The sequence below is a fragment of the Schistosoma mansoni genome, chromosome 1 (assembly GCF_000237925.1).
Source record: "Schistosoma mansoni strain Puerto Rico chromosome 1, complete genome".
In the NCBI taxonomy this organism is placed as follows: Eukaryota; Metazoa; Platyhelminthes; class Trematoda; order Strigeidida; family Schistosomatidae; genus Schistosoma; species Schistosoma mansoni.
Genome location: NC_031495.1, coordinates 36,459,432 through 36,531,520, shown reverse-complemented (window position 1 = coordinate 36,531,520; position 72,089 = coordinate 36,459,432). Strand labels below are relative to the sequence as shown.

At 39.3% G+C, this 72,089-nt stretch overlaps 2 protein-coding genes across 3 annotated transcripts in view; both read right to left on the bottom strand.

Annotated features, from left to right (window-relative positions):
• The window catches only part of Smp_067140 (putative rab9 and), a 13,690-nt gene extending 1,440 nt beyond the window's left edge, over nucleotides 1-12,250 (bottom strand). The window contains exons 1-4 of the mRNA XM_018794268.1: nucleotides 12,182-12,250; nucleotides 8,491-8,552; nucleotides 8,107-8,452; nucleotides 7,263-7,400 (exon numbers count right to left, since the gene is read on the bottom strand). Of these exons, the coding sequence (XP_018648697.1) occupies nucleotides 7,263-7,400; nucleotides 8,107-8,452; nucleotides 8,491-8,543 (537 nt within the window). The 5' untranslated portion in view covers nucleotides 8,544-8,552; nucleotides 12,182-12,250. The remainder of the gene's footprint in view (nucleotides 1-7,262; nucleotides 7,401-8,106; nucleotides 8,453-8,490; nucleotides 8,553-12,181) is intronic.
• A 12,151-nt stretch (nucleotides 12,251-24,401) lies between these two features.
• Smp_158450.1 (kelch-like protein) lies at nucleotides 24,402-61,545 on the bottom strand (the record flags this gene model as incomplete). Of its 2 annotated transcripts, XM_018794266.1 has the most annotated exons (11): nucleotides 61,472-61,545; nucleotides 61,270-61,422; nucleotides 50,552-50,715; nucleotides 49,114-49,485; nucleotides 44,731-44,880; nucleotides 42,838-43,059; nucleotides 41,455-41,647; nucleotides 36,405-36,603; nucleotides 33,224-33,484; nucleotides 26,072-27,893; nucleotides 24,963-25,388 (listed from the first exon to the last, which is right to left on the bottom strand). In XM_018794266.1, exons 2-11 carry the CDS (start codon nucleotides 61,328-61,330, stop codon nucleotides 24,963-24,965), a joined length of 3,870 nt encoding a protein of 1,289 aa, XP_018648695.1. In that variant the 5' UTR covers nucleotides 61,331-61,422; nucleotides 61,472-61,545. The 2 variants fall into 2 exon arrangements, with proteins under 2 accessions (XP_018648696.1, XP_018648695.1); XM_018794267.1 differs by lacking the exons at nucleotides 49,114-49,485; nucleotides 50,552-50,715; nucleotides 61,270-61,422; nucleotides 61,472-61,545 and adding an exon at nucleotides 45,584-45,668 and having other exon boundaries at nucleotides 24,402-25,388.
• Between the last annotated feature and the right edge of the window lie 10,544 nt (nucleotides 61,546-72,089).

The following is a 72,089-nucleotide window of genomic DNA, read 5'->3' as shown; positions in this document are numbered from 1 at the left end:
GATATAGAGCTGGAAGAAAAAGTTCTTCTTGAGGTATGTATATAAATTCTGAAGAGATGTCTACGTTCGAACGTACTTATTAAAAATTTAACTGGAAGACCTGTTTAACCTACGTTTGGAGGAGAAGGTGTTAAGATTTCATTATCCCCGAAACCTTAGTACTAATGAAGCTCGCGCAATCATTGAAATGCCTAAAAAGCTCTACTACTTTAGGTATTGATGTAGACTAGTAATTGAAGCAACGTTCCAAATTTACAGGAAAGGAAATTTTTTCTGAATACTTCTAATCGACCATCGTCTCCCGTTGGGAGATTGAATTACTGAAGTCAGATGGGAAAGTGTTATCTCTAAAAGTATGTAAATAACAAAACTAAGCAAAAATGAAGAGGATGGGCAGTCCAGTTCGATTTCGCCTGATATAATTAGGACAGTTTGGCGTTCTAACCTGATCAATAGTATTAAATTACAACATTTTCACTATACATTTTTGCTGAGCGTTTCGATTACCGATACTGTCACGTATCGGTAAGTATCCCTACAATTCGAAACCGATCAATTAGAGCATACTTGACACAGAATTTAGTGGTCATGATTGGAACCCGTTTCCTCATCTCAGGTTTGTTGTTCTTAAGTTCTAGTAAGGTGTAGGCTGACTATAGAAGTTAATATTTAATATATTACGGTAACGGCAATATATAGTGATATACAGCGTACAGGAAGGAAATTAAGAAATCCAAGAGGTTAGATAGTAGGGAATTTATGTAACCCAATAAAAAAAGATTGATCAGTGGCTAAATGCTAAAGTATGTGAGAGACAATCTGTTTCATAGTGCGAATTAAAAAGGGAGTCTAAATTAGTGATTAAATGAACAGTTGTTAATCAGTTGCATTAACATAGATGGATTTATTCTACACTTAACAGATAGTGGGATATTTCTACTTCCCTAAGGGAGTTCACTTATCTTACTCGGTTTCCTTCTTCATTTCTTGTGACATGGTATTTTTGAAATGTAATCAATCCAGTCGATACATTATGTTAGATCTCAGGTTATCTTTTAAGATAATCTTTTAGATTAATGACAAGTGCAACTGTCATAGTTGGTGATGCAAAATCCATACCATTTTCAGAAATGAATACGATAAATGTACCGAACTTTCATTATTTTCTTTTCATTGAACTTTATCGAGTTATAAAGTAAAAAGCCAGCCGATAACAGCACTGCAATCTTGTGACAACATACGTAGAACAGACGATTTGGTCTTATTAATAAGATGCACATGTAATAACTTTTTAAAAATTGGACACATTTGTATTAACCGTTAACTAGCAACTATGTACCTGTGTGCATGATCAAGAAAATGAGCTTATGACACAGTAAACTGAGAATAAATTCCGTTTTGATATGAAATAGCTGGATTAAGTTCAAAAGCTTACGGAAAAACTGTCAGGGGTTTTATAGAAAAAAATATTTGAGACAGCAGAGGTAGGATACAGTGAAGCTTAAGCTACTTTTTATAAAAATTAGCGGTTCAAAACGATCACAGGTTGTACGACATAAAAAAACACGTAAAGACTATGATTAAAGTCGTCTGATACGGTAAAGACAATGGTCAATGTGTAATTTTTGAGGGTGAATATTCTGTTAGGATATCTCCAACCACAGCACTAAAGAACACGCGTCTGATACTGCAGATTTACTCGGTTGTCAAATATCAACCAACTTTATACATTTTTTTTAACAAACTCAATATGTTTCCATAGTTTTGGGTTGGCCGATCAGTCACACAGCATTCCATGTTTAATAAAATAACATCAGCACTATATCTACTGGTAGATAGAGATGAAAATACATTAAAATCCATGCACGCAAGCAAATCTATAAAAGTTCTGTAACACCTTACCTAGCAAATTTACTCTGTGACGAACAGGCTGTTAGAGTTGACCTAGTAAATAACCTGTATTCTTAAGCATTTCTCAAATTTGATAATTTGTACAGACTCAGACTTTTTTAAACCTTTTTTCATATATTTTCTGTTTTTTTCTGTTTTTTGGTAAAAAAAAAACTTGTTGAAATAACTAGTGCTGAGAATTCTATATTGTACCAGATTATAATATTGAATAAAGCCATTAATAATAATAATAACAATAATAATACATGATCATTAATTTCGCTTATCTTAAAGCTTACAAAGTGAAGGGAACAAATAATAAAGTAAATATATTGGCAGACATCCTAATGTAGGCAATCAAAACTAGAAGTCTTTAAAAACTAACTAAATTCAATAATCTGAGCAACTTGTAGCATAAAAATAAATAGTATAAATTACATATGACATATATGAATGTAGAATATCGGTAAAAAAAAATTTGACCCAATAGTTTTCTGTCAATAAGATTATAAAATGTACATCTAACCCAGCTGAAACTCCCGACCATTGCTGCTACCTCAACGTGATGGCCAAGCTTGCCTATCACGATGAACCAATCGAGGTATATTGGTTGGAACAATTGTTCCTCAAATTCCTACCACGCCCAACACGTTGGTTGAAGAGCGGTAAGACCAAAAGTAGCAAACCCAAGCTCCGAAGGCGAAGTCGTACTGCTGATGGTACAGAGGTATGACGGCAGTAAGGTGTTTCCTTCAGACAAACAGCATGACATCGATGCTGCCTTCCCACAACGAGGGATGGGGTTAGAAAAGGTCGATCCCAAAAATGCACACCTCGCCTTATTCCATGGATATCTGTCTCCAGCGGCAAGGTCCCAACTAATACGGGGCTAACACTAAAATTACTCATAAAAAGGTCGTGGGTGATCGACCTCAAGCAGTTATCCCTTGGGCACTGCGGTCACGCTCTCAGGCCATTAAGACCACTTCCAATCTGATTTCCTTTTCAGGTACCTCTAGAAGAACCCTTTCACGGTGTGGGCAACCGAGAGGTGAAAACCGCCCTGATACCTCTAACATCACTCAAGATCACTGTATTCATAATCAATCTCCTTCTTCAATTCCTATTATTCCTCCCACCTCGACTTTCAACACCAAACCTTCTCTTTCGGCTTCCTCCTCAAGTGTCACCATAGCCAACGATTCTAGTGCGCGAAACGCCGTCCCACATCTACAGAAACCTCGCTCCAAACTACACATTGAAGCCTTCAACGTACGCACCCTATGTCTAATCAGTCAACGGGTCTCCTTGGCTAAGACCTCAGAATCTCGTACGATTGATGTATGCTGTGTCTCCGAAACACGCATACAGGATTCTAGTGTGGTCATTCACTTGACCTCACCTCGCCAAAATGGAGAGCCGACGAGATACACCCTCCGTGTATCTGGCGACCCTATGGCTAGTTCTCGTGAACTTGCAGGTGTAGGCATAGCACTTAGTGCGAGAGCAGAACAAACACTATTAGAATGGATCCCCATTAACAGTCGCCTATGTGCTGTTCGGCTAAACGGCTCCGTAAGAACTCGGAAGCAGAGTGACACACGTAGTTGCCTTTCCATCGTTTCTGCCTACGCACCCACTGACTACAGCCCGGATAAAGTGAAAGACGAATTTTACAGAAAGCTCTCTCAACTTCTTCAAAAAGCTAAACGCTCAGACATTGTACTCGTAGCAGGTGACTCTAATGCCCAAGTAGGTAGCTTAAACCAAACAGAAAGACATTTAGGTGGATATTTTAGTATCCCGATTCAGCGAACAGATAATGGTGATCGTCTTTTGCAACTATGCTCAGACAATCGTTTATTTTTAGCAAACACTGATTTTAGGCATAAGGTGAGACATCGTCTAACATGGCGACCACCTGCACCAAACCAACGATGGACTCAAATAGACCATATTGCCAACAGTCATCACTGGAGAATCACAATAGAAGATTGTGTCTCGTACTGGAATACTTGTTTAGACTTTGATCATGCTTTAATACGAGCACACATTTGTTTGCGCCTCACTGTACGAAGAAAAACTACACTAAGAAGACCCATTAGAATTGAAATCAGTGACGAGAAATACAAAAGTAAGTTCCAGGAACAACTGAGGTCACACTTAGGTAGTTCTGAGAACGAGGCTGAACCAGATATCGCTAGGAAAGATATACGAACAACTTTGGAAACAGCAGTAACATATATTAGTAATTTAAACCAAAGGGTTACAAAACAACAATGGATTTCTTCTAAGTCTATTGCACTGATAGATTCTCGTAAACTCATCCCATCAGGCTCTGAACAAGATGAAGAACGAAAACAAATCAGATCTAGGTTAACCAAAAGTCTACGGAACGATCGTGAGCAGTGGTGAGCAATGAAAGTAAAAGAAATGGAAAAGACAGTGGCTGTAGGCAACACCAGACAACTCTTCAGACTAATAAAAGAAACCGGAATTAAGAAGTCAATTGTAGGCGAGACAATCTCGGAAAAGATGAAACTTATCTGCTCTCAGCCCAGGCGTTTAGAACGATGGGCGGAACACTTTAATGAGTGGTTCAGCTGGCCTTCAGCTAATCTACAACTATCCACTATTCCCAAACAACCTGAATCGAACATCGAAGTAGGTCCCTCGACTCTAGTTGAAGTTCAAAAGGTTATAGCTAATCTGAAACGAGGAAGAAAAGCTGGTTCAGATGGGTTGGCTCCAGAGGTCTTTATATATAGTGGTCCAATTTTAACGACTAGGTTGACTAGTATTTTAGTTAAAATCTGGGAACTGATTGTAATCTCATTTGACTGGTTGCAATCACTGATTGTCCCAATATATAGAAAGGGGTCAAAATCATCCTGCGATAACCATAGAGAGATTAATTCGACTAACGTAGCATCTAAAATACTAGCCTCAACAATTATCGGACTTCTGACAAAGACTGCAAACACGAGAAAATCAGGCTGGCTTCAAACACGGTCGTGGCTGTATCGACCACATATTCACCATTTGTCAGGTTTTAGAACATAGGCATGCTTATCGGAGTCCGACAATGATAGTTTTTCTTGACTTGAAAGCAGCATTTGACTCTGTAGACCGAGAAGCTCTGTGACAGTGTCTGTCATTGAAAGGTGTACCTCAGAAGTACATAAACCTCTATTCGGACACTACCAGTCGAGTGAGAGCTTATGGCGAACTGTCATCTGATTTTGCAACTTTAAGTGGTGTCCGACAAGGCTGCCCACTATCTCCATTTCTATTTAACTTCATCATAGACCTACTGCTGGGAATAACGCTCTCATCGACTGAATTTTCAGGAATTGATCTCTTAACAGGAGATCCACTTGTCGACTTAGAATACGCAAATGACATAGTCCTGTTTGATGAAGACGCTGATAAAAAGCAGAGTCTTCTGTTAGCACTGAGTAACAATGCCAGGATGTTTGGGATGCGTAACTTGTTACTCCAGGACTGGCCTGCATCAACACCTGAACTAAGGATAGCGAGTGAAGTAGTCGGACGTGTCGACAACTTCACTTATCTTGGAAGTCTGATCAGCCCTAATGAGTTGGTGTCTGACGAAATCTCTACACAGACTCAGAAAGCTCGTCTAGTTTTCGCCAACTTACTTCACCTATGAAGAAGGCGAGATATCCGTCTATCAATTAAGGGACAAGTATACTGTGCAGCAATTCATTCTGTTCTACTTTACGGCTGAAAAACGTGGCTATTAAGAGTAGAAGATATTTGTAAGTTACTAGTATTTGACCACAGATGTCTTAGAAATATTGCTCGCATCTGCTGGGATCACCGGGTAAGTAAATAATAGTGAGGTTAGACACAGAGTATTAGGGAATGATGGTAAAACAGTTGATGAGGTCATGAACCTTAATCGACTGAGATGGTTGGGCCACGTGTTACGTATGCCTAAACACCGATTACCACGACGCGCTATGTTGACTAGTATTGACGATGGTTGAAAGAGTTAGGGGCGGCCAAACCAAAACGTGGCATCAGTGCTTGAAGTCACTAACTTATAGTCTGAGCCATGCTGTTAGATGAAGACTACTTAGTTGGGATACGCGTGACATGGCTCAGGATTGATCACAATGGCGTAGGTGTATACACCCTTTGTCTTCTCTTAAACTATGAGAATAAAATCGTTTCATATCTATCTTTCGTCCTATACTTAATCCTTAAATACAATCTTCCTTTTATATATTACCACCACTAAATTAGCTACTTCTATGAATTTGGTGTTCATCCCGTTGTGCTAATGATGTGTGGCAACTTGGACCGATGCATATATGTTCCTGGTCCTACGTTGTAACTGACTGATTGAGTTGAAACTAAAAATATAAACTTCATTTGTGGAATACGTAAAATATCAGTGATTTAATAATAAATGGTGCGTAAACTAATTAATATTCAACCGAATAACAAAAATGTGGTCATAAATGACTGGTGATGGATAGATATGATTCGATCAATAGTGGTAACTTAAATTACATAAACACAACCTGGTCTAGCTCGTTATTGCTAAACGTGACTGATATATGAATTGGTATGATTAAGAGATTAAATATGTTTTTTTAAGAACCATACTGTAATTAGAGTCTGAAAATTGTTCATCTTAAATTCTTATTGGATTTAAAACATGCAACTAAGTTGTAAAATATGAAAGCGAATAGTTCATAATATCGATTTACTAAACTCATACACAGGACTTGCCGTTATTTTCTTTCATAGAAAAATAAGCTCAAAATATTGATTTTTAGCTAGTATTTTCCATGATATATGCAATTTGGTATTATTCACTTAAAATATTCCAAAGTTTACAATATTAAAAAGACCAACAATTTCATGTGATCAAAATTACTATAATCAGACTAAATGGAATATATCGACACGTATATATAATGTTAAGGTTAAGCTGCTGAACTTGGATAACTTGTGGATACGGTAAGATACATAGCTAGCTCTTAAGCAAAACTGATAATCATTGTATTAGAAAGTTACATATTAGTCAAAAGCTGAAACGGCTTATGTGAATTTACCATGTAGTGTTAGCACAAAATCAAGAGTTATATATCACAACGTTTTCGTTTTTTAACTCTCGAGTACATTTCTATCAATTTTGTAACTCCAGGTGAAGATTTCAAACACCAGATATTTATTTAATAAAGTCGACATACAGAAGAGTAAAAAGCTTTAAACGAGTCAGATAAAAACAGTGCACTATTAAATAGTCCACAGCTGATAATAATCTAAATGAACAATGTTATTTAACAAGACAAAATAGCTATTAATTAATCTTACGATAAAAATGGAAAACTCACCGCAGACTCTTCGTCTATGGCGACTCCTATAATATGAGCAAAAGCTTTCTCAACATTTGTATTTTCTTTAGCACTACATTCAAAATATGGAAGGTTACCATTTGCTTGACACCATTGCTTTGCACGATTTTCGGATACCTACATAAAATGGGCAAAACGTAAACTGACCAGTTAAGATACGAAACATGTCTAAAATTGTACAGAAACTCTACTTTTGCAGGGGAGAACGATGATATTAGATGTCTTGTCAAGTGAGAAAAGATAAAAGTCATAGAGAGTGAGTCACTTGTGAAGGAAACTTTACATTAATTAACCAGTTTATCATAAAAGTTCAACTACAAAATGTAACTGAAATGGCCTCCGGAAGATTTTGTTAAATTAGGAAGTTTGTAAACACACAGTTTCGGTTGTGAGTGTTAAGCAGTGCAAACTGAGTTAAATTAGTTCGGCATTAGAAAAATGATAATCCTCATTCAGCCTACCTAAATTTCTGTTATTGGTTAATAATAAACATAAATCGATAGAATTCCTCATAGCATGTTAATCACAACCGAAAGGTGTTGCATAAGGTGACCAAATAGTTGATGAATAATTGATTCTTGACAGTGATTTCAGTACCTGGATTAAATAACTTTTCTAGCTAGATGACAAGGTCATGGAATTCGAAGTACATATATATGAACAACGAAAATAGCTTAGATACACCAAAACATCATCTCGTGTTAGATTTACACTAAGAATTGCGAAATATTTTATAAAAGGTCATGAAAACATTTAAGGTTATGTAATTTCCCTACTTGTTTAAAACACAAGTACACAGTAACAAAAGTTACCAATCACTTACAGCTCTATTATCTAGATCACATTTATTCCCAATTACAATAAATGGAAACCTTTCGGGATTACGAGGGCTTGATTGCACCAAAAACTCATCTCTCCACGAATCTAACGTTTTAAAGGTACTTGTCATAGTAACATCATAGACGAGGACACAACAATCGGCACCACGATAAAACGCAACTCCGAGAGACTGGAATCTTTCCTGGCCAGCAGTATCCCAAATCTGCATTGTTACAAGACGGTCATCAAAAACTTCTTGTTTTGTAAAAAAGTCTGCGCCGATTGTGGCTTTGTACTGATTACTGAACTTCTTATCGATGTATTGGGTTATCAAAGACGTTTTCCCAACACTCGCACACTAAACACTAATGTTCAAAATGAAACGTACCCACTATCCCCGATTACAATAATCTTCAATGATATTTTCTTCTTGATGACCATAACCTATATCTATGAACATAACGAAACAAAGTTGTATAAAACATCTGGTTATCACCACTAAGGATCACGATTATCTGACAAAATTCATATAGAGTAACCCAAACATTTTCTTGTGTATTATTTAAAATTTAATGATTCAATACAGAGACGGAATTATAAGTACAAAACAGATTTTATTGAACAAAAGACAAGTGAATTAATACCTCTTTGAATAATTAGTGATCATACTGAACAAAACAAGACAATAGGTTGATGAAAACCCATTTCAAAATGGTTCAGATGAATAGCCAGGGGTAGAAGGATATCTTAAGAGCGTAGTTGATACATTCGCTACTAAAAATAAATTTCGATTCCCAAGAATTCGGTCTTTACGTATCATCGAGACTGACAGATGGTCCGTGAAACTCATGTGACACAGTTTGAGTACCCAGTCACTGTTACATCTCATACATTCATGACAACAAAAATAATGAATAAAATAAAAATTCACTTACCGGACACTCCCTTAATTTAATGACCACATACTTCATCTAATGCATTCTGTCACGTTAAACCGGCCTGAGGTCGTTAAACTTTGTCACCGGATATAAAGTTCAAGGCAATTACTAAAAAACCGTAGCGCCTCTGACTGAGGGGATAGGTGACACGAGATCGGATATGCCAGGGAGCGTAAGTTCCCTTAAATTTACAGGTACACCTTGTTGACGAGTGCCGAATGGCATAAAACCTAGGTTTAGGGTTTACTGTCAACTGCCTTTAGCCACCATCTTGCAATTATATTCTCCGTTTAAAATTAAAACGACTTATGCAAAACAAATATGCTACGCTGAGTCTCCTAAAACCGTGTGCCAGTCAACATGTAATGCTCGGTGTCTGAACCGTACATGCAGCCAAACAACATGGTTCATGGGTTGAAATTATATAATCCAATGCGTTTACGCTGTATTTTAAATTTGTATATAAATTCGGGTATGGCTATTTATTTGGTCTCACCTCAGAAACTGAAATAAGCCATTCACATACCTGAAGACTTACAGTAACTCGTAGTACTGGAGGTGTATGTATAATGACGAGTTCAACAGCAAAACGGGAACTCATGGACTCAATTCCAGGGGCAAAGTCGTTAGTGCGCTGTCCTATTGGATAAAATTATAAGACCTTAGGGCAAGAATAAACATCGTAGTTTGATCAAAATCTTTGCTTACATCCTCATTGATTGCACTTTAGATGGAAGATAAAGGAATTCTTCCAAAAGTTTTATCACTTTCTGAGTGTTAGCAAGTCGTCTAATTAAGGATACAACGAAGATACCTAATATTGGATTTCTATCTGTGGACCAAGTCCAAAGAAGTCAGATGCGAACTGGCTTCAGGCTCCAAAAGTGACTAGATAAATGTCGTAACTTATCTTATGTAAAACAAATACATTTAGGCTTAATGTTTGAATAACGTACATAAAGAGGGAGGTCATGAGTTTAGATACGGTTAGATTGTACCTCACGATGAACTTACTTATGAATGATCAGACGAGGAATATTTAATGTGCTACACTCAAAACTGAAATCACAACCAAAGTGATAGGGTGACGACCACAGATAACGAATCTGTAGGTGATGTTGAATTGCTAACCAGACAGGTGAGATGATAATAACTTTTGAATAAAGTTATGGTTGTCTAATGCTCTGGTACATCATCACACCTATAGTAAAGCTAACGAAGGTCCTCCGATTATCTCATTGGTTCACTGTTTACAAAAACCCTAGAAAAGTTTGTAGATATCAAATTAAGTAGACTGTATTCATGAACGCCTTTTCGGATGGTCAGGCATTGATCCTACTAGCTCCAACCAACTCATTCATTTTACAGCTGCTATTGTATAAATTCGCCAAATATGGATTTCAAAAGGTATTATGCAGTGCCTTCATGACCATTATAAGCAATGAAACATGGTCGTAATGTACAACAATTAGAAAAACAAATATCTCTGCACAAGCCTAACAAAATCACAGGACTGTAAGTATAGGAAATCTCAATTTAAAATACCATGCAGTACGAAAATAGAAATGTAACTCAAAAACACGTTATGTAAAAGCTACTAATATCACCAGTATGGCCGAAGCTAAATAGTTGAGGCAAGGCTTTAATGTAACCCAGTGGTTGAAAGTATAGAGCTTTAAGCACTAAGTTACTGCACCAAGGCGATAAGATTAGGAGAAATGAGGGAAATTGATGGCTGAGATGAGCCTTCATAATAGTGGCCTCCTTGAGGGATGCTAAGATTGGTACAAAAATGCTTGTCCCTTTATGCAACGCCAAGAGTGACTCTGGAATTTTTATACCCTTACTTGACCAGCTAATAAGTAGACTGGCAGAATAAAAAATTTACCACGAGAACCGAAAGATTTGAATGTAGATGGTATTTCTGCGTGGTTTATGAGTTTCTCCAAGGTCTATAATCGGTTTTTGTATCTTAAAATAGTCTTTCTACCATAAAGGTTAGTCTATTTGAGAGTATCTTATTTAGATCTTTCTTGGGTCAAAAATGCCGTTACGGATATTTCCAGTTTTTAAGTTTGTGGGCAGGATTTCTGAAAGGTCAACGGAAAGTCATGAAACCATGGTCTCAGTATCATGTGCATGAAATCCCCGATCATCTCAAGCAATCTGTGCCATGCAACATTGCCTATCGTCTATTGTTAGTAATGTTACTTAATTAAAAGTTTCACAAAGGAAGAAGTGACGAATCCGATGTTTTGGATAAAACCTACATCAAAAGTAGTATTTCTTGTAGTGCTGCTTTCATTCCGTGCTATCGTTGCAGCGTAGCGCCACGACAGAACTTTCTTAATTCCGAAGTAATTTGCTAACTAGACAGGGCTTCTTTATACAAAGTTTCTGACGAAGGGGATGCTAACTGGGTCTACTTCTCGAAAATTGCTCGGAAAACTGAGTTACTATTCTGATATTAAATGGTTTGTTGTTATAATAGATTTATCAACAGTTTATTTTAACTGCTATATCAAGAATCTAAATAATTTTTTTGACTGACAGGAAATAAAGCAACAAGTTTCCAAGATCGCATACATTTGGTTAGAAAGTAGACAATCTGTTGTAAGTTCAGAGACATTCAAACCAAGAACAAGATGAACATCCTCGTTTTCCCCACAGTGAGCGACAAAGGAGACTTTCTGGCGCTCTCCCCATTTCTCTCCCCCTAATTTTCGTCAAGGAGTGTCTTCTTAATTTCCCTTTTTGGTTTTTTTAATAGGTTGAGTTATGACCGTCAGTGTGAAACGGTAGGGCGACGTCTAGAAATGTACATGTACTCATCTAAATCAAAGAACACAGCAATAATATTGAAACATGTGATCGTTGCATCATAGCACTAACTTAAAAATACGATGGATTTTACGTGTGCATTTTTTTACCTGGATCTAGTGTTTTAATGATGAAAAACATATCAAACACCACACTGAAACCATTTCAAATAAAAATATGCGTGTTAAATCGCAAGTTTACATCGCAGACCCACAAACGTTGAGAGCTGCAGACTTGAAAAAAGGTGTCTGGATTTAACTTAACAAGAGCCGTCGTTCAGTGGAAGTAAATCATAGTTAAGTAGAAAAGCAAGAACCTTACAATCTAAGTAGAAATTACAATGCCTTGGCAATTGTAGCCTCTCTACCAAAAGTCGCGCCTGCAAGAAGTACCTCATTCACTGAAAATGCACAAAGCATCCTACAGTTTCAATTTTATCTTCGAACTGAATTCGTTGCTCATCTTTGGATAGGTCCAAATGTATGCTTATCCTTTTGAAGTGAGTAAGAAAACACCATATTCCCATACTCTAAATAGAACCGAATGTCTCACCGTCAAACTAGCCGAAAATGCGCTTCAATGGTACCAATGGAAGTTTCGCATGAAAGGTATTTTCGTCACAGTAATTGTAAGACTTCATTTTAACAAGCATCAGGATTCCTATATATTCTTCAACTCTAGAAACTTCTAGTGGTGAATTTCCTGTATTGTATGTGTAGTTGTGGATGCCAGAATCATATGGACTGGTAGTTTTAGACCAATGTAGAGTCAGATACAGGTCTGTAACAAGAAAAAGTAAACATTTTCAGTCTTAGTTTTAGTTTCAGTCTGGAAATGGAAGGGAGCTGGGTGGCCTTCAATGATCCAGCCAATGTGGTCTCCCAGTTCATTCAACTTTCTTTGAATGGATCGGCAGATGAAGCTTCAATCACGTGTTGATGCAACGAGTTAAATGGTTCAAATGGTTGAGGACGGAATAGAAGAAACTTTCGCTTAACGGGCTTCCGTGTCTAGTAGCAGTGGATCACCAATACCTCCAGGCAAAAACCTAGGTACATTAACGATAAAAGAGGAAAGAAATGAATTTGGTAAATCATAATAATATGTTATCCCTAGTCCTTAAGAATAAGTCAAGTTTCCTCTTAAAGGACTCCTGGGAAGTCGCTTGGACTAGCTCAGTCGGCAGCGAATTCCAGCATTTGACAACTCTTAAGGAGTAGAAGTTGTGTCTACTGTCTGTTCTGCTATGTTGAGTCTCCAGTTTCTGGGTGTTACCTCTTAGGTTAGTGTTGTGACTAAGCTTAAGAAGATGTTAAGGGGGATGACCAGAAGTGTTAAGGACACTGTAAGTCATAAGAAGGTTACTTCTAAGACGCCTGTACTCTAACGGGTAAAGGTTAAGTGATTGGAGGTGCTCTTCCTAAGGTTTGAATTTGAGTCCCCGAACTGATTTCGTGGCTCGACGTTGTATACGTTCCAGAGTGTCCTTATCCTTTTGGAGGGAGGGAGGAAATACTACGTTTCCGTGCTCTAAATGGGGACGAATAAAACTGTTGAAAGTTATGTGGAAGGTTCTACCGTCAAACTGGCCAAAAATGCGCTTCAATGTTACCAGTGCAAGGTTTGCTTGAAAGGCGTTTTTGTCACAGTTCGCATACGACTTCAGGTCGTAGGGTACCAACACTCCTAAATCTTTTTCGACTTGGGAAACTTCTAGAGAGGAGTTACCTAAGTTGTAGCTATAGTCTGCAACATGTCGCAGATGGACTACTTTGCACTTTGAAGTGTTGAAGGTAAGTCCGTTGTCGTCTGCCCAAGTTTGAAGTCGGGTCAGATCCTCTTGAAGAACTAGTATATCATTATGATTACGTATCTCTCTCCAAAGTTTCACATCATCAGCAAAAAGCAATAAGTCAGATGAAACTTGTTGAGGAAGATCATTAATGTAGATCACGAAGAGAAAAGGTCCTAGTATTGAGCCCTGGGGGACCCCATTAGGACATTCCATAGTCTGAGAGAAATTGAAGTTAACCCTGACCTTAAAGTGTCGGTTTGCTAAATATGAAGTGAGCCAGTCAATCAAAGGAGGTTTTATACCCAATCGTCTAAGCTTCTTGATAAGACATATGTGGTAGACCCTATCAAAAGCTTTTGAGAAGTCCAGGTAGATGACGTCAACCTTCTCCTTGCGATCAAGGATGGTTGTCCATCTATCCACCGCAGTCAGCAGGTTGGTCATACAAGAATGACCTTTTCTGAAACTATGCTGTTGAGGTGAGAAGAACTTTGAGGATGATAAGTATTCTAGTATACCGTCGTATATTAGGGATTCCATAACTTTGGAAGGTATGGAGAGAAGGGCCACTGGTCGGTAGTTTGAGGGTTCACTGCGTCGACCTCCTTTGAAAATTGGTGTGATGTGGGCCAGCTTCCAAATTTCCGGTAGTTTGCCTCTGCTTAGCGAGTGTGCAAACATCACGCTAAGTGGTGTCTCCAGGATTGAAGCTGCTTCCCTCAAAACAGCGGAATGAACCATATCCGAACCGGGAGAAGTGTCTTTTCTTAGGTGCTGCAGTTTACGGAGCACCAGGTCATCACTCAGGTCCACTTCGGAAAGTCCTGTAGAGGTCAGGTGAAGCTTTCGTCAGTATAGTTGATGTGGGTCGGCTGGAATGTCTGAGAGCATTGTTCAGCTAAAAGGTTAGCGGCATCACCGTCATTATTGGTCGGGCCATTAGGACCTAGCAGTTGGAAAACTCCAGTTTTGCCTTGTCGAAGAGAAGCTGCGTAACTGAATAAACTTTTCGGATTGGAGACGAATTTATCGATAAGCTTGGTCTGGTACTGAAGCCTGCCTTCTCTTATTGCCTTTGAACATATGTTCCTTATGTGTTTGTATTGCCTGTATGCGTCGTTATTGTGGGTTCGTTTATATTCGGCCCAACAGTGCCGTTTGCGGCTTAGCAAACGACGAGTGCGGTTCTTGGTGATTGGAGGTTGTTTGTAGCTTTTTGGGACCATTTGAGGAATTGAAAGCTCAGTAGCACATAAGATCGTGTGCAGTAAGAAATCCTGATGATCATCCACTTCAAGTTGAGGGTGAACATCCCAATCCACCTGCTACAGATAGTCGTGTAAAGCTAATACATTCAACCTTTTGAAATTCCAACGCCTGTTGCTAGTGGGATATCTTAGCTCCGAGTTGTCACCTCCAATGTATGTATGTTCCATGAAGTTGATTCTAGGAAGATTGAAGTCCCCTAGAATCAGGATTTGAGAGAATCCAAGACGCGTAGAGCGAGTTAATCCTTCCAGCAGACGATTGTCATACTCGATGTCGGCAGTGGGCTTCCTGTAGATAACCCCAACTAGACACCTAGAGGTGATAGACAATCTTACTGAGCACCATACTGATTCATCAAGATTGAGAAACTATTGGTTGTGAAGTTGGTGCGCCTCCAGACATGATCGTATGTACAATGCTACCCCGCCCCCATTCCAATTTTCCTGTCGTTGCGAAATAAAGCCATTTTAGGTATTGCTAACTCTTGGTCCGTAAACTGAAACGATATCCAAGTTTTGGATATTCCTATCAGGTGAGCATCATTAGCGTTGCTAAGTTCACGTAGCTCATCCATTCTGTTTGGTAGACTCGCGGCGTTCGTGTATAAGTAGCTTATGCTTTCAATTTGGAACGCGTGAGCTTCTTCCTGTGTGTCTATATGAGCTGTGCGTGAGTGGACAGGTAGCCTACCTATACAATGTTTACCGAGTTCGTATTCCCTATCCTTTACACGTTTTTTTATGATCAAGATAGTCCACGAGTGGAATTTTCAGCTCCAGCTTTCGTTTGTGCTTGATCCTGCTGTCGTGGGGCCTATCCGGATGCATGTGGATGCCAGTTGGATCGGATTTCAGTAAGTGACTGGCTAGCAGGACGTCCTCTACGTCGGAGGCATTCTTAAGTGTAACACGAAGCAGCCTCGGGTGGTTTTGGTGGTTAGAGTCCTTCCCCCGAGTGAGCCGTGTGACCGTCAAAGGCTCTATTCTAGGGAGTTCAAGCCTCTTGTTCAATTCTCCCCAGAGCATCCTATCATTTTTGTCCTGCATACTGAGAGGAAGGTCGGGGTTGTCAATAAGATTCATGATTATGACAGAGTCGTCACGAACAGTAATTGATTTCCCAGGTTTTCCAGGGCGTCTAGGTTTGGTACCTTGTTGTTTGGATGTCGATCGGAAGGTCGACAGCCGAATGACAAGAGTTTTGTTCTTGACTTGTGTAGTTTTTTTAGTGTCCTTGCAAACTCTGTTTTCCAAAAAAATAATGAGGGTATTTCAGACGCAAATTTACCATTTGGTAATTTAAAAGCTCTGATCAAGTCACCTGTAACTGCAAAGAATTCCCCCCGAAAAATAATTCCGTAAGTCTCCGACAATGATGCTGACCTTATCAGTTTTACCGAACACACTCTAGCCAAAGGCTCTTAGTCACACAACCACACAGGAAAACGAGTGGATACGTCGTGCTACACATCTCTTACAATTATTTGTCAGTCTAAGTAAAATGCTTCTCAGTACTTCAACGACCTTCCAAATATATTTTCGAACCCATTCATTACTGGATCCTGATTTGACTGGGTTAGTTTACTTCAATTGTACAGCGGTTGCGTACAAAAGCGTTGTCAAACTCTAAATATCTGCGGTAACCTTACATCTCTGATTCCTTCATTTGGCAAGGGTAAGATGTTGAGTTTTTCTGGTCTTCCGTTGCACGCCATCTTTGAGATTCCAAAAGTCAGCTTAGTTGCGATTCTTTAAATCATTACAACAGCTCAACATCTATTTTAGCAATAAGCTGAGTGTTTGGATGCAGTGGTTGAGTTTAGTATGATTGAAAACTGTATGCACAACCAGAAGTTCCAAACACCTATGTGGCGAAAGATGGAGCAGTGACAGAAGGGTTTATAAATTGTTTATCAGCCGTCCCACAGCAATGTACAGTAGGTTTCAAGTCTTGGTTGACAATGACTTCTTGATTAGCTTGTGTCTAGACAAAAAGTAACTCATCGTTATTCACCGTGTATGAATATGTACCTTGGTGACCTATAAACATGTAAATGCACTTGGAGGGATTATTCAACAACTTCAAAATTCTAGACCGTTCATATAATGTCTGTAGGCCATTGTGAAGTCTTAAGCTAGCACCTTCACTCTCCGTATCTTGTTATGGTAAGATTGTGACAAAATCGATGATGAGAAGAGACCAATGTGATCATATACATGCAGAATGAATAACGTTGGTCTTTAAACTGTACACAGAGGCACTCCACCAAGCACATTCTCTCTCGTTAGATGACTCAGAATTAGTTCGTAGCTTTTAAAACAGCTTTTTGTGAAAGACTTTGTCGAAAGCCTTACTGAAGTAAATGAAGACTACATCATCCGGCACATTCTGATCTTTTATACCACAAAAGCTTTCGCTGGCTACTAAAAATTTGTGAGACATGAATAACCTGTTCAAAATCCCTGAGGCTTTTCATAACAGTCAGGCTTTCGTTTAGATAAGCTAACAACTTGTGGTGTTTGTATGAACTAATGGCTTTATTGTGCTCGATGTTTGCATGATTTCAAATTCCAAATACAGCACGTTTGTTTGTGCTCACCTAGTTTTGTCTGGCTGAAATCGCTCTATTCCGGGGACTTCTGATTCGTAAAATAACTCGAATACTTCTAATCATCACATCGGCGGCGCGATGGAGCCTGTGATGAGATAATTGGACATACATTCAGATTCTGAAGCTCAGAAAGGTTCGAAATTTAGAGCATAACTAGGAAAGATGGTAAGGGGATAAAATTATCGATCGTTTCCCCACATTAATTGGAAAGGATGTCTACCGCCTATTAAAAATTTTGGCATATCCAGAAAAGCCTATCTCACTTCCTCATACAACTCTTAAGGAACCACTATTAAATCAAATAGAGTATACTCGTTTCGAATGTCGCGAAAGAGCAAACTTTCATAAGATAATTCGTCAGAATGACCAAACGGTTAAGGAGTTCATCCTTTAGATGCAAAGACAAGCTGCCGAATGCAACTATGGTGATCAACTTCATGTGCAGCTGAATGATTAATTAATTGAAGGAATTAACATAACGGATCTGGAAAGAGAGTTGCTAAGGATGCCGAACTGCTCCTCTCAAGATGCTAGAATTGCATGTATTAACTACAAAGCAGTGAATGAACTTGATACCCAGTCGATGAAAACTTCTGATACTTCGCTCTGTCGTGGCAGTGAAATACAGTCTCAGGGTCGATCAGACTTACGTTCATTTGATAGTGATTTCTATTATCGTGGAACTATGAAAGATGACTCACCAAAGAATCACAAAGCATATCACAAGGGTGTGCGCAAGTTTGGTAAACGTTTGTCCTGTGTCAAATTTTATTCTCTTAATCCATGTGCACTTCGTAGTGTTAAATGTTTTCAATTGTAGCGGTAAATAAATCCCAAACGTCAATAGCTCTGTAAGTGTTCGACATTGGATACTGACCACATTAGTTTTAATGGACTCACTTAGCTGAAGGCGCTCGGTCATGCATCCGCAACAGATCACGTTTTGGAACAGTGTGCCCGAAGTCTCCTGAGATCACTAGCCAGTTTAGATAAGTCACTTCTCGATATATTGATAATTTATCAAATATATCTTCCAACCTCCTTGATTCTGACTTTTGATTTCGCTGGGTGGGCGCGATTCAATTATAGATGTTACTGGTAAAGTGTTGTCAAACGACAATACCTGTGGCATCTTCAAAATGTTGTCAGATTAGACCCACTCAGTCAGTATGCGAAACTACTGTTCATTTTGCTGAGAATATGATTGAACTCTGCGATTCAGATACTACTAATTCGGGTGATCCAAACGATTATTTTTTATCCTTATTGACATCTCCCATTAATTCACCCTATATTCAAAACATTGTATCTGTCCAATGGAGGTTTTCATAATTTTGTTTCTGACACTGGCAGTATCATGTTCATTTCGATTGAGAATTTGAATTCATTAAATCCTTATATCATTATTGTACCTACCAAAGTTACCGTTTCAAGTATTACCGGCCATAAAATCCCTATTCTGAGATGTCCTAATCTGTTATTCAAAAATGATAAATCTTCAAACATAAATTATGAATTTCTCATTTTTGAGCGTGGACCACCTATCTATATTAGGTCCACTAAATTTAAAGATGCTTCAATATCTGCTTTCCTTATTGACCACTGGAAATGGTCCTAATGGTTTTCCCGGTAACTTACGAATTACGGGACCGGATTGCGGAAAACTACGTATGACTTCAGAAGCTCTCATTCTCATATGAAGGCCAGAAATTTCAAAACCGTGAGGACGAAAGACAACTCTAACACTGATGCAAAGATAAAAGGCTCGGAAAGGAGAGGAGAGAAGGTTCCTCAGTGAAGAATTACTAGATTAGACGCCTATGAAACAATAATGAATACTGTTTAACAGAAATTTATTATCATGCTTACTGTAATTATTATCATCCTGAAAAAAATATATATTAGCGATTATACGGCTTTGAAGATGAATTCGCCGAAAAGAGAACCTTTCGCTGAACCAATCTTTCTTACTCAATAACGAAACTACTTAAACAACAATGTATTTGTAGAGGAACTACTTTTCCACAATCAATGAAAGACATGATAAAACAGGACAATGAATTTATGGTTCATATGCAAGATGGTCACAAAAATCGAATACATTATGAGGATGAGTCCGTCCCAATATCAGTTGCTAATTCTAATACTAGTGAACATATTCTAAATCAAAGTCTTTACCGAATACACAGTGTAATAGACATACAATGAACCTAAAAGGAAAACGTTCAATCGATTACAGAAATTTAGATTCCAATTAAAGCTGTGGCTGTTGTTGTGTCTGTATGAACTAATGATTCCTTTGTACTTAATGTATGTCTGATTTTGAATTCCAAACACAGTACGTTTGTTTGTGCTCGCTAGTTCTGTCTGACAGAAATTGCATTATTCCGGGGACTTCTACTTCTTGGTTCAGTCTGTGTGTTATTCTTTGACTGTCCGCTAGGAAAGATTACTGGAATCCATGCAGATAAATATCTGATTCCTTGTTGTTGGGAATAACTTTTTTTATTCTTGGGCATAGAACTATTATTTTTACAACTATTTTTTGCCGTTTAGCACGCTATTTTGTGCAGTAGAACACTATTACCGTACAGAAGAGGCTGTGCCGTTTGAATTGCTTTGTACAATTTGTATGATTTACCTATCTTAGAGTATTACCGTTTAAATCGGGCAAAGAGTTTTTGCATTGATACGAGTTAATACAAGTCACTCGAAAACGCTTAGGAATCTACGCAGAAAAATGTAGTTTGGCCTGATTGAAAAAGCTTTTGTTCGTCAGCTCTGCCTTCGAACCATCGCGTTTCTTCTGGACAAGATGATGTAATCGAATATCAAGGTTGACAGCAATGGAATTAGGTTTTAAACTATAGGTGGAGGTATCATGGGGTCGGAGGTGTGGCTTATTAACAATTAATAAGTGTTCTGTACGGATGCCTATCACGGCTCCTTCAGATAATTGTGTTCAGGAAAAGTAATGAAATCGGGATCAGTAGCAGATATCTGCAACGCTCTTTGTTTTGTGGAACTACTTGTCTTTGTAGAGTAAGGTCTGAAAAAAAACATTATGTCATCGGAATTTTCAGAGCACGGATGCTTGCGTAAATTTGGGTGTACGAACTAGCAAGTAGGTATACGAGCTAGTAATGTGCACGCAAATAGAGCAATGACCATGATAAATATTGCAAGTCCATAAAACAACACCGGTACAAATACCACCGGCACACTCCTAAGTAAGTCACACAAATGACTTACCTAAATTCTAATGGTGACAGATCGTGAAAATATAGTACACGAAACGGCTTCATCATCATGCGAAAGACTGTCATCGACTTCTATCGCAGGGTCAATAAACAGTTATATTGTCTTGCGTAATGTTCTATTTCTGAGCTTCACTTTGATCTATAAATCCTTATCATACACAAATCTACTATTAACCAACTGTATTCTTTTATTTCGGTTTCATATTACACATGACTGAACTATGTACAAGCTGTAATTTTTCGATTGTATTGCTTTTCAGTCAGAACTTTCTATTATATTATGGTAGAGGTTTTGATTCGTAACTAGATACGACATAGATCATATCCGCTCTCTGTTCTCACCTTGGTGGGCCATGGGTTAAAAAATCACATGAATCGATAGGGGTGAAGGTTTTGTTGTTCACTGGTCGGTATGTCAATTTTACGGTTGGAGGTCAATGGCCCTGCTAACAGTATAGACAACCGGACAAGTGGAACTGGTCGTGTGATAGTTACAGTCTGGCCAAAAATGCCTCAAAATAACCTAAATTTTATGTTTTTCCTTTCCGTCATACTAGAGGGCCTTAATTGGACGTACTTTTGTGAGTTGATATAGGACATTTTCAACTTGAGAGATTAAAAACCATTAAAAGTAGGTGACCACCTCACGACTGAGTGCCTGGGATCTTAAAATACCCAGAGGCAAGGAGAATCACTTCCGTCGTCATATTATTAAACTTTTCTCAGGGACTTCTGCAACGGAGTAAACACAAGGGAATGCCGAGGGTATCTCCTGCGGTTATTTGAACTCCCTTAGAAATTTACATCACCCACCAAAATTGACCAAAAAAGAATTGTATGAATTACTCTCCAAAGAACTTGGCAACAACGATGTTCTAGATAAAAGTAAATTATGACTATGATGATAAAATTAGCTCCTGCTCTTGACGGGAAGTGAAGCTTAAAATGAACATAGCTGATCTCACTTACTCCCATCGTTTACCTAGTTACCCATTTTAATTTCGTCGCATTTCACCAGCTTCCACAGAATTAGAACAATTATTGCAAATTCACTTCATATTCTAATGATATGTACTATATTCCTAGTGGGGAAGAATATAAAAAACATCACTTCAGTGACGTTTAAGGGCTTTATTTCGGCTGCTTTGGAGAAGTCGATATCTACGCATAGTGTCCACGTGCCGTCCAATCAGGAGAATATAGTACACATGTAAAATGGAGGAGTGGGCGAATCTGAACTCGATTCAGTGCTTCCATCATAATGGTGGACATTGCAGTTCTGCTCTGGGCCATCCAAACTTAGTGACTGGCCATTCCTTCCCCCTTAACATATTTGGGTAGCAGAAAAAAGCTTACACGAAGTATTTTGCGCACTTATGGTAAAAAATTAGAAAAGTGATAAGTTCAATCACTCGCTAGAGAAGAACAGGTCACGTTGTTCATTCAACAGGCCACTTTGGACCTAGTTAGTTTTAAGAATTTTCCATCGACCATTCAGCACCAACTGATCAGTCCTTTAGAATGGATATTTCTCGCAGCTTCACTTGTACTTTGCATAGAGATTGGTAAAGTCTCACTCAACCTACAGTACATTCCCGCTAGAATTACCGTCAGTTGAACACAATACCAGATCCAATGATGTCCCTGCGAGACGGTATTTGCAGGTGATTAACAGTTTAAGGTACAAATCATAGAGTTTGTGCGCACACAATATTTATTTATTTCTTTGAACACATAAATATTGGTACAAAAGGGGCACCAAATACATATGCGCCACACAAATCTTATTTGATTTGTGTGAGGGCTGTGATAATGCCCAGGTGCCCAAACTGAAGCAGGTGGTTTTCTCAGGGGACCACTCCCCGAGCCTTTGACCTACAATTCTAACCCATAAGGCATCAGAGCATCGTGAGAAGATGCAGTCCCATAGTAGACGATGACCAACGATTGATTCATATGCCATTTGTTCCCTCAGGATACTGGAGTCCATGTGCACCATTGGTTTGGAATCAGGGTTTTCCAACCCCCCTAGGTGGATCCTCTATATCCACCAACCCGGTTAAAGCGTCGGACATTCGCTTTTCGTCCTCTCACTTTCGTAAACAACACCTGTGGTGCGAGAGGCAGTGAGTAGGACTTCCCTGGCAGAAGCTATGTACGCGTGGCCATATGAGAGTATTTCGAGAGGGTGAGTGCAGTCTCCCCACTCTTGGACGTACCAGGGCATTTGGGGGCACACACACAATGGAGAAAACAATCAGTGCTATTTTGATAAATCTTCATAATAATAGTGCCAACTGTATAATTCCGTCTCCAGGAAAACTAAAAATTCTTTACTTGTGTACGCGTTATTACGTGTGTGGTGGATCCTAACAAAAGAGCCTAGTTAAGATATAACAGTACACAAAGGTACCAATAATATACCAAAAGAATTAACACTACAAACCTAAGCGTATATCTACCAGTAACGCAAAAGGTAAAAAATTACAGTTAAACTATAAAAAAGGTATATTGAGCCACCAAATGGTAACAGTGTTATGAAATGAAGGTTACTCGTAAGATGCTCTCTGAGATAACAACCACAGATGAGTTCACTTGATTCACAAAGGTTCCTCTGCACGTGATGGCACTAACTTCAAGATGAAGAAGATTTAATCCGATAGCATTACTTAGTAATGATCCGGGCCAAAGCTCCAACGTAGTGTCGGAGGGCCTAAATGGATGTTATAATACAATTATAATCTTCAATGAAACGTCGTGGCCACTAAAGCAGAAGAATAGACGGCGGAGACAACGTTTATATTTCAAGAATCGCGGTAGTGAATGAATATTAGACGCAACCAAACAAATGTATATTTTTCTTTACCATTGATACGGAGAAACAATATATATTGAATATAAATATGGTTACATATAAAGTGTGACAAATAGGAAAAAAATTTTTCGTCGTTACGAAAAATCACTGAATATAAATGTCACAATACGTGTTTCCTAAACCTACTTTATCCTCCTTCTAACCTTTGTACAAACGACAAATTGTTAGTTGATATATTATAAACTATAATATCACATTGATTTTACCTTCAGTTAACTTCGCTGCTTATGGATATCTTTGTATAATATTTTAAATCCTGTAGAGATCTGAACACATCAAATTCATTTCCATTATTGCAATTGACAGTCTCGTTATTAGTCGGAGATCAGAGTGCAAAATGTTACATGGCGTTGTCTTCATCAACTCTCAATATTTTGGAACTGTTTCATTTTTCAGATGACTACTAGGAAGTGCATTCTTAAGTTCCTTAAATATTCCATTGATATTGTAACTTTCTTTTTTTAGAGTTAGTCCACATCAAATAACCCTTTTGAAACCATCAAGCTAAGAATTCGCTTTGGATATCTACCTAGTTGTCTTGAAAAGTTAATAGGTATGTCGCGTCTCTTCTCAAAGCTTGAATTCATGGTAAGATATGATGCTATAGCTACATAAATCTCTTCAGTTTGCTGCAATCGTCTCATATGTACGTAATACTCATATTTAGTGGTTAACCAGCTGGCTTAGTAACCAGTAACAAGAGTAATATTGAAGCACAGACATTTATTTTGCAGTTTTATCATAATGACAACTTCAAACTGTCATTAGTACACCGTGTAATGGGAGACTGATGGTTATGTTCTACGAGGTGACGTCAATGATTTAAAGTGTTGATTTTTCGTAAAAATCATTAGTTTCTTTGTGTAGCTATTTTAGTAGGACTAACGCTCAGTTAGTGTTATATCTTGAATATAAACGAGATCGCGTGACCACAGGTACGTACAAACAAATCAGTACACAACAATTCTCAAGACTGAGACTAAACGATAGAAACAGAAGGAAGCTCTAAAGAAAATCAAGTATCACCTTGTTATGACTAAAAATATACAAATGTGAAGGGGTAAAATTTAGAAAAAACCGTACTAAAGATGCATCGAAATCAACCAAAAAGAAAACTGGAAGAAAACAGATAAATGATCATGTATAAGTGACGGCTGAAAACGTTTGCAGAATTATTCGGTCACACTAACACAATAAGCAAATAAAGAATGATAGATACAATAAACACTATGTACGACAAAAGTAAATTAACAAAATTGAATATAATTCACAAAAAATATGATATGAGATCATTATTCATCGTCAACCTGACCGACTGCAGGATTCCTCAGGACAACATCTAAGTCGTCTCCTTCTTCTCCTTCACCATCTGATCTTGTATCCGGTTGTGATTCTGGACTGTCATCCATGTTACCTGGATTGCAAACCACTGTACATAATGTTATATCAGGCTCACAATTAGATGGATTATCTATCAAACTATGTGGTTGGTTTAAAAGTGCATCATCAGAATTTGACGAACAACATCCAGGAGCACCTGTTGAGTGTACGGACTCAATGACTGATGTAGTGCACGTAACATCTGGTTTCACAGAAACACCAGTCTGATTAGGATCCTCTGATTGGTTTCTGATTGACAAGTCATCTGAGTCAGAATACGCGTGAGATGATTCGGCGACACCAAAAGCAAAAGAGGTTTCCCCTATGGTGATTACTCTCTTGAAAGCAAACAATAAAAGCAAAAAAGCATGTTTAATGAAAGTACAACGAAATCATTCAGCCTAAAATCTAATTTTCATGCAATTTTGCACATAAATAGTAGGTACTTTTGAATGCTTGCGATTTACACTGATGCTTATTAGTGGCGCATAGAACTTATTTGTTAAACATACAGAACAATCATCTTCAACTTGACAAACAATGACTAAACCATTAATGTACTTAGCTACAAAATGTTGTGACTACCTGGAGAGCAAATCTGCAGTTGAGCATAGGGTACTAGACGAATATTTGCCTTGATAGTCTCGTTGTACTAATGTGGTAACTTGAACCCATCACATATGCGTCATGTTCTGTGTTATTTATGGCTAACCGACACGAAAGGTAAATCACATCAATACTATACTATATAATCTAACAATAAAACGCATTTATAGTAGTAACAATTTGAATGAGATAATTTAGTGCTAAACGAGTGATAATATTTCATTTCTCATAATTTATCATAAATAGAAAATAATAAAGGTCTTACCTGGTCATTAACTTCACATAATGAAGATGAGACCTTCTGATCATTCGCCGAAGTAATTATTCTGTCTTCTTGAGCACCATGAGTCTGACAGGATTCAGTATTATATCTAAAGGGCCATATTGGATCAGTTTTAAACGGATGGGGCATTACAGGCCTATAACGCTGACATAGTTGGTCAAATGTTTGCTTGTTACGGCAGATTGATGGATCATTTCCTTGTTGAATGGATGATGTGTTTCGTATGGAAGGAGGTAGTGCATTCAAAGTTGTTGTACATGAGTTTCCCACAACTGTTGAAGAACACGGCTTAACTTTAGCAATTGGTATGGGGGTTGAAGAATTACATAAATGACTGGATGCTAAAGTGATATCACATGGTTGTTCACAGGGTAAGTCAGAAGAGTCATTTGAAGATAAAACACATGAATTTGACTGAAGTTCCCTTGGCTTACTTATCAAAGTGTTCATAAAAGTGCGCAGTTTGTAACTGGAACGATCAGTACATTTGACCGAATCACCATGCTCTCGACGAACATCACCAAACGTATTAGAATGATCTTGTTCATCAGGTGAATCACCTACCAAACTGACATAGTTTCTACTGGGAAGATTTTCTAAACTAACATTTCCGGAAATATTATCAACTTGTGCCCCAATAACTACGTTACTATTGGATAAGTCCTCATTAAAAGTGATGGCCTGTGAAAAAGTACCAGCAGTAGGGTTTTCTATAACAGAAAATGTCGATATATTGGATACTGACCAGAAAACGTTATCTGAATCGAGACGGTTAATTGCATCAACGGATCTAAATAATTCATGCTTACATGATGCAGAAGAGCCATATTCGGGGGCAGAATGATGTATATCAGATACCAAAGTAGGACTACTGCAACTGCTTCTCTGAGATGCTGGTAAGTGAGACCCAGTAACAGTTGGTGCATCAAAATGAGAAGCATTAAGATTAGAGGCTAACTCATTTATGTCAACGTTTCCACAGTTTTCTAGTGGTTGGTCAGTTTGCTGCATCATACTGAATGCAGAGTTGACAGTAGATTCATTATTTTGGATGATATAAGATTCCTCAGACGAAGAAGGTATATTATCCAAAGTATGACTAAGTGTGTCACTATGATTGAATAATGGATTCTCCACCTGTTGAGTTAATTGAGATATAGGTGTAGTGTTACAGCGTAAAATATTGTGTGGGTTGCACAACAAGGATGGAACAAGTGATCTGTGATTTCTAGGGTTGTGCATTCCTTGTGCAACATATGGTAAACGCATACTTTCGTGATTCCAAATATTTATATTACCAGGATATAAACTTGATGCAGTCAACGAAAGTAAATGCCTTGGTGGTCTAGAGTTTCTTAATTCTCTTCCATTAACAGGAGCAGTATTTGACAAACTATTCTGTCGTGAAGGGTGACTACGAACTTGACGATTAGATCTGCGATTAGTAGAAGACAGGTGAGAATTTCCAGGAGATTGAGAATTAACATTACATATATTCATACTTGCAGAAGGACAACCAAATTGTGAACCAGCACGAAAGGGTTCACTAACTGACGAAGACAGAACATTTCGAGTGGATGATGGACTACCCTGAAATGATGATGGATTAGAGTGACCAACAGAAATCTGTGTGTTTATTCGTACATTATTAGCTCGATTAGTGTTAAAATCGTTTAGATGCCAAGTGGATGACTGACTGATTGCTGAGTGAAAATTAACAGAAGCAGATGAAACAGCTGATGGAGATGAATGAATATTACTGGAGTTAATTACATTTCTTGATGTTATTACTGGGGTAAGAGTATCTTGACTGACAGAACATGTTGGGAATCGGACAACACACATACCAGTATCACATCGCTCATGATTCATTCTGCTTTCTTCGTGCAGCCACCAAGTATTTTCGATTGGATCGTACGACTCTACAGTATCCAGTAGACTATTACCATTATATCTATAAGACCAAAGGGGATAAGGATAATAAAAAGCATTTTATTGAAAATATGATATGCTTTTCTTCAAAGAATCCAAAGTCATTATTTTAAAAAAATGAATAAGACGGAAAACATCCACTGAGATGTAAAATAAGAAAAACGAGTTCAGAGAATAGTCCTCTCGTCAGCTATTTTTTTCTCAAAGCTGTATAATCGTAAATAAACATTCTTCTAAAGTGATGATTAACAATACGTTTGTCAACAATAATAACAGTAGTAATTTACTGAACATAATAACAGAGGTAAAATAAATGAAAGTACGATGTTATTTTTTACCAAAAAATTGAAAATATATTGGTCAACATTTTGAATACTAATCAAAATAGATATAGATTAATAATTTCGTAAATAGGTCGTTGTAAAATGATAAGAACAAAACGTTGGGATTGAAATAACATGTAATCGGAACAAAGTCAGAGAAGTCAACAGAGGAGAGGAGGGCAATAGGTTTGGAAAACAAGAGGTTAAGATCTTGATATAATAAGAGGTAGAATAACTTTCTTTTATATACAGCTTTGGCTTCTCTCTATATGTATGACGAAGGTCTTAACAACAACAACGTCTTTAAACGTTGAGTTTATTTTGACCGAAAAACTGACCGTTCTCAAGACGTTTGATTATGAAGCTTCTGATGAATTATTTATTGCCTCTTTTCAGATAAGCCTGATTATCTCTTTGAACCCTCTTGTATAGAGCCTATATTATTTTATGTCATCTAAATCATATTCTACAGACTCTAATTAACTGTTACCCAGTAATTAGGTTTACAATTGAAGTGGAAAACAAATGGAACATCTAATTTCTCGTTATTTAAATGATACACAAACCTGACGGGACTCTGCAACTTGCATCACTATTGAGATTAGAAGTCTCTAGTTGACCTATGCTCACTAGTAACCTGATTGCTTAAAAAATACCGTGTAGTAGGATAAGAGGATCCATTCAGAAATATTTTCAACATAATACGCTTTTTTCTGCTAATATCCCTTCATTTGAGCAATTTTTACAATGAAATTTATAAAATTGAGTACGGATTTAAGCAAACTAACAATTCTTTTCCTTGCAAAACCTGACTAGTTCATTATTTTTAAGAGTCATGTCAAAATTATAGAAAAAAGTATCATAGTATCGTTTACTAATCATTTGGTGAACATACATAGCAAGTTTGAGATGAAAATTAAGAATCAACATTTAATAAATCAATAACAAACGGCTTTCAGTTAAGATCACATTTCATAAAAAATCTCAGGATTATATTGACAATATACTGAAAATTCCCATTTGACATTAGGTAAATAAAGAAAGAACGAATCGAGCGAAAAAAATTTCTTTTCAATTGGTTTTTCATCATGGCTCTCAGTCAATCACAACGTAGAACTTCGAACGTACGTACATCAGTTCGAGTTGCCATACCACATTAACACAGAGACAGAATTGTCGATTCAAATCAAATAGTGATAGAAGTAGTAAGAGTATAAGCACAAATGTGAAAGATTAGGGTTTGAAGATGCTATTGAAGGAGTACAATACAAGGAAATAAATTTGAAAGAGAAAAAAGATACGGACATGAAGAATTCAGAAGATTAGAATTTGGCAGAACACAAAGAGTGGATGCACCTTCGCCATAGCACACGATTTTGATCCATGTCATTCAAGGTCTCTAACCATTGATTGCTATCATCTCGCCAATCCCAACCAGGTAGTCTACACCTACCGACATGACTCAGTCCACTTGTCAGTGACTTCATGGATTTGTGCCACGTTTTGGTCTGGCCGCCCCTAGCTTTCTTCCAACCTACTCCTACACCATAAAACATTGCACGTCGGGACAGTCGGTGGTTGGGCATACGTAACACGTGTCCCAGCCACCTCAACTGATAAAGTTTCACTACTTCATCAATCGATCTGCCATCCTTACCTAGTACCCGTTTCCTAACAACTGCATTACTTACTCAGTGATCCCAGGATATATGAGCAACGCTTCGAAGACACCTATGATCAAATACTAGTAACCTACGAATGTCCTCTACTCTTACCGGTCATGTTTCACAGTCATAAAGTAGGACGGAACGAACTGCTGCACAGTAAGCCCGTCTTTTGGTTGCTAGACGGATATCTCGCCTACGCCATAAATGACACAAGTTGGCGAAAGCTAGACGAGCCTTTCGTATCAATGCTGAGATTTCGTCACACACCAGACCATAAGGACTGATGAGACTCCCAAGATAAGTGAAGCGGTCAAAACGTTCAACTACTTCACTCCCTACCATTAGTTCAAGTGCCGATGCAACCCAATCCTGAAGTAAAACTTTGCATCAGAACGCCCAGCTTTATGGAGAAGGTCGGAAAGTTTCCTGTAAAACTCACCCTTTATATCATCTGAGCTGCAGTCAGTGGGAGAGTAGTCAGAGATAACGAAGAGTGTCCCTATCTTTCCGAGTCCTTACTGTTCCGTTTAGTCGGACAGTGCACAAACGACTGTCTACTGGGATCCAGTCTGAGAGAGCTAGTTCTGCCCTAGGACTCAATGCTATACCTACGCCAGCGAGGCCAAGGGAAGCAGAATCAGGGATTCCTGATACACGAAGCGTGAATCGAGTTTGTTCTTTATTATGACATGATGAGGTTAAATGAATGACGCTACTCGGATCTTGTATGCGCGTTTCGGAGACGCAGCACACATTGATGATGAGAGATCCTAAAGTCCTAGCTAAGAAGGCCTGTTGGCTTATTTAGCACAATGTTCAGACGTTAAAAGTTCCTACATGTAGTTTAGAGCGTGGTTTCAGGAGACCGGGAATTACGTTCCGTGTACTCGAGTCGTCTGTCCTAGTGGTGAGAGGTGATAAAGGGATGTGAAAAGGGTTAGTCGTGGAGATAAGACAGTTATTAGAAGGTGTAGGAAGAATTTAAATGTGACCAACTTGGTCTCGTGTGTTGTTACGGGTATGAGGGCTAATATCACTTCCCGGCTGCCCACACCGTAAGAGGGTATTTTCTTGAGGCACCTGAAAAGGAAGTTGGGTTAATGTTGGTCTTAACGACCTGGGAGCGTAATCGCAGAGCCCAAGGGACAACTGCTTGAGGCCGATCACGCACGGCCTTTTTGTGGGAGGTTTTTGACGTGTTAGCTCCGTTCTTCAAAGGGCCTTACCGCTGGAGATGGATATCTGTGAGGTAAGATGAGGCGTGACATTTTTAGAGTCGAGCTTTTCTAACCCCTTCCTTCCTTGTGAGAAGGCAGTATCGCTGCAGATGCTGTTTGTCCGAGGTAAACACTTCACTGCTGTCACACCCCTCTACAGTCAGCAGTACGACTTCGCCCTCAGACCTTGAGTTGATGCTTTTAGTCTTACCATTCTCCAATCGACCTGCCTGGGTTGGTAGAACCTACAGGAGCATATGTTCCAGCCAATATAGCTCAGTTGGGTCATCACGATAGGCAAGCCCGACCACCACCTCAAAGTAGCAGCTACGGTCGAGACCATGGCTCTATACTAATATATATATGATTTACAATAGTGAAGTAATACTCATCGAGTAGATATGTTACGTAATAACTATATGATGAAATACCGATTATAAACTAACATTGAGTAATTGGGAGAAAGAGGATTATAATAAAGTACTTATTCGAAAACCAAGCAGTTGCTACGTTGCAATATTTTGAAGAATGGTCAGTAATATAGTAGTTATGTAAGAATCAAGGGACGAATGTTGAGAATAAGTAAAATACAAAAAGTGGAGAAAATACGAAAATAGTTTATCAAAGTTCTGCTACAAACTCACCCCTATATCGATGACCAAGGTAGGGAGAGTGGTTGTACAAACTTATTTTAGATGCAAAGGTTTGGTTTGTGAACATGGACTCCAATGGTTTCAGCAATGTACAGAATACGAATTCGTAAACCATGCGGCAAATTTGATGGAATATAGTGGATAACCTTAAAAGCTTTATTCAATTCAACTTGATGACCTGTGTCCACCAAGTGAGTGAGAATAGAAATGTTAATCACTTTTACTTGTCCTTTGCTCAACCAAGAAGAATGGTGCTCTGTTATGCGATGACAGAGTTGCCGAATTGTACGCCCTATATAACTGGCTCTGTAGGAGCAGTTGAATCGGCAAATAAACATGGATGTAGCGAATCCAGGCAATCTGTCTTTATTGACCGTTCTTATTATGGAATGGTTGTAAAAGACGGGACTCAATCTGATTGCATTAAATGTTTCCTGCACCACCTTTTTTAACATTTAAGTCACAATTGTGAGTGCCGTTTTCTACAACCACCCCCTAATAAGAACGGTTAATAGAGACAGATTTCCTGAATTCGCCCACATCTATGTATATTTACCAATTCAACTGCAAGTATACTAAATTATATTTAGATCAAATTTATTTTTATTATAACCCAATGAGGTAAATCAGATGTAAAAATATCTGTTGAGAATTATTATGTAACCCGTTAAAGTTGTACGTGTAGTCAATGCATCAGTGTGGGTATGTAACGAAGTATGGGGGAAAATTGACTCATCTACGGGTTCAATGATCAAACACCGACGAAAATACTATTGAATTCATTCTTATACTCATAAATGCAGACAATTTGTGGTCAGCATAATTTAGTGATGAATTCCCTAACACAGTTTGCCTTTACACATAGTCTGGTTGAGTTGGCCAAGCATCTAGTCGCTGTATCCAAATCTTACCTAGTTCAAAAAAGTGACTATATTATTACCTTACTTAAACCCAGTAAAAGTTAACAACATATGGGCTGATATTATAAATTATGAGATACTCTCATACCATGTGAAAAAAACGATGAATTGTGTCATATTAAGCGCTAAACTTGTTCTTATCGCCGTGCTACCTCGAAGTTCCATTCAAGTAATCATGACAACCAGAAAAACACAACTGCGAAAAAATCCAAATTAAATTAGTGCCTCATGGTTAATGATCTGTATTTCATTAACAGATGAGTATTGGTCGAAAAATGAATAAGACGATGGGATTATATCAATAAAGTTAGGAGTTACGAAATGAAATCGAAATATCATATCACTACGGCCTAATGAGTCATTCATTGATATATCGGCTGTTCTGGGAGGACTACATAAGCAATCGATCACTACAGTAAGATTAAAGTGAAGTAGAACTGAATTCATAATCACACAGCTAGAAAAGTAACTTAATTATTATATCCATAATATCAGTAAATTTATCAAGTATGAAAAGCCTACTAGAATATACCAAAACAGTACTGAAAAATGTATGAAAAATGGTTGCTCACCCAGCAGCAACATATATCTTGCCAGCCAATGGGCAAGCACCAACATAACAACGAGGGACATTCATACTTGTAACCAAAGTCCATTGAGCCAACCATGTATTATAAGCTTCTACAGTATCCAAATGTGAAGGACCACGACCTTCAGCGCCACCATAACCACCGCATACATAAATAGTATCCCCTAACAAGGCACAACCAGCTCCCGACCGACGCATATACATCGGTTTGCACACGGACCATGTACCACAATGAAGATCAAAGCTAATTAAAATGAAAAATACCGATAATAAATCCATGATGAGAAAACGGTAGACATACGAACATTTTTAAAGGGTGAGTTTAATACAAGCCTTTCATGAAAATGCAGCATTAGTGAACTTATGAAAAAGTGGATTTTAATAAACAAGGGAGACAGAAAAATATTTATATGGAAGATCATTAACGAATTGTGAACAATGATATAAACATTTGTGCAGTATTAATGTTAAGTAGTGGCATAGAATGCAAGCAATATTCGATCAGTTTGGTAATAATATTAATAATCATGACATGACAGATAGAAAAGCAATCTCTTTGGTTGTTTGGTGACTTTTATCTTTATTCCTGACTAACGATATTCCAAATATGGAGTGTAGCGTTATTGATTATAAAACTCCACCTTTAAACACTGGGTCATTGGTTTTAAGCGTTCATAACTTTCATTTTATTCTTTATAAATAGTACACAATGAAGTCAGTTCCTTAACCAGAAAGTCACCACCATCTTTAAAAAGAGCCGGAGGTAAGTCATCTGGGCCTGGCAATTTGTAGCGCTTTAAGAATTGGAGTTCCTTGCGGACTTCCACCTCGTTTGGTGGATCAGTCGTCACCGGCCATGGAGAGCAGAAAAGTCTGACCGATGTTACCGGAGCAGCAGGGCAGTTGAACTGCCCTTTGAAAAACTCTGCCCATCGTCCAAGACGTCGATGGATGTTAGTGATTAGCATCCCGTCATCCTCATAGACTGTTTCGCTCACACCAGACATCTTGCTGCCAGTGGCTCGGATGAGTTGAAAGAGTTTCCGGCCGTTACCAGATGCAGCTGCTGCTTCCATCTCATTAGCACGCTCCGACCACCAGGCTTCTCGGTCCTTACGCAAGCTTTGCCCGATTTCATTACGTAACAGTCTTCGTTTCTGGTCAAACTCACGGTCACCCGGAGTAGACCGACGGGCTTCCATCAGTTGTAAGGAGCCAGAAGAAACCCAGTGCTTGTAAGCGGGACGTTTCGCGAAGCCGCAAGCGGCTTTACTCGCCATTTTCATGGCGTCATACACTTGCAACCAATGCTCATCCGTACTTTTCGGTGAGATGTTAGCTAGCCTTGAACCTAGCTCGGTTTGATACTTAGTTGTAACAGAAGTTGCAACCAACTTACTGATGATGAATTAGTTGGCCACTAAAAAGTATAGTAAGATTAGCGCAAACAAGGGCATGATCAGAGTCCAGATAGATACTCCAAAAGGAGCGGCAGTCTTGTATACAACCACGCCAGCGGTAGCTAATCGCGATGTGATCAATCTGAGTTCAGGCTTGAGATGCAGAGGGAGGACGCCAGGTAGCACATTGGTGATTCATCCTTGATCGCATCCGGGCTGCTATCTGTCGTGGCATGAAATGAGATGATGAAAAGACATCGTTTCTCACACCGATTTTTTCTTACATTGATGGAGCTTTTTAATCTAACAGCACATAACCGACTGTTAATGAGGATCCAGTCGACTGGTGCAATACCAACGCCAGCAAAACCAGACCAAGATGCCACAGAGTCCCTAGATAAACGCACGTAAAACAAGCCTTTTAAAGCGATATATGGAGAGCGAATTTGTAGTACTTCACCAGAGTCTTGAATACGGGTCTCGGATAGACAACAAACGTCTATATTAGGACTTTCTAAAGACATAGCCAACCCTATCTGTTGTCCGATCTGCATTAGTGTGCGCACGTTGAAGGAAGCTAGTTTGAATGGTATACATAGCTTCACAGAAAGACTGTTTCAGTATTCGTATTTTGTGGTAGCATACAACTTTCGACCTGTCAGTGACTCGAGATCGTTAAGATAGGACAGAGTTTCCGCCATAGGCGACCTGCTGTATAGTTTGGAAAATAATACATAAAAGTGAGAATACAAGAGATTATATAAGTAATGTAGCGCATAAAAAAATAAAAATGAATGCTATCAAAAGAATGCGTAGCCTACTACTTAGCTAAGAACAAAAAGACAGCAACTAACAACAGTGGAACAAGAAGAGAAAGTCAAGGCACAAACTGGATACACAGAAGTAAAACGAGCATGGTGGTCTAGTTTCAATTGACTCACGAATTCAACTATAAAATTACTAAAATCTCCACAAAACCCCTTCTGACAATGTAATAAAAAATAGGATACTGATGATAAATCCAGCAGTTTCTGTTATAACAGTCCTTTCACTTTTTACACGTATGTGGGACGCTAATTTACCTTAGACGAATATCTACACTAGATTCCCACCCAGTGTCTATTCTAGAGGACTTCAACACAACTCAGATCAAGAACACGAGATCAGCCTGACTATAACGTCAATATGTTTCCACACCAAAATCCGACACAAGGAACAGTCAACCAATAACAGTCCATCAATAAAGATAGGGAAATATATATAACACATAACACCTGTCATCCTATCTAATATCTGACTCATCAAGACAACCAATCATTGTCATTCTCGCCCACACATCAGACAATTTATTTCACTGTAGTACAAAAGAGTGTGCTTTTATATGAAATTCAATCAGTTTGAAAAGAAGTTATTTGTACGATTATGGTTGGATTATAAAACCGTAATGCGATGACGATTGAATGAAGTAACATTCTGGTTTCAGACATTTGAAAGAACAAGATGAAGAAACAGGTCTATTTTATTTTTTCAAATATAAACTTAATTCGCTTTCTATAATCTTGAGTAATCTTTTTTTAGATGTCAGGCAACTATGATTAAAAACTCAGAAACAATAGATAAGCCTTATAGTTGAAATTATGAGTTAATTGAAGCTAGACCACCATCGAAAACCTGGAAGCACTGGACGGCCGTTTTGTCCTACTGTGAGACTCCTCGGCAGATAAGCCTTATTAAAATTATTATTTTGAAAATATATCAACTTACGCTTCCATGCTGTTCAATAAGTGAAATCCATCATAACCTCCTAAACAGTAAAGTGTATCATCTACAACAACAAGACCTGCGCCTTCTCTTGCTGTAGTCATTTCTTCCAAAATTCTCCATTCGTCAATCTTCGGATGATAAACTTCAAAGGACCGAAGACGCGACTGACCATCGAAACCACCACACACATAGATTAGACCTAAATTAAACAAGAATTCATAAGTGAAAAATGATCCCTCTTATGAAAATCAAATTAATCGACAGACAAATAGGTAAAAGTGTAAAAACAGAATATCATAAAAGGGAGTAGGGACTGATAATTGTAGTATGATTTGAAGACCAATTGATGGGATTTGTTATCATTTTTATTGTTCTCTAAGGACGAAACTGTCCTGCACAAAATTGGTGGTGTTTACAAAAAACATTTGCCTTTTAATAACTTCATCATAAAATTCATGAGGTAGAATACCAGAAGCATAAACACAGATAAAATATAGTAAGTTCTTATCAAGTGCACTACGAATTATTTAATGAGAATTTAGATATTTAAAATAACAAAAACAAGTGATAAATGAGAGAATTTACAGGGAATTAGTACATATTTAAACTGGGATTTGCATATTTTTTACGTTCCTACTATGTAGGACATAAGAATAGACGCCGACTAAGGGCTAGCATTGGGTTGACTTTTTCTTCTGGAATTCTACTTGTACAAGGAGTAGCATTTAAATTAGAAGAGAGAGTATTATCCGAAAGAATCTCAGAACATATGCCAAAGAATTTAATGGTGATTAGCTCCCAACTACGTAGCAGTGGTTTCAGAAAACATATATTGAACACAGTTATTCAGTAGAAATTGGCATTAATTTTCGAGTAATGAATCGACAGAATAACAACAAACTACTACGTCATACAGAAGTAGTGATTATTCGTGTACACTGGCACTGCCATGATGACAGACTCAGTGCTGTACTTCTTTTCCTTCTTTCATCTATCGGTTTGTTTGTTTGAAATAATCTTTATTTAATCGCGATACCACTTTCATTATTCACTTTAGTCAAACTTTTATTTCTAATTTGTGGTTATTACAACTACCCATGCCACTTTAAGATTGGTCAATAAACTGTTTAACTCCTTATTAATTGTAACATCCAATTCCTTCCGCTTTCTTATATCGTCCTCAACTATTATCATCACTATTGTGATTGTTTCACTAATGTTTCTTTGGTCATCACTATAACTCAATATTTTTTATCCACCGCAACCATATCAATTTACACATGCATTTTGCACGCGATTACGTCACAATCGCTTAATCCTTTCATCTGTTTATTCAACTTGTATGAATATGGTAAGCACTTCCAATAATTTTCCACTAATGAACTAAACAAATTTATTTATGTTACATAACAAAATTACACTTGTAAAACATCATCTTTTATACAATTCAGTGAGTATAAAGGAGATTTATTTATTTACTTACTTAGGCCCGTTACACCTCGCGCAGGAGCATAGGCCGCCGACCAGGATTCAACATCCAACTATGTCCTGGGCAATACTTTCCTCTTCTTTATAATTGCCATTCGTTCTTTTTATGTCTGCCTCAAATTACCGACGCGATTTGTTCCCTGGTTTTCTTCTTTTCCGTTTCTTTTCAGGATCTCACGTCAAGGCTTACATCGTGATGCAGTTTAATGATTTCTGCATTATATGTCCTATCCACTTCCAACGTCCTTTCCTAATTTCCTCTTCAGCTGGAAGCTGGTTTATTCTCTGCCATAGTAGGTTATTATTGATAATGTCTGACCGACAGATCTGAAGTATCTTGCATAAACAATTGTTTATAAATACTTGTACTGTTTTGATGGTGGTTGTGGTAGTTCTCAAAGCTTCAGCTTCGTACAGTAGAACTGTCATGACGTTCATATTGAAGATCCTGACTTTGATATTGACTGACAGCTGTTTTGAGTTCCATATGTTCTTTAATTGTAGGAATGTGGCTCTTTCTTTGTCAACCCTCACCTTTACTTCTGAATCCGATCCTCCTTGTTCATCGGTGATGCTTCCCAGATACGTGAGAGACTCCACATCTTCCACAGCTTCGCCATCAAGTGCGATTGGGTTGTTACTCGCTGTACTGTATTTGAGGATCTTGCTTTTATCCTTGTATATATTGAGACCTACTGATGTAGAGGCTGCTGCTAAACTGGTTGTCTTCATCTGCATTTGTTTGTGTGTATGGAATAGAAGGGCCAGGTCATCTGCGAAGTTCAAATTTTCTAATTGATTCCGAGCTGTCCTTTGTATTCTGTGCTTTTCGTCAAATGTCGAGGTCTTCGTAATCCAGTCGACCACCAGAAGGAAGAGAAAGTATGGGAGCAAGCAACCTTATCTGACTCCGGTCCTTACTTGGAATGCATCTGTCAGCTGTCCTCTATGCACGACCTTGCACTGTAGTCCATCGTGCGGATTCCGGATGACGTTGACGATCTTCTCAGGCACACTATAGTGTCGAAGTTTCTATAAGGTCCTCCTGTTTACAATGTCAGACGCCTCATAATCAATGAAGTTGACGTATAGTGATGAGTTCCACTCAACTGATTGTTCAACGATGATCCGTAGTGCCGCAATGTGGTATGTGCCCGACCGGTTCTTATGGAATCCAGGCTGTTGATCTCAAAGGTGGGTGACTAATGAGTCATTCATTCGGTTCAGCAACACTCTGTTGAAAACGTTTCCTGGCACTGTCAGTAGTGTGATGCCTCTGTAGTTTTCACATTTGCTCAGATCTTTCTTTGGTAACTTGATGGGGTGTCCTACTTTCTACTCCATCGGCACCTGTTCCTCCTCTCACATCTTCCTGAATAGAACGTAAATCATACTTTCACTTCTATGTCTGACTTTAGAGCTTCCGGCGGTATATTTTCAGGTCCTGATGCTTTCCCAGTCCTGTTTGTCTGATGGCCATCCTGATTTCTTCCGTCGTTGGTGGAGTGACAGCTATAAGAAGGTCTGCGTGTGCGGCTTCGATATCCGGTGGAGCTCCTCCATCCAAGAGTTCCTCCAAATACCCTACCTAGATGTTCCTCTGTTCTTGAATCTACATGATTGTCTTTCCTTCTTTGTCCCTGACCGGTAGCTCTCTGGTTTACTACATTTCCCTGCTAGTTTCCTTGTTGTGTCATATAGCAGTCTCAAATTTCCTTCTCTTGAAGCTTCTTCCGTTTTTGGCTCTAATGCTCTTCTTTACTTGCTCGTTTTACTTCTGTGTATCCAGTTTGTGCCTTGACCTTCTCTATTCTTATTCCACTGTTGTTAGTTGCTGTCTTTTTGTTCTTCCTTTCTTAAACCTTGTACAGGGTTTCCATAGAGACCCATTTCTTATGATGATTCTTACGGCCCAGAACCTCCTGACACGTTAAAATTAGTGCTTCTTTGATCCTTTTCCAGTTGTCTTCCATCGTAGTTTCTTGTTATTTCAGTAGATCCTGTAAAGCTTGGAACCTGTTGTTGAGAGTTATCTTGAATTTGTTGAGCTTGTCAGTATCTCGAAGGAAGGCCTGTATTGAACCCTTGTATTGCTGTTTGTCCAGTTGTCCAGTGTTTCTTCAGCTTCAATTTCATTTTGGCCACAACCAGGTGGTGATCTGAAGCTATGTCACCTCCTCTCTCTCCTGGTTCTCACGTCTTCCATTGACCTTCTGAATTTTTTATTGATACAAATATGATCTATCTGGTTCTCTGTGGTGTGATCCGGTGAGACCCATGTAGCTTTGTGTATGCGTTTGTATGGGAATATTGTGCCGCTTATAACCAATTTGCTGAATGCACATAGGTTTGCAAATCTCTCACCACTTTTGTTTCTCTCTTCCAGTTCATGTCGTCCTATGATATCTTCATATACGGTGTTGTCCATTCCGACTTTGGAGTTTAGGTCTCCCATCATGATGGCGAGTCCTTTTTCTGGGCACTTTGCTATGATTGATTGCAGTCTCCCGTAGAACTGATCTTTATTGTCGTCGTTGCTATCATTGGTGGGTGCATAAAATTGGATAACATTCATCGTGATTCCCTCTTTCCTTGTTTCCAAGGATGCTTTGATGATTCTGGATCTGTGAGATTCCTATCCTATAAGTGCATTTCGTACTTTTCTGGACAGCATCAGGGCAACTCCCTGAGTGCGTGGAGCATTTTCTCCTTCGTGACCGGAGTACAGCAGCGTCTCTCCCGTACTTAGCCTTTGTTGTCCAGCTTGTATCCAATGGGTTTCGCTGATTCCGAGTACTGTCAATTTGTATCTCCTCATTTCCGTTGCTATTTGACTTGTTCTCCCACATTATCCGGACGATCCATGTACCTATAGAAATTGGTTTTCTGGTTGTTAGAAGGGCCACAGACCTGATGACTTCCGAAGAATCTCGGCTTTCATTATGAGGCGTCATAATTTTTCCTTCAACTCGCAGGGCAGAGTTTAAATGGTTTAATTTGTTTATTCTGGTTGGCGTTGTTTTAGCAAGGTTGTTTTCTACGGGATGGGGTTGCTAACCCTATGCCCAACCCTTTTCCTTTACATGGGCTTGGGACCAGCAGTAACCCGAGAAGGGCTACAGGCGGATTTATGGGGGATTTACCCCATACAAAATGAAATGAATTCAGTTCGTCCCACAACGTTCGTCGTTATTGGCTCACATAAATTCACCATGAAAACCAATTGTGTGAAATAAATTCGGTTGACTTTAAAAAAGTGGTTGGATTTGCAGAAGTTTCGGTGATTGAAACTAAAATCTCGGAATTTTTTTCAATTTTAACCGCTGGGATTATGTCTTCTATAAAGTGACCTCCACCCTAGCTATTAAGAGAGTATTAATTCAAATTCAGACGAACACTTTTAAAAATTCATCTGACATTGAGGAAGTGAAATAAAATTTATAATCTGAATAGTGGTAAAGCTCAAACTCAGCAATAATGTAAAAAGCATCAATAACAAACTTGTAATATAATTACACCTGAATTATCGAGAGACGAATTATTTTCATACTTTAATACCTACCTTTATTTGTACAAGCAGCAGATAGACCTCTTTTATAGTGCATTGGAGTAAGTAAACGCCAACCTTCTTCTCTCTGAGCAATATCAAGGGAGTATACGGTATTTAGTCTTTCATTTCCATCAAAACCACCAATGACGTAGACACATGTACCCAGTGAACATGCTGCTACATAGCGGTAACTTATCGGTAAATCCTAAAAAAAATGTGGTTTATTAAAAACATGTATGCTTTTCACATGAAGTGCAGGGCTTGTTGGACGATGAACTTTAGACCAACCTATTTCCACCTTAATTTGAACAAAACGATACACAAGCCATCACAAAGTCACTGTGCTATTTATTTTTGGATTGGTAAACAAAATAATTTTCGAAATGAAGCTACTTTGTTAAGTTTAGTAATCATAGATTAGCTACTAGCACCACTACTTTATCCCTTGTTAGCTACAGAAATATAGAAACGAAGGGAGTTCGGGACTATAAAATGCTGTAAATGATCAATTATGAGGGCTCAAGTGTTTTGACTCCTTTTTCACTGAAACATAACTCCTGCAGGTTTATGATGTCGAATAGTTGGAATTGAGACCAAAACGTGAAATTAAGACAGTCAACCTATCAAAGGAATGATACTTTATACCTGCGCATAGTAGTAACTTTATGCACGACAATAAGTCACCATTTGAGAATAACAGCAAGGATACATTTTAGAGTAAGAAAAAATCCGGTCCTTTTAACCTAAGAGAGCGAGTAATTTAAATATCAAAATTTGAAAAGTAATGTAAAATCATTAACTCAGAGTTCAGTATGCGAACGTTGAAGTAGTAAGTGAGTTGCATATAAACTTAGCTTGGTTTGCAATTTGCAAATAAGTATCAAGAAAAACTCAAAATCGTTAAGATTTTAGATAATCTGATAGACAAACTAATTTTTTAAAGACTACGCATTCTTAGCTATCAGCTATTATCACCAGCGAATGAGAGGAGTGACCATTTTTGAAATTTTAGTTCTCAAGTTGAGATATTTGTTTATATAAGTTCTAGGTTACTGTACATCTTTTCAGTGAGAGTGAATAAGCCTTCAACCAAAAAAGACTATAGCCATTACATACAATGCATAAAAAGATCTGGAATGCTAGTCATGCAAATAAAAAAATCAACAGATAATCAGGAAACAAATTATATAAGAAAATAGATTAAGCACCTGATAAAACACTGGACTTTAAGATTTAAAAGTTCAAAGAGTGTGAAAACCTGATAACATAAAAACAATAATAAAATGAAAGCAAGTGAAAGTAGAGTCGAGTTGAACTGACTCGAAACAATTTACAGTAAGAAATAAAAGATATATAAATCGATACACCTTGATAATGATATATATTTGAACTCACAGGTAACTCATTCCACTCTAAGGTTCGTGGGTTAAACATTTCAACGGAATCGGAAGGGTCTTGATCAGAACCGAAGCCACCAATAACAACTAAGTACTCATTGCCACCGTCACGCTGACGAAATCTTCGATCACGCATTTCATGGCGTAAATCTGGACGTAAATGAAACCGTTTAGCATCATCTACCAAATCCCGACACTCGAGAGATTGTCGAATAAGACGCTAAAATTTGGAAATTGTGAACTGATTTATAGATAAAGATTATGTTGTAACATAACCGCTTTCATTAGTCATAACCAACGTACAATATAGAACAAATGTTAGTTGTAGATACATATCACATTAGCCCGAGACGAAATTAACAAGATAAATATACGGGAAACGAAATAATGATGAGAAAGGCTAAACATTGCAAGTTTAGTTTGAAAACACAGGACGAAAAGGTATGTATGAATGAATAATATGAACGAAAATCCAGAGGAAGCGAATGCATCTGAGCTAGTGTTAACAATTCTACGGGATTTCACTCAAAGTCTCCATCCGTTGACCACATAAATCCTAATTAAGTAGTTGCACATGTCAAAATAGCTCAGACCAACATATGACGGCCTCGTGGACTGATGACACGATTTGACTGCCCCTAACTTTCTTCACCCTACCCAACAATCCATATAGTAGTGGAGGACATTTGGAAAATCGTAACACACGTCCCAAACAACCCAGTTGATGAAGATTCATGGCCCCATTAACCTATTAGAGATCTCTATCTTACCCTACGCCTAACCTCAGCACTTCCTAGTTGGTGTTACGAAGACAATTATTACCTAAAACTAGCAATCTACGAATCCCCTCTACTTTTAAAGGTCACACTTCAAACTGATGGCAGACATAAATCTCACCTACGCCATCAGTGACACAAGTTGCCAAATACTACATGAGCTTTTGGAATCGGTGCCTAGATTTTATCAGAAACCAACTCAATAGGGCTAATGAGATTTCCAAGACAAGTGAGGTGATTAACGCACTCAACTACTTTACTGTTTATGATAAGTCTATGCAATGATGCAGGCCAATCCTGAAGAGTCATTTCGCGTTTACAGGGATAGAAATGTTGGGGTGATCCAGAAAATTTCTCGCAATAGACAAGAAATGCTCAGGAAATACATTAACAAGCATTTCATCCAATCAGCGTTGACTAGAAGTTTTGCTAGAAACATCACGAAAGTGAAAAGTTACATGTAGAGTTTTTGATTGGGTGATTACTGCACTGCTACTATGTTTAGTAGCATTCCAGAACTTTCAGGAAAACCCGAGGACTACTAAAATACTCTAAAAACCCGATATTTTCTGTACATAAATTGACCTTTGAAGTAAAGTGCTTCTCACATATTTTACGCCTTTTTTCTCGTGTTCAAGTGGCTGTGTAGATTTAGCTTGGGGGTTACGAGACTAGCTTAGGATCCGAGTATAGCGTTCACTTAGCAAGACTTATCAAGAAACATATCTGTATTTCTAGAGAATAGAAGTTGTCTTTAGGATAGATAGATTACACCTCAATACTAAGCTTTTTATTCACAATACAGTACAGTAGCACCGCTTTAAATACCATAATTATTGATCGCGGTATTTAATGGTAAATTTAAAACTGCATGTCTGCACTCTAAGTTAAACATTTAACAAAACTGACGACCAGAACAAGAGTCCATATAGACTAAAGATCGGTGATAAAACCCTAAGTAAACCCAATAACAGTTCAATTATAGTAAAGTAAAGAAAAAAACAACACGCTAATCTAAATAACAAACGCCAACTGGTTGATAGATAAACCAAATAAACATTAAGCGTAAAATGTAAAAAAAAACTGTTTAGTCAATATTATGTAAACCTACTTACATCTTTATCCACAACATCTGTGAGGAATCGAACTGACATAACTGAAAGACGAATGTTCCGAAGCAAAGAAGGAAGATTCGCGACCCTTTCAATGGGTTGATGATACACCCAGCGCATAACAGCGTTATATACAGATTCTTCATTGTCAATCTGAAAAAATTGCATTGATAATCATAAGCCAGTACATTTATATACGGAAAACTGGAAAGACAAATATTGGTAGGGATCCCAAACAAGTTAGTTAAACATTTTACTACTACAGTTTCCCTCTCGCAATATCAAATTAGTTTTTAAAGAGAGTGAGAACGAAGATTGGTGTAGAATAATATGAATTCATTTTATTTCGTTAGGTTCTCATCAGCTGCTTACAAAACCTATGGTATTTAAAACCAACTTCATTACAGATATTGACATGCCTATAAATGCGAGAGTGATTGGAGATGAATATGTGTATCATGATGTAGTGAAGATTCCGATAGAGTGCATTATTACCAATAATCCTTTTTCAGTTGTTTCATTACACAATCATCTAATGTTTGTTAACTCCATAAGTTCTAATCATTGTTTTAGTGCTCTGGAACTTTCCCTCCCAAATTTTATTTACCCGAAACAAAATTTTTATGACATTAACTCTATCGGAATCTTCACTACATCATGATACACATATTCATCTCCAATCACTCTCGCATTTATAGGCATGTCAATATCTGTAATGAAGTTGATTTTAAATACCATAGGTTTTGCAAGCAGCTGATGAGAACCTAACGAAATAAAATGAATTCATATTATTCTACACCAATCTTCGTTCTTGCTCTATTTAAGATAATAAAGAGAACTACGTGCATTTACTTACTTTACTTACGCCTGTTACTCCCAATGGAGCATAGGCCGCCGACCAGCATTCTCCAACCCACTCTGTCCTGGGCCTTCTTTTCTAGTTTTATCCAGTTCTTGTTCATTCTTCTCATGTCTGTCTCTATTTCTCGGCGTAATGTGTTCTTTGGTCTTCCTCTTCTCTTTTGACCTTCAGGATTCCGTGTGAGGGCTTGTCTTGTGACACAATTGGGTGATTTCCTCAAAGTGTGCCCAATCCACTTCCAGCGCTTCTTCCTCATTTCTCCCTCCGCTGGATGGAATCTGGTTTGTTGTCTCCCACAGTAACTTGTTGCTGATAGTGTCTGGCCATCGGATCCGAAGTATCTTGCGTAGACAGCTGTTGATAAACACTTGTATCTTCTGGATAATGGCTTTCGTAGTTCTCCACGTCTCCGCCCCATACAGTAGGACTGTCTTCACATTTGTATTGAAAATTCTAACCTTGGTGTTGGTTGACAATTGTTTTGAGTTACAGATGTTCTTCAGTTGCAGATATGCTGCTCTTGCTTTGCCGATCCTTGCCCTCACATTTGCATCTGATCCACCGTGTTCATCAATGATGCTGCTCAGATATGTAAAGGTTTCCACATCCTCCAAAGCTTCTCCGTCAAGTGTAATTGGATTGGTGCATATTGTATTGTATCGGAGAGTCTTGCTTTTTACTTTGTTTATATTGAGACCTACTGCTGCTGAGGCTGCTGCTACACTGGTCGTTTTCTCCTGCATTTGTTGTTGCGTTTGTGATAGAAGAGCCAGATCATCCGCGAAGTCTAAATCGTCAAGCTGCATCCTGCCTGTCCACTTTATCCCGTGATTCCCTCCAGTTGTTGACGTCTTCATGATCCAGTCGATCACCAGGAGAAAGAGAAAGGGTGAGAGTAAGCAACCTTGCCTAACACCGGTCTTTACTTCAAACGAGTCGGTGAGTTGTCCTCCGTGGACGATTTGGCAGTTTAGTCCATCATAGGAGTTCCGTATGATATTGACTATCTTCTCAGGCACGCCGTAGTGTCGAAGAAGCCTCCATAGTGTTGTCCTGTCCACGCTATCAAATGCCTTCTTGTAGTCAATGAAGTTGATGTAGAGTGATGAATTCCATTCGATTGATTGTTCCACAATGATACGTAGAGTTGCGATTTGATCTGTGCACGATCTATCCTTACGAAATCCAGCTTGTTGATCTCGAAGTTGGGCGTCCACGGAATCCTTCATCCTGTTTAACAATACTCTGTTGAAGACTTTTCCTGGTATTGAGAGAAGAGTTATGCCCCTGTAGTTATCGCACTTGTTGAGATCGCCTTTCTTTGGTATCTTGATCAGAAGCCCTTTTTTCTAGTCTATTGGTACTTGTTCTTTGTCCCAAATCTTACTGAAGAGGATGTGGAGTATCTTGACAGTTGCTGTTACATTTGCTTTCAGTGCCTCTGCCGGAATGTTGTCTGGTCCCGCTGCTTTGCCGCTCTTGATTTGTCTAATGGCCATGCTGATCTCCTCAATTGTTGGTGGGCCAACATCGATTGGGAGGTCTGTGGGTGCTGCTTCGATGTTGGGTGGGTTCAGTGGAGCTGGTCGATTCAAGAGTTCTTTGAAGTGTTCTACCCACCTGTTTCGTTGTTTTTCAATGTCGGTGATTACTTTGCCTTCCTTGCTTTTCACTGGTCTTTCTGGCTTACGGTGATTTCCAGCAAGTTTCTTGGTTGTATCATACAGTTGTCTCATGTTTCCCTCTCTTGCAGCCTTTTCCGCTGTCATTGCTAAATCTTCCACATATTTACGTTTGTCGGTTCTGATGCTCCTCTTCACGTGCTTGTTTGGCTCTATGTATTCGGCTTGTGCCTTGGCTTTTTCTACTCTTGTTCGGCTGATATTGATTGCTGCCTTCTTGTTCCTCCTTTCTTCAATCTTATCCAGTGTACCAACAGTGATCCATTCCTTGTGGTGGTGCTTCTTTTGGCCCAGAACCTCCTGACATGTTGAAACGATTGCCTCTTTGATACCTTTCCAGTTGCTCTCCATGGTAGTTGAACTACGTGCATGAAATACCAAATTGGTGTTTTTATTACTAGAAAATTATCCTGATACTACATAAGATTCTAAAACATCATCAAAAATAGCTGATCAATGGTGATTCGACATTATTGTTGGACAGTGGATGAGCATTTTTTCGAATTCAACATTAAAATGAAAATTAGGAGGCCCTGAAATTCCCTGATATGGCCGAGAATGGTGAGAGTCAGCTCTCTCTCTCTCTCTCTCAAAATGCTGTCACATGGCCATGTGCATACAACCAATACGAAAGAAGTCCTACTCACCGCCTTCTCGTGGAGGCGTGTTCTGTACGAAATTGAGAGGACGAAAAGCGAATGTCCAGAGCCTTAATCGGGTTGGTGGGCTCGAAAGGTTTACGTAGGGGAGTTGGAAAACCCTGATTCCAAACCAATGGTGCACATGGGCTCCAGTATCTTGAGGGAAGAAAAGGCATATGAACCTATTGTTGGTCACCGGCTACCATGGGAGTGCATCTCCTAAAGTTGTTCCACTGCCTTGTCTATCAAACCTTTAGGTCAAAGGCTCGGGGAGTGGTCTCCTGAGAAAACCACTTGCTTTGGTCTGGGCACGCAATATTATCATAGCCCTGACACAAACCAATGATAACTGCTACTGTCCTCATTGTTATTGTGCGCCGCATATATATATATATATATGGTACATTTTTGTACCAATTTTTATATGTTCAAATAAATAAGTAAAGGAAGAATTCCGAAATAAGCTAATAACTGGACAAAATGGAAGTAAAATAATTAAAAAGTGGGTCACTTATAAAGTCCCTGGAATTATATCGGTCCAGTAAAAGCCATAATGGGAATCAAATCCAACGTTAGATTTATGTAAAGTGGTTTACTATTAATAAAATAAATAACAGTAACTGGAAAGTTAGCTAGGTTTGACTTCTGATCATGCTGCACTAAAATGAACCAAACGACTTTGTAAAGTACAATTATTTTCCAAGTGTCTGACTATTAGTAGTGACACACCATACTGATATGTTAATGATGACATTTCAGAACAGTAATAAATGAAAACGAGCCAAAATATAAGTCCCGTGAAAATCAATTCAAAACCGTCAGTGTACAACTTATTTGAAGTTCTAGTAAATAATGCTGCCTTTTCACGCTTATCGTAATAGATTGAGTAAGATAATAAAGCTACGGCACAAAGCCTCTATATATGTGCAGACCAATACTTACATAATCATATTTGATATTAAACAGATTGGTCCAAACACACTATTACTTAAAAGATAGCCTAAAAACAGTAAATAATTATGATGGTAACTCATCTAATGAGGAAATGTTTAACTTGGTACATTAAAAGTCCAGACACGTCAAACAAACTTCAGGATAATATACGAAGATGATAGTCTAAAATGAACGAGATCTCAAATTCCCCAATAAGCGAGATTAAAATTAAGTATTCAAAGTCCATCTAATTTGCTTGGTTGCTTACATGTAAATCTTCTCTTGTAATAAGATCAAGCAATTCCTCAGGTGTGAGGCATACGAATTCCTCAGATTCAACAACTGACTCAAAATTACAAGCTGCAAAGTTTCGTGTAAACTTTTCTAATTCCACACAGTTATGCAGTTCAGCAAATCGTCTGATGCCAAGAACATTCGTAGAATCTACTTCCGTCAAGAGAAAATTAGAGCAAGCAACTTTAACACCCTCCATCTGAACAAGACTTGCTGCTGGAAGTAGATCTTGGACATTAGCCATGCTTACACGAACTTGACCAGTGTACACATAATCGAGAAGTGTATCCATTATTTCAGGAGTAATTGACTTGAGTTCAACTTCCAACTGTGCTGATTCAGCCATCTGATAATAAATAACATATAATAAATGCATATATATAAGCTAAATAAAGGGGTACATGCATAATACAAAACTTTGTCGAAAAACCATGACAGTAATTCAAAACTAGGTTTAGTACCAGGAATATGTCAGGAACAACTTAATGAAGGATTAAGAATCAAGTTTAACATTTTCCACCTCGTCAAACTTACTGACAAATCAAATCCGAAAGGCTAGTAATTATTTGAAACTTCTGCATAGGATTATTACCTAGGAATAGGCGCTAACATAGCAAACCAATTCGAAAGCACAGAATTCGATAATTGGAGTGAGGGCGAATAATGAAGACAATGAGTCTGAAACAGTAACCCTGAACATGTTCGTATACCCAGCTTTGAATCAAACCTTTTGTGTGGATTGGTTAGGGATAGTATTCGATTGAATAAGCCGAAGATGAAGAGTGATTTAAATTTGTAGTCTGATGTTTGAAAGTCGAGTGCTTTAGCAAGCAAGCCACTTCTCTACTGATGACAAACATCTACTAGAACTCAATTAACAAATTAAATGATCACGTGATAAGCAAAACGAAACAATCACAACACTAAGTTAAAGGGAGAGATCACAAATATTATTTGATACATAACATTTAGGGTGGATGTAACTAATCCGTAGATATTCAAACATTTCTATTGTGAGTGAAAAGTATAAGCCAGAACTGTAAAGTAGTTATTAAGGATAACTTTGAAAACCACGATAATTCTATAATACACAAAAATTCATTTTTTCTGTTTACTTTGTGTCTTTTTAAACTCCTCGAACGTACTCACTTCTTTACCATTATTAAATGACATCGACAAATAAGAAGTATGCAAAAATGCTCAAACTCATTATTTAGAAGAGGATAAAGAATGAACTATATATATATATATATATATATATATATATATATATATATATATATATATATTTCTCTTAAAAACGAAATATCCAAAACACTTCGCAACTCCAGTAAGTTTTACCAATAATCATAGAAATATGTAAAATGAACAGTTGGTTGAAATAAACTAAATACATTCAGGAATAAGCTTACCCCACTTGAAAACATGGCGTCGAAATAGTCGCTGGAAGCTGCCAAAACTACCCGGTGAGCTAAAAATTCTCTGCTTTCTGCTTTGATAACTACATCACAGAGCTGCCCCTCCTTACGAAATGCATTCATCTTTTTGAACGCCGTTACTGAGTAGTAGTCCGTACCTTGAAAAAAGCAACAAAACAAAATAATTCTAGATGAACGAGGAGACGGTAGACATAAGATATTAAATACAATTCAACCCCAGGAACCAACGTTCATTCCCCAGTTTAACACATTTAATTATTTTGGAAATGAATGTGGATGGTAATACGAATTATAAAATACTGAAAGACATTCATTTATACTGCAAATAAATGAACACTACACACACAAGATGTTTCACATGGAAAATTGCCAGCAACCAGCACCTATGTAAAAAAGGTAAAGTAGACCTAAAATAAGGCAAAGGAATACATGTAACCAGGATGATATACAACGAACTTAGAATGTGTCGAGAGAACATTTGATTATGAATAATCGTTGGAAACCATTTATCTATTTCTTTATTTAAACACAAACACTGGCACAAGGGGATACCAAATACATACACGCTTCACTTCGTCATTCGACTTGCGTGAGGGCCGGAGTACTGCCCGAACATCCAAACCGAACAAGGTGGTTCTCTTAGGGGGCCACTCCCCGAGCCTTTGACCTAAAGGTTTGATAGACAAGGCAGTGGAACAACTTTAGGAGATGCACTCCCATGGTAGCCGGTGACCAACAATAGGTTCATATGCCTTTTCTTCCCTCAAGATACTGGAGCCCATGTGCACCATTGGTTTGGAATCAGGGTTTTCCAACTCCCCTACGTAAACCTTTCGAGCCCACCAACCCGATTAAGGCTCTGGACATTCGCTTTTCGTCCTCTCAATTTCGTACAGAACACGCCTCCACGAGAAGGCGGTGAGTAGGACTTCTTTCGTATTGGTTGTATGCACATGGCCATGTGACAGCATTTTGAGAGAGAGAGAGAGAGAGCTGACTCTCACCATTCTCGGCCATACCAGGGAATCTGAGGGGTACATGTTTGAGATACTACATTAAACTTAAATCCTCAGATTGTCGAGAATTCTCAATTGCGTTATGACATTTCACTTAAGGTTCATACTTTATTTGGAAGTTCATTGCAGTTCATCGAATCATCAGGTGCCCAAAAGCTCCCGACCGTTGCTGCTACTTTGACGTGATGGCCGGGCTCGCCTATCGTGATGAACCAATCGAGCTATATTGGCTGGAACGACTGTTCCTCAAGGTCCTACCACGCCCAACACGTTGGTTGAAGAGCGGTAAGACCAAAAGTAGCAAACCCAAGCTCCGAAGGCGAAGTCGTACTGCTGATGGTACAGAGGTGTGACGGCAGTAAGGTGTTTCCTCCAGACGAACAGCATAACATCGATGCTGCCTTCCCACAACGAGGGGTGAGGTTAGAAAAAGTCGACCCCAAAAATGCACACCTCGCCTTATTCCACGGATATCTGTCTCCAGCGGTAAGGGCTAACACTAAAATTACTCATAAAAAGGTCGTGTGTGACCGACCTCAAGCAGTTGTCCCTTGGGCACTGCGGTCACGCTCTCAGGTCACTGAGACCACTTCTAATCCAATTTCCTTTTCAGGTACCTCTAGAAGAACCCTTTCACGGTGTGGGCAACCGAGAGGTGAAAACCGCCCTGATACCTCTAACATCACTCAAGATCACTGTATTCATAATCAATCTCCTTCTTCAATTCCTATTATTCCTCCCACCTCGACTTTCAACACCAAACCTTCTCTTTCGGCTTCCTCCTCAAGTGTCACCATAGCCAACGATTCTAGTGCGCGAAACGCCGTCCCACATCTACAGAAACCTCGCTCCAAACTACACATTGAAGCTTTCAACATACTCACCCTATGTCTAATCGGCCAACAGGCCTCCTTGACTAAAACCCTAGAATCTCGTACTATTGATGTATGCTGTGTCTTCGAAACACGCATACAGGATTCTAGTGTGGTCATTCACTTGACCTCACCTCGCCAAAATGGAGAGCCGACGAGATACACCCTCCGTGTATCTGGCGACCCTATGGCTAGATTTCGTGAACTTTCAGATGTGGGCATAGCACTTAGTGCGAGAGCAGAACAAACACTATTAGAATGGATCCCCATTAACAGTCGCCTATGTGCTGTTTGGCTAAACGGCTCCGTAAGAACTCGGAAGTATAGGGACACACGTAGTTGCCTTTTCGTCGTTTCTGCCTACGCTCCCACTGACTGCAGCCCGGATAAAGTGAAAGACGAATTTTACAGAAAGCTCTCTCAACTTCTTCAAAAAGCTAAACGCTCAGACATTGTACTCGTAGCAGGTGACTTTAATGCCCAGGTAGGTAGCTTAAATCAAACAGAAAGACATTTAGGTGGGTATTGTAGTATCCAGACTCAGCGAACACATAACGGTGATCGTCTGTTGCAACTATGCTCAGACAATCGTTTATTTTTAGCAAACACTAACTTTAAACATAAGGTGAGACATCGTCTAACATGGCGATAACCTGCACCAAACCAACGATGGACTCAAATAGACCATATTGCCATCAGCCATCGTCGGAGAGGCTCGATAGAAGATTGTCGCTCGTATTGGAATACTGGTTTAGACTCTGATCATGCTTTAATACGAGCACGCATTTGTCTGCGCCTCACTGGACGCAGGAAAACTATACTAAGAAGACCCATTAGAATTGAAATCAGTGACGAGAAATACAAAAGTAAGTTCCAGGAACAACTGAGGTCACACTTAGGTAATTCTGAGAACGAGACTGAACCAGATGTCGCTAGGAAAGATATACGAACAACTTTGGAAACAGCAGTAACATATATTAGTAATTTAAACCAAAGGGTTACAAAACAACAATGGATTTCTTCTAAGTCTATTGCACTGATGGATTCTCGTAAACTCATCCCATCAGGCTCTGAACAAGATGAAGAACGAAAACAAATCAGATCTAGGTTAACCAAAAGTCTACGGAACGAACGTGGGCAGTGGTGAGCAATGAAAGTAAAAGAAATGGAAAAGACAGTGGCTGTAGGCAACACCAGACAACTCTTCAGACTAATAAAAGAAACCGGAATTAAGAAGTCAATTGTAGGCGAGACAATCTCGGAAAAGATGAAACTTATCTGCTCTCAGCCCAGGCGTTTAGAACGATGGGCGGAACACTTTAATGAGTGGTTCAGCTGGCCTTCAGCTAATCTACAACTATCCACTATTCCCAAACAACCTGAATCGAACATCGAAGTAGGTCCCTCGACTCTAGTTGAAGTTCAAAAGGTTATAGCTAATCTGGAACGAGGAAGAAAAGCTGGTTCAGATGGGTTGGCTCCAGAGGTCTTTATATATGGTGGTCCAATTTTAACGACTAGGTTGACTAGTATTTTAGTTAAAATCTGGGAACTGATTGTAATCTCATTTGACTGGTTGCAATCACTGATTGTCCCAATATATAGAAAGGGGTCAAAATCATCCTGCGATAACCATAGAGAGATTAATTCGACTAACGTAGCATCTAAAATACTAGCCTCAACAATTATCGGACTTCTGACAAAGACTGCAAACACGAGAAAATCAGGCTGGCTTCAAACACGGTCGTGGCTGTATCGACCACATATTCACCATTTGTCAGGTTTTAGAACATAGGCATGCTTATCGGAGTCCGACAATGATAGTTTTTCTTGACTTGAAAGCAGCATTTGACTCTGTAGACCGAGAAGCTCTGTGACAGTGTCTGTCATTGAAAGGTGTACCTCAGAAGTACATAAACCTCTATTCGGACACTACCAGTCGAGTGAGAGCTTATGGCGAACTGTCATCTGATTTTGCAACTTTAAGTGGTGTCCGACAAGGCTGCCCACTATCTCCATTTCTATTTAACTTCATCATAGACCTACTGCTGGGAATAACGCTCTCATCGACTGAATTTTCAGGAATTGATCTCTTAACAGGAGATCCACTTGTCGACTTAGAATACGCAAATGACATAGTCCTGTTTGATGAAGACGCTGATAAAAAGCAGAGTCTTCTGTTAGCACTGAGTAACAATGCCAGGATGTTTGGGATGCGTAACTTGTTACTCCAGGACTGGCCTGCATCAACACCTGAACTAAGGATAGCGAGTGAAGTAGTCGGACGTGTCGACAACTTCACTTATCTTGGAAGTCTGATCAGCCCTAATGAGTTGGTGTCTGACGAAATCTCTGCACAGACTCAGAAAGCTCGTCTAGTTTTCGCCAACTTACTTCACCTATGAAGAAGGCGAGATATCCGTCTATCAATTAAGGGACAAGTATACTGTGCAGCAATTCATTCTGTTCTACTTTACGGCTGTGAAACATGGCCATTAAGAGTAGAAGATACTCGTAGGTTACTAGTATTTGACCACAGATGTCTTAGAAATATTGCTCGCATCTGCTGGGATCACCGGGTAAGTAAATAATAGTGAGGTTAGACACAGAGTATTAGGGAATGATGGTAAAACAGTTGATGAGGTCATGAACCTTAATCGACTGAGATGGTTGGGCCACGTGTTACGTATGCCTAAACACCGATTACCACGACGCGCTATGTTGACTAGTATTGACGATGGTTGAAAGAGTTAGGGCGGCCAAACCATAACGTGGCATCAGTGCTTGAAGTCACTAACTTCTAGTCTGAGCCATGTTGTTAGATGAAGACTACTTGGTTGGGGTCCGTGTGACTATCGTAACCAATGGTTGGAGACACTGGGTAACATGGCCCAGAATCGATCACAATGTTTATTTATTTATTTATTTAAACACATATATATTGGTACAAAAGGGCGCCAGATACATATGCGCCACACAAAATAATGAAAGTAGGAAGAGAAGGGATGAAAAGATAAGGCGGACTGAAATGTACAACCAGAAGACTCTTTCAGTTAAGAAAGTTAGAACCACTCTTTATGTAGAAAGTAAAAGAAGGTTGCAGCAGGATCGCCACTGGCTTCTATTCTGAGCCATATCTGATAACGTCTCTAGCCACTGTGTTGCACCATCTCTCGGACCCCAACCAGGGAGTCGTGAAGGACCAACAGAAGCTAGCCCTTTGCAGCTTTCTTTCATGCCACGACACCATGTCATACACTGACCTCCTCTCCGCTTTTTCCAACCAGTCCCAGAGTCGGCAAATAATGCACGGCGTGGAAGTCTCTGGGACGACATCCGTAAAACATGTCCAAGCCACCGAAGTCGGTGTTTCAAGATGGTGACACCAATTGAATTATCGTCTCGGCGCCCGAACACACGATGCCGAACCTCTGCATTACTAACATGGTGTTGCCACTGTATGTCAGCAATCCTTCAGAGACAACGATGATCGAACACAGAGAGACGTCTAACATCCTCAACTCGGAGAGGCCAGGTTTCACAAGCATAGAGCAAAACTGCTCTCACCGACGCGTTGTAAATCCGACCTTTTACAGCCAGACTAACATCACGAAGGCGCCAAGGATGGCCCAGATTGGCATAAGCCGCTCTGGCTTTCCTTATACGTGCATCAATCTCATCACTCACGCCACCACCAGCACTTATATAGCTACCTAGATACACGAACTTCTCAACTACTTCAATCTGCTCACCATCCAGGGTGAGTACAGGATGAGAATCCTGCCAGTCTTGTAAGAGTACCTTGCACTTGTAGGGTGCAAAGCACATGCCGTACCTGCGGACACTGATTGCCAACTGATTAAGTGCGGATTGCATGCCTTGGGCATTATCGCACAGTAAGACAATATCATCCGCATACTCAAGGTCGAGAAGTCGTTCTCCAGGCAGCAGATCCACACCGCCATTACTTACATCCATCAGAGCTGTTTCCAGGATGTCATCGATGGCAAAGTTGAAGAGGAATGGTGAGATCGGGCAACCCTGCCTAACCCCACTGCTCGAATGAAAAAAGGGAGAAAGTTGGTTGTATGCCCTCACTCTGCCAGAGGTGTTCGTATACAGGGCCTTTAAGATGTTAATGAACTTCTCAGGCACACCCTTCTTCAATAGACAATCCCAGAGAACAGTCCTGTCCAACGAATCGAAGGCAGCCCTGATATCAAGAAACACTACGATTGTTGGCCTGCGATAAGTATGACGGTGTTCTAACATTTGGCGGAGGGTGAAGATGTGATCAATGCATCCTCGACCAGAACGAAAACCAGCCTGCTCCTCGTGAGTCAATCGTTCTCGGGTTTTAAACAACCTACGAAGAATGATAGAAGCCAATAGTTTGGACGCAATCGGAAGTAGACTTATCCCCCGATAGTTGTTACAGGAACAACGTGAACCCTTTTTAAAGATAGGGACGACTATCGACTCATTCCATGATGTTGGAACACTTTCTTGCTCCCAAACCTTTGCAAACAACACAGTCAATTCCTTAGTCAGAAAGTCACCACCATCTTTAAAAAGAGCCGGAGGTAAGTCATCTGGGCCCGGTGATTTGTAACGTTTCAAGAGTTGGAGTTCCTTGCGGACTTCCGCCTCGTTTGGTGGATCAGTCGTCACCGGCCATGGGGGGCAGGACAAACTGGTTGATGTTGCCGGAGCAGCAGGCCAGTTGAACTGCCCTTCGAAAAATTCCGCCCATCATCCAAGATGTCGAGAGATGTTAGTGATTGGCATCCCGTCATCCTCGTAGATTGTTTCACTCACACCAGACTTCTTGCTGCCAGTGGCTCGCATGAGTTGGAAGAGCTTCCGGCAGTTACCAGATGCAGCTGCTGCTTCCATCTCATTAGCACGCTCCGACCACCAGGCTTCTCGGTCCTTACGCAAGCTTTGCCCGATTTCATTACGTAACAGTCTTCGTTTCTGGTCAAACTCACGGTCACCCGGAGTAGACCGACGGGCTTCCATCAGTTGTAAGGAGCCAGAAGAAACCCAGTGCTTGTAAGCGGGACGTTTCGCGAAGCCGCAAGCGGCTTTACTCGCCATTTTCATGGCGTCATACACTTGCAACCAATGCTCATCTATACTTTTCGATGGGATGGTAGCTAGCCTAGAGGCTAGCTCCGCTCGATACTTACTTGCAACAGAAGTTGCAGCCAGTTTACTAACATCGATCCGTTGGTGGTGGTCAATCCTTTGGCCACTGAAAAGTAAGGTGAGATTGGCGCAGACCAGGGCATGATCAGACTCCAGATAGGTACTCCAAAAGGAGCGGCAGTCTTGTACACAACCACGCCAGCGGTAGCTGATCGCGATGTGATCAATCTGAGTCCAGGCTTGAGATGCAGAGGGAGGACGCCAGGTGGCACACCGGCGATGACTGTGCCGGAAGTTAGTGCTAGCCAGAAACAGGTTGTGGTCTGTGCACAGTTGCAGCAAACGGTCCCCGTTATCTGTCCTGCGACCAACAAGTCCCCATCGGCCACCTAAACGACTCTTTTCTGTGCCTAGACGCCCGACCTGAGCATTCAAGTCTCCGGCTAATACTACAATATCTGTCGAACGCGCTTTCTGGAGAAGAACTGTTAACTGGTGGTAAAACTCATCCTTGATTGCATCCGGGCTGCAATCTGTCGGGGCATAGGCGGAGATGACGAAAAGACACCGTTTCTCACGCCGGTTTCTTCTCACTTTGATGGAACTTTCTAATCTAACAGCACATAACCGACTGTTAATGGGGATCCAATCGATTAGTGCTGCCTCAGCTCTAGCGCTTAGTGCAACACCAACGCCTGCAAGACTGGACGAAGATGCCACAGAGTCCCCGGATAAGCGCACGTGAAACAAGCTTTTCGAAGCGACAGATGGAGAACGAATTTGTAGTACTTCACTAGAGTCTTGAATACGGGTCTCGGATAGACAGCAAACATCAACATTAAGACTTTCTAAAGACATAGCCAGCCCCATCTGTTGTCCGATCTGCATTAGTATGCGAACGTTGAAGGAAGCCAGCTTGAATGGCGTACGTGTTTTCAGAAAGACTGCTTCAGTATTCGTAATTGGTGGAAGCATTCACTTTCAACCAGACAGTGACTGGAGATCGTTTAGATAGGACAGAGTTTCCACCATGGGCGAGCTACTGCATAAGTTGGAAAGGAAGGATACACAATTTGGGAATAAAGGGAGTGAAAAAGCGACGTAGTAAATAATAATAATAATAATAATAATAATGGTAATAATAATAATAACAATAATAATGTAAATTGTCTTGCTTCTAATATGAGCGAGAATAGTATCGTCAATAGAATTCATCATTTCATTTATTTGTGTGTGGGCTGTGATACTGCCCAGGTACCCAAACCGAAGCAGGTGGTTTTCTTAGGGGACCACACCCCGAGCCTTTGACCTAAAGGTCTGATCCACAAGGCAGTGGAGCATCGTGAGGAGATGCAGTCCCATGGTAGCCGGTGACCAACAGCAGGTTCATTCGCCATTCGTTCCATCAGGATACTGGAGTCCATGTGCACCATTGGTTTGGAATCAGGGTTTTCCAACTCCCCTAGGTGGATCCTCTATATCCACCAACCCGGTTAAAGCGCCGGACATTCGCTTTTCGTCCTCTCACTTTCGTAAACAACATCCCCTCCACGAGAAGGCAGTGAGTAGGACTTCCCTGGCAGAGGCTATATATTCGCTGGCCATGTGAGAGCATTTCGAGACGGAGAGTGGACTCTCCCCACTCTCGGCCGTACCAGGGCATTTGGGGGCTTATTACGTAATCAGCGCAAGCTTATGACTTGCACTTACCAGGAATTCCTCGTTCACGGGGAATAATTGCAAGCCCCGATCCCAGTCACGACGGTGATGAAACAGTTTGCCCAACCCTTTCGGGTCAGGTTTCCAGACTCGCTGGCACCGTCATTGTAGCGCACGTGTGGCCCCGGACATCTAAGGGCATCATAGACTTGTTATTGCTCAATTTCGTGCGACTTAAGTGTGCCGCTTGTCCCTCTAAGAAGTAAAAACTGGCACCGCACCCGCCGAATCACGACCACACTACTCCATAAAGAAGCAATAGAAGCCGCGCCCTAAACGAGCACAGAGGACCAGTCTACTATTTAGCAGGTTAAAGTCTCGATCGTTATCGGAATTAACCAGACAAATCGCTCCACCAACTAAGAACGGCCATGCACCACCACCCACAATGGCATAGGTGTATACACTCTTTGTCTTCCCTTCAACCTTGAGATTAAAATTTCTTCATATCTTTCTTTCTTCTTGTACTACATCCTTATATATAATCTTTGTTTTATACATTACCACCACTAAATAAACTACTTCTATGAATTCGGTGTTCATCATGTTGTGTTAATAAGGTATGGCGATTTGGACCGATGCATGTGTGCCTGGTCCTACGTTGTAGCTGACTGACCGACTGAATACGATATGGAGTCTAAGTTAGATAATAAAAAATACCTACTTCTGATGCAGACTGTTATATAATACATGATTCAGTACATAGTCAAGGGTGATTGTGCAGCTAGAGAGTATCCTCTCACTCTAACTCCTGACCCTAAATCCTAAGGCAATTTTGTAAACAAAGGGGTAGAAAAGTATCTTATCATTATAGTCGATTTCAGTTCGTGATAAACATTACAGACCTAATTCGTCATCCTATTGCATAAATGTGATCTAACTCCCATTAAAAAAACCTAACTTCTCTCCACTATACTTGATTTCAGCTTTTGACAAAAACTCTATAGGTTTATGATCTCAACTTACAACGCTAGCCCCGTTCCACATCCGTAAACCCAACCTTTTTCCTTTACGCTAATCATTAAGTTGACATATAAAGGGTTATTTATCATATCAAAGCCACTAATTCACAGTAATCTTATTGGAGTTTATTGTTAATTTCCACAAAACTGGGTAGTATCCCCTGATTGACTGATAAGTCGGTATATTGTACTTTTATTAAATGCTTATAGAAAGGCCGTATCAAAACAGGGCGAAGGTGGAAGTTTGAGTAAAATTTCGAATATCTATAGCTAGTTAACTAGACGTATGAAAAGAGGATATTTGGATACAAACTGATCATCTAAATAGGGAACCTAGATTCCAGGTAACAGATGATGAATTCTGAATGACAACAAACCACTAAAGTAACCGACTCTAATTACAGCAGATATCCAAAGGAAAAACTTGGTTATTCTGTGTGATGTAGAGCTTATTCACATGAATTACTAACCCCCAATATATTTCATTTCTTAAATACTGTAACAAAGCAAAGCTTAGGTTTAATAAGAGCTTGAGTGTGTGACTTATTTTTTGCCACATCACCTAATCAATCCTGATAAAATGGATTACATTGTCACTACATATCAATGTTTTGGATGACACAGACATACGTAGAGTTTTGGAGATCTTGATCTCAAGACGGGCTGACCGGTTATAGCTTCGTTAACGCCTTAGAGGGAATATTTATTTTCATTTGGAGAATTGACCCGTGATAGTCCTATAGATTATTTGACCGAAAAAATATGCTGTTTGTACTCATGTGGTATATATAACTGACACATGCGACACCAAAATTGCAGAGGTAAAAATAAACAACCCTTATGTCAAATACTACCAAGAATTATTTGGATGATATTGAGAGTAAAGGGAAAAATTTGTAATCATTTACATGGGAAGCTTGTGAAAAAAGAATGTGCTGATAAGCCACTTTGACTGTAATAAACGGACATACCTTCGTCCATAAGCGAACGCCCATCAGATCTCATGCCTTGCTGTTTTGGTAGGGTACCCATGATATATGGTATTCCAAAACGTCCGAAAACAACGGGTTATGTATAAATGATAGCCTGAGTGCAAAAATACCCAGAATACTGAACCACGAGGTCTTCTATGGCATTTACCAAAAAAGTATTAAAAACAAATTTAAGATCCACTTGTCATTTCTTAGAACGACTGGCTGGTCAGCGATGCTGAAAACATCTAGCGGATACTCCAAGCTTACCGCCTGTGAGATTGAATCAAAGTCCAATACTTTTAATTCAGAGTTTCTCTTGAAATTATCGTTCAAAATATTGTGTGAAACAACTAAATATGAACAATACATAATGAACGTGTTTGAAACGCGAATTAAGTGTTAAGCACATAGTTATATCTGTCTGATATTCAAGTACGTAACTGGACTAAAATCCCCAACATCAATAACTCTGTAAGTCTTCGATATTTGACGTCGACCACGTTCGTTTTAATGAACTTGCCTAACTGAAGATTCTCGGTCATCCTTCCGTATCAAGTCACGTCGAGTTCACCAGTGAAGATACCACAATTATTTGGAGTTCGACAATAACTTAACCAGTAATACATGTAATCAGAACGTGCCAACCCAGTGAAATCAAAAGTCAGAGGCGAGGAGGTTGGAAGATATATTTGATAGATCGTCGGCATATCTAAAAGTAACTTATCTAAACTGGCTATCTTGGTCAACATCAAATGTCGAAGACTGACAGAGCTATTGACTTTGGGGATTTATTTACCGCTACAGATCATTCCCCCTTAGTGAAGTGGTGAAGATCCTACGGCGTGGGCAGTCAGAAATTTAAACCCAACGAATTTGTCGCCGGTATACACTCTTCTGATAGCTTTCTATGTCTAGCAGCGTCCAGTCGACTGTCCTTATTATAAGGAGCCACGTTTTACAATATAATAATGGATAACATCAAACATTTAGATTCATCATAAACTCTGTCTTTTACAGCCATCCTGGCAAAGAAAAACAGAATACGTAAGTGCATGTCCAAACACACTCGTATGCCCGTAAAGACAAAAAAAGGGCGAAAGAAGTCGAATAAACTAATACACCTGCGACAGCGTAAAAGCGATTTTCAAAAATTTATGTTTCTGTTTTTTTAAAAAAAATCAAATATACGCATATTAATAAAAATATTTGTTCATTTTTGGAATAAATATGTAAGTATAAGCATGTTAAAAAATTGTTATTACGTGTAATACGAAGGAAAATCGAGATAAAGCACAAACACCTGGATGGGAAAATTTGTGCAACGTATTGAAGCAGAGCGAGTTTAAAAATGTCGATTTTTTGGAAATTGTTCAAGGAAGTTATAAGAGACAAGGCGTTTATAATTTGTGGCAATCGTATCCATTAATAATATTTACAGTCATACTCTTCAAATTTTAATATTAAAAGTCTGGATAGAGTTAACTGCCAATAAATGTGCAGTCAAAAGATTTTCTGGTAAGAAATAATGTGCCGTGCCTCAAACAATCGCTGATAAACACAATTATTAAATACCTAGAAATCAACAAGTGTATATCTAACATAGTGAGATAAAATTTATACCTACAATAATCAACCAAGTCTTCCAGAGGCTAGCCAAATAGCAACATCGATTAGTTTTTTCAGCATATGACACCGTGCACAGACAAACAATAACTCATTGTCGATGGTACGGCACCATACAATAGCACAATGAAATAATAAGGACAAATCTTAACTGAAGTCAGATTCAGAAGGTTGAAAGCCTTTCTCTGCAAAACATTCTAACCCTACAGACGACTATTGCTATTATAATTTCGAGCTGATATCGGGTCCAGTGATTAACGGCCCGTTGCTGCTACCTTGAGGTGGTGGTCGGGCTTGCCTATCGTGATGACCCAACTGAGCTATATTGGCTGGAACATATGCTCCTGTAGGTTCTACCAACCCAGGCAGGTCGATTGGAGAATGGTAAGACTAAAAGCATCAACTCAAGGTCTGAGGGCGAAGTCGTACTGCTGACTGTAGAGGGGTGTGACAGCAGTGAAGTGTTTACCTCGGACAAACAGCATCTGCAGCGATACTGCCTTCTCACAAGGAAGGAAGGGGTTAGAAAAGCTCGACTCTAAAAATGTCACGCCTCATCTTACCTCACAGATATCCATCTCCAGCGGTAAGGCCCTTTGAAGAACGGAGCTAACACGTCAAAAACCTCCCACAAAAAGGCCGTGCGTGATCGGCCTCAAGCAGTTGTCCCTTGGGCTCTGCGATTACGCTCCCAGGTCGTTAAGACCAACATTAACCCAACTTCCTTTTCAGGTGCCTCAAGAAAATACCCTCTTACGGTGTGGGCAGCCGGGAAGTGATATTAGCCCTCATACCCGTAACAACACACGAGACCAAGTTGGTCACATTTAAATTCTTCCTACACCTTCTAATAACTGTCTTATCTCCACGACTAACCCTTTTCACATCCCTTTATCACCTCTCACCACTAGGACAGACGACTCGAGTACACGGAACGTAATTCCCGGTCTCCTGAAACCACGCTCTAAACTACATGTAGGAACTTTTAACGTCTGAACATTGTGCTAAATAAGCCAACAGGCCTTCTTAGCTAGGACTTTAGGATCTCTCATCATCAATGTGTGCTGCGTCTCCGAAACGCGCATACAAGATCCGAGTAGCGTCATTCATTTAACCTCATCATGTCATAATAAAGAACAAACTCGATTCACGCTTCGTGTATCAGGAATCCCTGATTCTGCTTCCCTTGGCCTCGCTGGCGTAGGTATAGCATTGAGTCCTAGGGCAGAACTAGCTCTCTCAGACTGGATCCCAGTAGACAGTCGTTTGTGCACTGTCCGACTAAACGGAACAGTAAGGACTCGGAAAGATAGGGACACTCTTCGTTATCTCTGACTACTCTCCCACTGACTGCAGCTCAGATGATATAAAGGATGAGTTCTGCAGGAAAATTTCCGAAAAGCTAGGCGTTCTGATGTAGTAATAGTTGCTGGTGACTTTAATGCTCAAGTAGGTAAACTAAGCGAAAGGGAAAGACACTTGGGTGGATCTTATGGTGTCGTGGCTCAAAGAACTGATAATGGCAACCGTCTGTTGCAGCTGTGCTCAGACAACCGCATGTTTCTAGCAAATACTAACTTTAAGCACAAGGAAAATCATCTTTTGACATGACGACCCTCGAATTCGTCGCAACGTTGGACCCAACTAGATCACATCGCTATCAGCCACCGATTGAGGGGCTCGATAGATGACTTTCGCTCATTCTGGAGCATATGCTTAGATTCAGATTATGCTCTAGTATGAGCACGTATTTGTCTGCATCCTACTGGACGTAGAATAGATGCTGCAAGGAAGTCTCTTAGAGTTCTACTTAATGATAGGCAAGCTAAGAATATATTTCAGAAACAACTAGAAAAACAGTTAGGCAGCCATGTAAGTTGTGTCCACCCTGAGGCAGTGTGGAATGACATCCGTAAAGCTGAGGAAACAGCAGTGATATCTGCTAGTACGGTAGACCATAAGGTTAGGGAGAAACACTGGAACTCAGCAGCATCTACCGCACTGATAGATGCTCGAAAACTCATCACACCTGGCTCTGAACATAACGAAGAGCGGAGTCAGCTTAAAGGAAGACTAATAAGAGGCCTACACAATGATCGTGAACCGTGGTGGGTAGTGAAGACAATAGGCAACAGCAGACAACTGTTCAGACTTGTCAAGGAAATCGATATTAGGAATCCAACTGTCAGTGAAACTATCTCGGAAAAAGATGGATATGCTATTCATTCTCAATCCAGGAGATTGGAACGATGGGCAGAAAACTTTGGGGATCAGTTCAACGCTTCGGTTTCCCACGATCCTCAATCGACCTGAATGTGAAGTTAATGTAAGTCCTTTAACTGTTAACGAGGTTGAAGAAGCTATAGGAAATCTGAAACGATGAGGAGCAGGAGGTCCTGATAGGTTTACACCTTAGATTTTTAAGGATGGTGGTCCAGTATTAGCAGCGAGACTGACTGAGGTCTTAAGTAGAATCTGGGAACTGGACGTAATTCCATCTGACTGGTCCCAATCACTGATTGTGCCAGTCTACAAGAAAGGAAAAAAGTCCTCTTGTGACAATCACAGAAGAATCAGTTTGACTAATACAGTGTCTAAAATATTGGCTTCAACAATACTTCGACGCCTAACCAAAGCTCATGAAGAGCAGACTTGAGAAAACTAGGCTGGTTTTCGACCTGGACGTGGTTGTATAGACCAAATATTTACTCTGCATCGTGTCCTAGAACATAGACATACATTCAGACGTCCCACAATAGTAGTATCTCTCGACCTTATGGCGACATTTGACTCCGTTGATCGTGAGGTTCTATGACAGTGTTTGTCAGTGAAAGGAGTACCAAAGAAGCATATTAACCTTATAAAGGCTCTCTACTCGAACACACCTGTCGAGTTAGAGCTTATAGCGAACTGTCATCAGAATTGATTACGTCAATTGGTGTTCGTCAGGGCTTTCCACTCTCTCCATTCTTGTTTAACTTTATCGTAGACGTGCTTTCAGAGATATCACTTTCCTCATCTAAATTTAGAGGGGTTGAACCTCTACCGGGAGACTCACTTGTTGACTTAGAATGTTCCGATGACGTGGTTCTATTTGGTGAAGACGCTGACAAAATTCAGGGTCTTCTGGCCACCATTAGCAACAATGCAAGCATGTTCGGGATGCGATTCTCCCCCTCGAAATGCAAGGTTTTACTTCAGGATTAGGTTGCATCGGCACTTGAACTAATGGTAGGGAGTGAAGTAGTTGAACGTTTTGACCGCTTCACTTATCTTGGGAGTCTCATCAGTCCTTATGGTCTGGTGTGTGACGAAATCTCAGCATTGATACGAAAGGCTCGTCTAGCTTTCGCCAACTTGTGTCATTTATGGCGTAGGCGAGATATCCGTCTAGCAACCAAAAGACGGGCTTACTGTGCAGCAGTTCGTTCCGTCCTACTTTATGACTGTGAAACATGACCGGTAAGAGTAGAGGACATTCGTAGGTTACTAGTATTTGATCATAGGTGTCTTCGAAGCGTTGCTCATATATCCTGGGATCACTGAGTAAGTAATGCAGTTGTTAGGAAACGGGTACTAGGTAAGGATGGCAGATCGATTGATGAAGTAGTGAAACTTTATCAGTTGAGGTGGCTGGGACACGTGTTACGTATGCCCAACCACCGACTGTCCCGACGTGCAATGTTTTATGGTGTAGGAGTAGGTTGGAAGAAAGCTAGGGGCGGCCAGACCAAAACGTGGCACAAATCCATGAAGTCACTGACAAGTGGACTGAGTCATGTCGGTAGGTGTAGACTACCTGGTTGGGATTGGCGAGATGATAGCAATCAATGGTTAGAGACCTTGAATGACATGGATCAAAATCGTGTGCTATGGCGAAGGTGCATCCACTCTTTGTGTTCTGCCAAATTCTAATCTTCTGAATTCTTCATGTCCGTATCTTTTTTCTCTTTCAAATTTATTTCCTTGTATTGTACTCCTTCAATAGCATCTTCAAACCCTAATCTTTCACATTTGTGCTTATACTCTTACTACTTCTATCACTATTTGATTTGAATCGACAATTCTGTCTCTGTGTTAATGTGGTATGGCAACTCGAACTGATGTACGTACGTTCGAAGTTCTACGTTGTGACTGACTGACCAGTGATTAACAGCTCTTTAAGGACTAGCCTTCAGGAGACATAGTAAGCTATTGTAGCGGTAAATAAATCCACAAAGTCAATAGCTCTGTATGTGTTCGACATTGGATACTGACCACATTAGTTTTAATGGACTCACTTAGCTGAAGGCGCTCAACCAAGCATCCGCACCAGATCATGGTTTGGAACGTTGTGCTAAAAGTCTTCTGAGATCACTGGTCAGTTTAGATCAGCTACTTCTCGATATATTGATAACCTGTGAAATATATCTTCCAACCTCCTTGATTCTGACTTTCGATTTCACTGGGTGGGAGCGATTCAATTATAGAAGGTGTTACTGATAAAGTGTTGTCAAACTACAATACCTGTGACATTCTCATTGGTGGGTCTAACGTGATCTGGTACACTGACCTTTAAATCGTGAGTCTGTTCCTTTTCGGTATTTCATAAATCATTGCTTTATTTTAGGTTTTATATATCGTGATTTTTTTCGAGTTTTCGTACACTTTTATCCTCGTCCATTCTCGCACTTTATAGTGCACTATGACGTAACAGACACCCAAGGTACTTAAGTTAAAAACTATATCCCCACCTTCGTTTCAACTAGTGCCCCGGACAACATCGAAGCCTGGTTCTGCTACGCGGAGGCCGATTTCTATGAGCATGGAAAGACTGATCCACGTGGACAATTCCTCGAAGTTGTAAAGGCACTATCTCTCGAATTCAACAGTTACGCAACACCTAGTATGTTTACTAGTGATGTTTCGGAACCTTACGAAACTCTGTAGACGTCCATTCTGAAACGCGGGGATCTAACCGATCGACAAAGGTTAGATCAAATTTTTAATAACATCGACCTGCAACATGGTTCTACGACAGACATAAGGATGAAAGAGGTAATTTGCAAATGAACTTTCGATGATGGCCTATTCAAACGGCTTTTCTTGTCTAAGCTACCTCAACGCCGTAGACAAGCTGGCTGCATCTGCCGACCGCATCCTAGAATTCACGAAGTCCTCTAATGCCGAGGTTTTTTCAGTCAAAGTAAAATCTCAAACGACCCAGAATGACATTGCGAATTTATGTCATACACTTTCACGTTATCTTAGATTTCGTGATGACTGTAAACTGTCACATACTTCGCGAAGAAGCACTTCACGTAGGCGATCCGTCTCCTCACTATAACAAGCTAAATAGAACTGCTTGTCTGAGTTTAAGTGTTACTTAGAAGAAAATCAAAGGTAACATATGTAAACCACGTAAAAGCCGATAGTAGTAAAGCTAGTAACGTTGTGATATGAATGAGCTGAAGCTTTTTTCACAATCCCCAAGTTTTTCAATGTTGGTTAGCCATTATACGCTTGATCACCGTATTTTCTAAAGAAATTCGCTCATGGTAATAACTACATTTCCTTTCAAGGGATGATACTTAACCAACGTTCTATCCAAGCGTATGATTATTGTTATTATTCAAAAACATCTTGTGGGCACATAAGTGTTTCGAAGAAACCATTTCAAGTTTCTTCAGGAGTGCAAGAATACACAAGTTTCAGTAATGTTTGCACAACTTTCACCGTATTCGAATAAAAAGAGAGAAAGGAAAAAAGAAAAAAGTAATGGTGGTAATGGAATAAAAATAAATCAGGTTCTGTGTAACTAAGATGAATATCGAGTTGAATTTGAAGAAGGAAATGGAGAAAATAAGGGAAGAGAAATGAGGGAAACGCGAAATAAGTAGATAGTTTAATAAACATGTTTGTAAACACAAAATAGGAATAAACGACCATGTATGTATCGCCGAACGAGTAACAAAAAAGACGGCAAAAGATTATAAATGAACAACTAAGACTATGACTTATTACTGCAGTTAGATGTGATGGTAGAACAAGTGTTTTTGCAGCAATGAATTGTAACAATGCTATGAAAGTCTCAATTACGTACATAATCAAAAATCGACGTGTATGAGTCATGTATAAATAGTGAAGATAAAACGAGTCTGAGTAGTTAATTTGAGTGTGACATAAGGTATTGTCTTAATTACGAACTTCGGATACTTAAGAATAATATTTATTTAGAAGGAAGAGAGGAAAAGAAAATTCTAGAAAACAAAAAAGATGAACACTTAGCGAGAAGGTTCAAGCATGACCTCTGAAGTGGACCATTAATTATAAAAACATTTTTAAGTTCACTTGGGTAAATACAAGTAAATTTATGTAATAGGATACCGAGTAAAACTTGATATTAGTATAAACTCTTGTGCAGTAATAATTTAGAAGGATCCTATCAATGTCATAATTAATTGAAAAGGACAGAGAAATATAAATTTCTATGTGTTATATATATATAGTTTTCTTAACACTTTGCTCTCTATGTGCACTCTCTGTCCTAATAAATAGCCTTCCTTATTCCAACCTTGACTTCGCTCCCTTCATTTGAACCTACTCCATTTTGATAAATATCACAATTCGTTGTTCTTTATAACTGCATTCTTTGATATGGAGCCTCTGATCACATCTCACTCTAGCAACTAGAGCTGGTATAAATTCAATCTAATAATTTATCATACCCCTGTTTGTTCCACTACTAAATGTTAAGCATTGTTTAGTGTTTATATTCCAGTGCCTTTCTGCTTCTTTGTTCCTCATTTTTCAGAATCTCGCTCCTAGGGCTCAGCTAAGGAGCTTCTGATGCCTTGAACATACTTGACGTTCGCGTTTTCTCAAAGACATATTTCCCACCAAGCGCTCTACAAATATACTTTATAGTAACTATAAACTAAAAAACCTGGATTGCATATACACTTAGCATGACCGAAATCCTAATATAATTTTACCGAGATTGGATCTGATTTGTAACGTGGACGCAAGCCCCTTTGGAAAATGTTTTGAAGACTAAACAGTATATCTGAGCGAATGAACGGGTAGATTATATTTACTAAACAACCCTGCTTGAAACGCATACTGTGAACCAGTAGATGTAACTTGTAGATCATGCCTGTAAAAATGGCGTGCACTTGCCCTTGTAGAAACATATTATTTCAACGCTTTACATGAGTCCTAATATGACTGGGTTTTCCGATGGTTCTTTTTGTGTATGATATATCGCAGGTGATCAATTTGTGGGGCTCCTTTCCATTATGCTCTCTGCGATACACGCTAAGTAAGATGAAAAAAGGGCATGGTCGTAAGCATTCGAACGGTGTTGGATGTAGCATAGGAGTGCTTGCATCTGTCTTTGTTTTAGGACTGCTTTTCTCACTGTGTTGTCGACCATTATAGCCTTATGGCGACGTAAAAAGTGTGGTGGCGATCTATCATTTAATATTTCCCCTCGGAAGATTTTTTAGGTTCTTCGGACGTCTGATAAGTATGGACGATTCATTATCTCTCGTTTTAAAATGGTGTGTGGTTTTGATGTTGGTGGACTCGAAATTGAGTCTCGGATTTCCTTGACAACTGGAAGGGGAGAGAAGAGCATAAATCTCGGTAGCGAGTTCCCGCAGATCTAATTTTGTGTCTCGCGGAATGTTCTGGTTCAGCAAACCACGACACGGGGCCACTGCGATCGGAATCTGGGAGTCGGACCTTCGTAGTCATAACAGTGTCTATATCTACTGGTGTCAAAATTACATTTATCCTCCAGGCTTTCGGTTTGTACTGAGTCTGATATGTGGTAGATGACCAATATATATATAATGTGTGGTGTGGTTTACTTGTATCCTCAAAAGTAGTATATGATGGTCAGGCATAGAATGTATTTTGGCAGAAGACCGATAAGGAAAGAACTGAAATGAAGCGCAATTTGTAGAAAAATGCATAAACAATGAAATTAGAGAAGACGGATTGATATTTACAGAAGGAACAGTGAAGATTGAGACAATCGATTGTTATTTTGCAAATTAACTGTTTGCCGAATGGTTATCAGATCTTAGTAAAATAGTTTGTAATTTGTGCTTAAATATGTTCGATTGTCCCCAACTAGTGTTTTGATCATTACAATAGTAGTGTGATATGAAAGGGGTAAATAATGATTTCAACACGAATATGTTGTGACAAGAAAAAAAATATCTAAGAAGTTTATGTTGAAGATAATTAAGTTTACTCTACGACTAAAAATCGAAAAGAATAGGCAAAAAATTAACTAGATGTTCGACATGAGGCTCACCAATTTCTTGCTCGTGGGTTGCCTCGTTCAATCTTCGGAAGAAGCCAGACTAGTAGCGAATAGATCTTCAGTTAGATCATGGAACAGAACAGTTTGAGCGCAAGATTATCATTTTCAAACACACAGATTTTCTCAAATCTAAATACAGAATAACAGGAAATGATACATATACAAAAGAAGGCGGCGAATAAATACTTAAGCTCTCGTATTTCGATATTACTAAAATGTTTGAAACTAACGCCTAAGCAACCAAACCAAGTCGTTACATTTTAACCCCTAAACTAACATAAAATTGCGGGTTTACCCAGGGCTCAATGCAGAAAATAACTTCTACTTCTTGTTTTCCTACCTTAGGAAAGGAAATTTTCATAGTGCATCATATAGTAAACAATTATCTTTAACCAAATTGGCCAGTTAGATGATTTAGTGTGCATATGTCATAGTAGATCTACAGCCAGAGATTAACAGTTAAGTGTCAGAAACATGCTATTAGACTAAAAACACCACCGCTAGTAGTTACTTACCTCCTCAGTTTGTGTAGGCTCGGGAAGTGGCACCCGGGCAGCAACACAGTCCTCACACAAATCAATGATAACTACTTCTGGCCTCATTGGTATCGTATGGTTCATATGTATTTAATGTCCCCTTGTACCATTGTTTATGTGTTCAAATAAATAGATATAATAGACAATTTTCATTCTATTCCATCGGTGAACGACTGTATGTTGGAACAAGACAACCCTGACTTCACTTGCTTCCCTCGTTATGTAGTAGCTGCTACAATCAGACTCTTAATGACTTTTTCCGATATCACTACCTAATGAGAGTTGAAAGATTAAGCCTAGCAAACGTACTTGTGACACTCGATTAGTATTCTTGATTTACTAGA